At 42.3% G+C, this 72,089-nt stretch overlaps 1 protein-coding gene across 3 annotated transcripts; it reads right to left on the reverse strand.

Annotated features, from left to right (window-relative positions):
- Positions 1-4,211: 4,211 nt before the first annotated feature.
- On the reverse strand, positions 4,212-24,633 carry LOC133804294 (pentatricopeptide repeat-containing protein At4g19191, mitochondrial). 3 transcript variants are annotated; one of them, XM_062242458.1, is made up of 2 exons: positions 22,603-24,633; positions 4,212-4,361 (listed from the first exon to the last, which is right to left on the reverse strand). In XM_062242458.1, the coding sequence occupies exon 1, from the start codon at positions 24,581-24,583 to the stop codon at positions 22,619-22,621; it is 1,965 nt and encodes a 654-aa protein (XP_062098442.1). In that variant the 5' UTR covers positions 24,584-24,633; the 3' UTR covers positions 4,212-4,361; positions 22,603-22,618. The 3 variants fall into 3 exon arrangements, with proteins under 3 accessions (XP_062098442.1, XP_062098455.1, XP_062098447.1); XM_062242471.1 differs by lacking the exon at positions 4,212-4,361 and having other exon boundaries at positions 22,361-23,478; positions 23,752-24,633; XM_062242463.1 differs by lacking the exon at positions 4,212-4,361 and having other exon boundaries at positions 22,361-23,646; positions 23,752-24,633.
- Positions 24,634-72,089: the final 47,456 nt, after the last annotated feature.

The following is a 72,089-nucleotide window of genomic DNA, read 5'->3' on the forward strand; positions in this document are numbered from 1 at the left end:
ACTCCATATCATGCGTTGGATAGCGTTGCTCGTATTCCTTTAGTTTCCTTGAGACGTAGGCTATCACTTTGTCGTTCTGCATCAGCACACAACCCAAACCTTGCTTCGACGCGTCACAGTAGACTACAAACTTGTCGTTGGGTGTCGGTACACAAAGTACTGGTGCTGAGCAGAGCTTATCCTTAAGCAACTGGAAGCTCTCTTCACACTTATCCATCCAGTTGAACCTTTTTTGTTTCTGGGTTAGGTTGGTAAGTGGAGTTGCTATCTTAGAAAAGCCTTCAACAAACCTCCGATAATAGCCTACTAGCCCGAGAAAACTTCTGACTTCCGCCGCATTCTTAGGCCTTGGCCAATCCTTCATAGCCTCTACCTTAACTGGGTCTACTGCAACTCCATCCTTTGATACTATGTGGTCGAGGAACGCTACTTTCAAAAGCCAAAATTTGCACTTCTTGAACTTGGCGTAAAGTTGATGCTCCTTCAATCGCAATATGGTCATTCTTAAATGTTCCTCGTGCTCGACTTCGTCCTTGGAGTATACCAAAATATCGTCGATGAACACTACGGCGAATTTGTCCAAATAATGCTTGAAGACCCGATTCATTAAATCCATAAATGCGGCTGGAGCGTTGGTAAGACCAAAATACATAACTAAAAACTCATAATGTCCATACCGAGTTCTAAAAGCTGTCTTCGGAATATCCTCTTCCTGTACCTTGAGCTGGTGATAGCCGGACCGTAGATCAATCTTTGAAAACACGGTTGCTCCTCAAAGTTGATCAAACAAGTCATCGATCTGGGGTAGCGGGTACTTATTCTTAATTGTCACCTTATTCAACTCTCGATAATCTATACACATCTGCATGCTTCCATCCTTCTTCTTCACAAATAGAACAGGGGCTCCCCATGGCGAATGGCTTGGTCTAATGAAACCCAAGTCCAGGAGTTCTTGTAGCTGCCTCTTCAACTCCTTGAGTTTGGTAGGTGCCATCCGGTATGGTGTCTTTGAGATAGGCTCGGTTCCTGGTACTAGCTCGATTGTGAAGTCAATTTCCCGAGTCGGTGGCAACCCTGGTAAGTCGTCAGGAAATACTTCTGGGATTTCTTTTATAATGCGGATGTCTCCATCCTTTAGTGGTGTTTCCTTTACCACATCCGTGACGCTGGCTAAGAATGCGTGATATCCTTGCTCTATCATCCTCTGAGCTTTGAGGGATGAAATAAGAGGTGTTCGTAGTCCTGAAACCTTTCCCATAAAGCATAGTTTTTGACTGTCAGGAGTTTCGAACATCACTTTCTTGCGTCTATAGTTGATGGTTGCGCCATGCCTTACTAGCCAATCCATGCCCAATATCACGTCGAAGACTTTGATCTCTAGCTTTATCAGGTCTCCTTCTAGTTCTATGTCCTCAATTTTGATCGGTACGCCTCGTACTATTGGTGATGATGGGACTACTTTGCCCGAAGGAAATTCTGTCACAAACCTAGTTCTAAATCTTTCACAAGGTTTGTCTAATTTCTCTATCATTCCTAATGAGATATACGAGTGTGTTGCTCCCAAATCAAATAAGACATAACATAATTTACCGAGGATAGGAATCTGGCCTATGACCAATTTATTACTAGCTTCAGCTTCTCCTTGGGTCAAGGAAAATACTCTGGCACAAACCATCTTGTTGTCCCTAATCTCTTCTTGCTTGAGCTGTGGACATTCTCTCTTCCGATGACCTTCCTGGCCACAATTGTAACATCCCTTAGTGTTTGCACGACACTCACCAGGATGTTTCTTTTGACATTTGGAGCACTGCGGGTATTCTACATAACCCGACCTATTGTTTCCATTGCTAGTCCATGCTCTTTTATCATTGTCGGATTGCTTATTGTCAGAATGCCTTCTCTTCTAGCTATTATTGTTGCTATGCTGATGGTTGTTGTTGTTGTTTCGACCATTCTAAGGTTGATTTTGTTGTTTAGGTTCAAGCTTGCTAGCCTCCTCTTTACTAACATTCGCCTGAAGCCTTTCCACTTCCATAGTCATTTATAGAGCATCGGCGTAAGTAGTGGTTCCAGGATTTGCTAGTTTGACTCCTAGCTTAATCTTGGGTGTGAGTCCCCTAACAAACTTGGTAACCCTCAGGAAATCGGTTGGGACCAACTCTGGTGCAAACTTGGCTAGTCGGTCAAACTGTCGAGCATCCTCTGCTACCGTTAAGTTTCCCTGCTTCAGACTGGTGAATTCTTCTACCCTTGTAGCGATGACTGCTGAGTTGTAGTACTTCTTGTGAAAGAGCTCCAAAAATCTAGTCCATGTCATGGTGGTGACATCGTTAGTCTGTTGTACTAAATCCCACCAGATTCTAGCATCCTTCTTTAGAAGAGACGAAACATAGGATATGCGATCCGCGTTGCCGAGATTCATGTGTGCTAGGATCGGCTCTACATTCATGAACCATTCTTCTGCCTCGAAAGGGTATGTTGTCCCTTCAATGTTTGCAGCGTGTTGCTTATGAAACAGCTCATATATTGGCTCCATGTACTGAGCTGGGTAGGGCGCATAGTTCGCCATTGGCTATTCCCCATAAGGACCTACTTGTTGGGGTGCTTGAGCCATTTGTTGGGGATGCGGTTACGGCTGAGTCTGAGTCTGTGGCTAGGGCTGAGCCTATTGTCATTGTTACTGCAGCAGCTCTTCCACGTGTTGCCGCAGTCGGACAATTTCAGCGGTGTTGTCAACCGGAGGTGGCGGTGCACTTCTATTAGCAGCAGCATTGGTAGCACGCGCTCCCCTTTTGTGAACTGGAGGGACTTAACTAGTCTTATGAGCGACGCTGGAGGCATTGTCGGCTGTGCGTGCAAACCTTCTGAGCGACATCTTCAACAAAGTTCTAACCGTCGAGAAAAAGCGTGTTAGAACTTACCCAATAGGCTCTAAATCAAGACTTAGTCTAAGCAAAAATATCTCGAACCTATTAGTTATGATTTCTTATGAAGAATTATGTGAGCCTTCTTTATAATTAGGGTGTGTTTCTATACTTTAGAAAATCTGCCATCTTTATTATTTTCTAAGTCTATTTCTAATCATCCTATAGGCTTGAAACTCGTCGTTGTTCCAAAATTAACCATATTGAGAGAGGGCTGGGATCAGTAAAATCGTTCCCACTACTATGGCCCCCTAAACTCTCAATATAGAACTCGATCCATTGATTTGTATCCACCCTCACCGAACTCAGTCATTATTTATTAAATTTATTATTTATGATTGTAAAAAAAATCAAACTCATACATGTCATTCAAAATAACAATAATATTCATTTGGAAAATGGTTTTCACTAAGTACAATCATAAATCCAAATAATAAAATAAATAAATAAACTAACATAGCTAGGGTAAATCTAAAAATCAAGATCTTCTACATCTGACCCTTCATCTAGCATATCATCATCTATTTCTTCACATTCCTCATTATCTTGAGCCTCAAAATTTCCTCGGGGAAGATTCATAAAGATTCTATGGTTTTGCTCATTAGTAAATTGAAATTCCAACTTAGAGGTGAACCTAAGTATGAGAAAATATTATCTCATGGCTACTGGTAAATCATCATCATCATCTATAGTCTCCCATATTTCTTCTAATGTTGAAATTACAAAAGGAAAATCTTTAAAAAGCCTAATTACTAGGACATATTGTTCTGTAGCTCTCATCATAATTTTCTTAGTAGTCTGAAGGTGAACTATCTCCTTGTGGAATAAGATCAATTTTTGAGTGATTATTTCTAACACTCCTACTGTATTCCTTGGCACTCTAAACCTTTTCAATGCCTTAATGGCTCGAATATCCTCATAGGTCAAGGCTCCATCCATTCTTAACTAAAAACATAAGGGCTAAAATGTTAGCTAATAATATTAACATAAACATAAACACTTACATTGGCGGTTAGATTAGAAGCTTGTGCGTGTGTATCAAGGAGAACTTCATGCATATGAACTGTTGCTCTGATACCAACTGTAATGACCCAACTATTTCTAAGACCTTGGACCATTAAAACAACTAGACATAGCTACTATTTTGGGAAACATGCATAAGAAATAACATAACTTTATTTAAAACCCCAAATAAAATATTGTGCAAAATACAAAGTAAAATATGAAATAGAAAATATGGTATGGGTACCCATTGGTTGATACATAAAAACATAAACTTTAATTGTTTAAAAATTAATTGCAGAAATACATCAAAACATAATTCAAAAGACTTAAAAATAACTCCATCCTCGATCGTCACGCAGTCCATTCAATTCATTCATCCTTAACACACAAGCCAAGCTGCCATGAATCTTTCTGCCTTCTATATTCATTTTCCTACATCAAGCTAAAAATGAAGGAATGAGCCTAATGCCCAGCAAGGAAAATCTACTTACAACATATATCATAAATCATAAACATAAGATTATATCATACACATATACTATAAAACATATGACTATAAAAACATATAACATATAGGACTACAATATTAATGGCCATTAACTCATTAACATGGCATGTGATAAAACCATCTAGGTCCCCTATCTACTAATCGAGGTAGGTTAGATCACATGGTAGTATATGATAACCCATCTAGGTCCTCTGTCTACTAATCGAGGTAAGGTAAATCATAACTCTAAACCATGAAAATGATAAAAATTCTTGGGGCTTGCTATCTAAGCAAGTCATATGCCCAAGCGACTATCAAACATATTCTTGGGGCTTGCTATCTAAGCAAGTCGTATGCCCAAGGACTACAACACATATTTATACATATACATATTATAGCATAAAATATATCATAACATAAACATATAAACACATATAACCTATCCTATTTTCCTTACCAAAAACCAGGATATAGAGACAAGAACAGGATTTGGAACACTCATAAAACCAACAGTAAGAATGGTGAGTTTCTAAAGAAAGTAGATGAAAAATAAAACTAAACCATCCGAGTAGAAACTTACCGAAAAGAACCTTAAGTTCCAAGAAACTTAAACACCTAATCAAGAATCATAAACAAGAGTTAAGATCTGAAAGAAAATAAAAGAAAACTAAAGAACCATGAAGAACTGAACTTAAGGATAAGAATACCTTAGATGATCTTATGAATTGATCTAAACCTTGGTACCGAAATCACACTATATCTCACTTCCCAAGTGTTTAGAAAAGCTTAGATTGATAAAGCTTTTAACCCAAACCCAAGTGTTTCTCTCTATAGTAACCTTAGCAACTTCGAGGCTCTGAACAATGCTTGAAGAATGAAGAAAATGGCTGAGTACTAGGTCCTATTTATAGAGTTCAAGGATTGAAAATAACCCCCTTTAATTTGAATTAATAAATTAATATAAAATGAAAAAGATTTCAATTTTCGTTCAACAGATGCCCAAAACTCGGTCAAAATCGTTCAAAGGCGGGTCTAAGTGATTAAGGCTATTTTTAAATTTAAAACCACAAACTTCCATAAATGTGAGTTGGAGCCAATATATCGCCCCCTATAGGTGATATATCGTCTACCCCATATTTCAGAGCCTCGTTCGATCGTTCGTGCAAAGTCGACGCTTTTTTTGTATCTTTCGTAGGCGATATATCGGCCCCTATAGCTGTGATATATCAGCATACGTTGATATATCAAACACGTATTTGCACTTTTTCAGCATATTTTGAATTGAATAAATAGCTTTGACTGAGTCTAAACGTGATCCTAACAGCTGCTGGAAGGTTCTAGAGCTTCTAGATCTTTCTTTTAATTAAACTATTCATAAAAAATACTTAAATCCTTAATAAACATGACTATCACAAGTGTCACACTCTTATTAATTCCATCTAAACCTTAGGTTATAATAAATAATATTTCTAGGACCAACAATATTAATCAAACCTTATGTTATAATTAATATTACTAAACTATAGGTTAAACTTATAGAATTCATAACTATTGCTACGAGTTTCCAACTAAGTTCCGGCTTGAACCAAAATCCACGGAAACTAACATACTACAAACTAATAATAACTACTAGCTACTACTACTACTATCTAGCTAAAAAAGTTCTGGGACACTACACGCCATCTTGGTACCTCGAGCTTGATACTCTCCCAATACCTGATTGACCACGAGCTGAGAATCACTATAGCATTGGATGGCTTTCGCCTTTAGTTCCCTTGCCACTCTCAACCCTGCTAGTAAGGCCTCATATTCGACTTCGTTGTTGGATGCCTCAAATCTGAATCTCAGAGCTGTATGAAATTTATGTCCTTCTGGTGAGATTAAGATGATCCCAGCTCCCGATCCGTTCTCGTTTGATGATCCGTCAATGAAGATTTTCCATAACTCCTGCACCGACTCCCTCAAGAGCTACTCTTGAAATATGGTGCATTCAGCCATAAAATCAGCAAGGGCCTGACTTTTGATTGAGGTCCGTGGCACGTACAATATCTCAAACTGGCTAAGTTCGATAGCCCATTTTAAAAGACGTCCCAATGTTTCAGGTTTTTGCAAAACCTGCCTTATAGGTTGGTCAGTCAAGACGTTGATTGAATGGGACTGGAAATATGGTCGGAGATTTCTGGAGGCCAATATCAGACAGAATGCCAGTTTCTCTATCATTGGGTATCGTGACTCGGCTCCGAGAAGTCTCTTGCTTATATAATATACTGGTTTTTTAGCATGGTCTTCTTCTCGAACTAACATGGCACTGACTGCATTCTCTATCACGACCAAATAAAGGAGTAAAGGTTCTCCAGACATATGCTTAGATAATACCGGGGGCTCGGCCAGGTGCATTTTTAGGTCGAGGAATGCCTGTTCGCACTCCTCGATCCACTCAAATTTCTTGTTTCCTCTGAGCAAGTTGTAATATGGCAGACACTTTTAGTGGATTTTGAAATAAATCGATTCAAAGCTGCCACCCTTCCAGTTAGGCTTTGAACTTCTTTACGCGACCTAGGTGAGGGAATTTCTAACAATGATTTGATTTTCTCAGGGTTTGCCTCTATTCCCCTTGTGTTGACTATGAACCCCAGGAATTTTCTAACTGCCACTCCAAAAGTACATTTCTGGGGATTCAGCCTCATGTCATATCTTCCGAAACATTCTTCTAGATCGGACACATGGTTATTGGCAGTTTTTTACTTGACAAGCATGTCATCGACATACACCTCCATATTTCTCCTGATCTGGCTAGTGAACATTTTGTTGACCAAACGTTGGTATGTGGCCCCGGCATTCTTCAATCCGAATGGCATAACTTTATAATAGTATACGTTATGTTCATTCATGAAGCTAGTATGTTCCTAGTCCGCAGGATTCATTGCAATCTGGTTATATCCAGAATACGCGTCCATGAAGGACATGAGCTCATGACCTATCGTGGCGTCTACCAACTGGTCAATCCCTTGCAGTGGGAAACAGTCCTTGGGACAAGCTTTATTTAGATCGGAGAAGTCGATACAGGTTCTCCATTTCCCGTTTGGCTTCGGGACCAGCACAGGGTTGGTGTTGACGCGGTTCTTCGCCAACAGGTAATTAAGAAAATAAGAGAAGGGGATTAGTGCTAAGTAATGAACCGAAGCTGATGAATGATCTTAAAATGAACCGATGATACGAACACTTTTTTAGGTGGTTCAAAGGTTAAAATCCTTCTACTCCACCAGCCAATATTATTGCTATATTTCTGGTAGTCTTTATAGGGTATTTCTTTACACCATAGAATCCAACCCTTTGCAACCCCTAGGGTCTCCATATTTATAGGAGAGGACACCTGAGGGTTGGCAAGGGGGGTCATCACATGACCTTCTTACCCATCATGTCACTTCTGTGACATTCATGATTAATTCCTAAAACCTGACAAATGAAGTGTGGTCTAATCAATAGGTAAGGGGATAATGGGCCGCACAGCCCAACCCAGTCGTGGGTACCTGAACACGCACGTTTATGCTGCGTGTCCGAGAATTCAGGGATATATCAGACACGTGATGTCTAATATATGCACGTTTACATTGCGTGGTTGACTTTATAAAGGGTCACAGCTTCCAACTCAGACTCGTGCCTCGAGCTGGATGCCTTCTTAACCCGCGGTCTTCATAACTCTGACTCGGCTCCTTAGTAATCTTAATAAACTTTTGGCTACCTCGAGCTAAAGAGGTAGGACCTGATAACAGCAGCTCCGGCCACGTGGCATCCACGTGGCTGATATAATTATGCCATATCTCAGCTCGCTAATAGCCCGTGGAAAATTAGGGCGTACATTTGCCCCCCAAGCCCCTGCTCGTGGCACACGGCGCCACCTAGGGCCACAGTGGGGGCTTTTAGGCTTCCTTGTGGAGTCTTCACATTCCGCCCATTACGTAGGCGTCGAATACGTGGAGCATCGTGGTTGGTGACGGTACGTCTTCCGAGAACCGCATTAAATGGCCTAGCCTATACTCGGCCATCGTTTCGCCTTTCGAGTAGAGAGCCTCGTATCCCACATTAGGGCAATCCAACAGCCCTCCTCACTTGGCCTCCTACGTATATAAAAGGGGTGGCCACCTTATGCATGGGCCACCCGTTTATTTGAAAATTTTCTAATTTTCCCATCTTCTTCTTCCTTCTTAACCTCAAAAAACCCTCTTTTTCTTCCGGTTACTGTTCCCAACATTCCAGAAGTTCAGGCGCGAGAGCCCCTTTGAGGCTTTGGCACCAGCTATTCCGACGAGGCTCCAACCCAGACGACCCCTTCATCCTCCCCACAGCAAAACACTTTGTAAGTTTTCTGCTTATGCATGCTTTAAATTTTCTCTTCACTGCAGCTTAGGTAAATTGTTCCTGTAGCCGCATGCAACATTATGTTGGTTTTTTGCGGGTATGATAGGTGCAGGTTTTTATTTTAGGGCATCGATCGTAGAAAAAAACATTTAGGAGCATGGCTCATATGGTATGCTTTCTGGGGAAATTTTCTGGGTAGGATTTTTGGTATGCCTGTTTGAAATATCCAGCCTTTTGGGTGCAAAACCGGGTAGCTTAGGAGACACATTTCACAGGCGGTTTCTACATTGTTTGCCTACTGAAACTTTCCTTCCAAGGCAAACTTTTATCCTGACCCTCCTAACACACGCATTCTAAGTAATCGAGAATCCGTTGGGAGCACAGGCGTGTGTTCATAGAACCGCGTGGTCTCACTCTCCATGAGCTGAGATTACCTCAGACCGTGCAAAGGAAACACTTCGCTTCAAAATCTTTCTTATGCTTAGGTCGCCTTTTCTAAAATTTTCTTCTTTTGTTCGCTAGGCAACCCGATGGGACCCAAGAAGAACGCCCCTAAGAAGACTGCTGGCAGCTCGTCTTCTCAACAATCCAAAGGGAAGGAGGTGGTGACAGACTCTCCAATCCCCGTTTTTGGGCCGGCCGTGGAGCGGGAGCTCGAGGTAGCGCCCGTCGCTTTCTTCGAGGCCGAGAGGATCGTCTCGAAGATCACCGACCAGGGGAAAGTGAATAAAATATTCCTTTCCCACAATATCGAGATTGGGAGGGGTGCCCTAATCGCCCGACCTCCCCAAGAAGGCGAGCGGAGCTGCGCGCCGCTCGATGAAGAATACACGGCCTGGAGTGACAAGCACTTCAAGGCTGGGGCCTTCCTCCCGCTGGACCAATATTTTGCCGACTTCCTCAACTACGTGAAATTGGATCCTTTCCAGCTCCCCCCTAACTCTTACCGTTTGTTAGCGGGGTTGAGATATTTATTCCTGAAGCAGGAATGGGAGGCCCCCACCTCGGCGGATATCTTATACTTTTTCTGCCTCAAGGCCAGCCCGGAGCAGCAGGGACGAGGCGACAGGTTCTACTACTTGACCCGTTTTCCAATCACGACTGAAGTCATCGAGCTGCCCAGCCACCCCAACGACTTCAAAGACCAATTCTTTATGTCCAAGGGGTTTCGCAACTGCGAACTTCATTACTTCAACCGTCCTCGTATCTTTTACTCTTAGCTCGCGAGTTGACTATTGAATAGCTCCCTTTATTTGTTCCTGATTTAGAAACAATCGTGCAGCCATTTTTGCGAAGACGGCCAAGTCTGCGACCCTCGAGGGTCAATACGAGACATTGGCGAGGCTTCCCCCCAGCGAAAAGGACTATCGCCAGCTCGTGTCAGACGAGACGATGCTGGCGTGCAAGCTAATCTCTCCAGGCCAGACTTTGGCCTTGAGGAGACCTCGAAGCCTCCCTCCAGCCCGCGAGATAGCACCCATCCCTGAGGAGGAGGCCGCAGGGGAAGGAGAGCACGAGGAGGACGAGGTGCCCCTCGTGAGGTGGAAGCGAGCGCTGGAGGTTGCCCAAGAAACAGACGAGGAGAGGGTCCGGCCCGAAGCGGCCGCCGGTCCCTCTGGTCAAGGTAATCCTTATATGTTTAGGGACTTAGATAGGGCCACTGCAGACCCTCGGTTAGCTAGGTTCAATCCCAACCAGCCAGTTCAACGCCATCGAAGTGACCCAGACCGCGATATAACCTTACTCTAGTGCGTTGACCAGCTCGTGCTGGATTACAAAAGTAGCCGCCCTAGGGGCACTGTAGTCGTAGATAACATCATAGCTTTTAGGTCGATCTTTTTTTAGGAGTATGGGACCAATCTTCGGTCGTGGCCCTCTCTTCAGGAGAGTACAGTAGCTCTGGGCCTTAGGAAATATGTAGAAGAGTCTAGTCCCGAGCCAGATTCAAACCTAGAACCTCTTCCAGCTCGCGAAGTCATTGTCCTGGACTCACCCGCTGTAGCTCCGGGGCCGGTGGTCGTGACCATAGATTCCTCCTCTGGCTCGGAGGGTAGGATCCCTTTCAATATACTTGAGTTCTGTTTTCCCTTTACCTTTTGTCTTCTTGTACACATATTTCTATCTGTATATTAACATTTTGCCTTTGCTTTCTCAGAGGAGATGTCTCAGCCCGGGAGCAACGACCTGCGAGCTATGTTCCCTGGAGGGAACCCTTCCTCAGGGGCCTCTGGGCCCATGGTGAAGAAACTTCGGCTAGCGAAGAAGGCCATCGGGAGTGCCTCTAAGTCCCCTGCAAAGGGGAAAAACCAGGCTCCGGCAGCTCAGGAGAAAGTACCTCTGCCACCTCCTGCAATGAAGATGCCTCCTCCTCCCCCGCGAGTTCCCGACCCTGCTCGGGAAACGGGGGTGCCCACCGGGACCTTATCCACCACCACCCCCGAGGTGCGCGTCCCAGTGAACCCCCAGGCTCTGGAGAAGATCCCCAACGTCTTTCGGGGAACGGTCTATGAGACGGCGAGCTACACCGTGGACCATTACTACAACGTCGCCGAGAGGGACCTACGGGCGATCGAGACGAGGAGCCCGAAGAATGTGATGGAGTCTTCATTGGGGATGGCTCTCACGGTAAGTTGGCCTTGCCATTTGTATCTCATGCTCATTACGCATTACATGTTTGTTTTTCTTTTTCTCTAAGGCAGTTGCCTCATCGTCTTTTTGTCTTGCAGGGTGCCTTAGCTCTCCACCAGAGCATATCCTGATCTAGGGCTCGGCTCAAGGACATGAGGGGCGAGCACCAAAAAACTTTGGCTGCCCTTAAGACTGCCCAAAAAAAGAACAGGATGCCAATGATGCCATGGCGTCTGCGCAGGCTGAGATGGACACGTCTCGTCCTAAGTTGCAGGAGGCCGAGGCTACCTTGGCTGCTCTGGCCGTCACGAGGACTGAGGTCGAGGAGGCCAGGGCCTCTCGGGTCGCACTGGATGCCGCCAAGGCCGAGGCCGAGGAGGCCAAGGCCGCCCTGGTGACGGAGAGGGCATCCGCTAGCTCCTCCATGGAGGCCATGCTGTACCACTGTTGGGTCTACAACCCAGATGGAGACTTCTCCTTTATGGGGGCGGACGCATGGGACAGCTTCCTGGAGAAGTTCAAAGCTCGCCTTCAGCAAGAGGCGTCCTCCGAGACTGGGGAGACCTCCGCAGCTGCCGAGCAGGAGGGCGAGGTGGTGACTTCATCAGAGCTGTCTGGCGGGGCCTAGGACTTCTCTTCTTTCCACCCCTTGAACACATATTTATTTTTTTGTAAATTTGTATGAGGTTTTCTAACCTCGAGACAATTGGCTTTATCAATTTTTTTCTTTCTAATTGATTTATAACCTTCAGCCTTTATGCATTTTGGTAATGGTCTTAGCTTTTGTTGGTGCTGCGATTGACATTTTATGCTTTTCTAGGAAAAAACATAATCACTTTTGATCCAACTTCTAAGATAAGTCCTGGTTACATCCTGGACATTACTTTAAAAACTTAGTTCGCATTAATTTTTTATTAATATCTCGTGCTTTTTAAGAAATACAACGATCAATCAATTTGAATTAACTTCTAAGTTTTAGGACCTGGTTACATCCAGGACGTTAATTTGAAAACTTAGTTGGTGTTAATTTTTATCAATATCTTGTGCTTTTTAAGAAAAGCATCGATCAATCGATTTGAATTAAATTCTAAGTTTTAGGACCTAGTTACATCCAGGACGTTAATTTGAAAACTTAGTTGGCGTTAATTTTTATCAATATCTCGTGCTTTTTAAGAAAAGCATCAATCAATCGATTTGAATTAACTTCTAAGTTTTAGGACCTGGTTACATCCAGGACGTTAAATTGAAAACTTAGTTTACGTTTATTCTTGATTAATATCTTGTGCTTTTTAAGAAAAACACCGATTAATCAATTTGAATAAACTCCTAAGCCTTTAAGCCGACCTGGTTATATCCAGGCACCATATGCCCCCCAAGTAATTAGGAAAGGGTCTTTCGTGGTTACTAGAGATTACATTCGCAAATATACACAAAAATGAAAGAAGATTTAATTCTCATTGCTTAATACACAAAAAATGGCCTTTCTAAGTAAGCCTCACAAGGGTATTACTGATAATATTTCTTTAAATGGATGGTGTTCCAAGTTCGTGGGACCACTTCTCCATTAAGCCGAGCTAACTTGTAGGTTCCTTCCTTTATGACCTCGTCCCCTGAATCATATTCATCTTTTTCTTTCTCTGACAGGAGCTTCCTCATTAGCTCCTCCATCTGAGTCAGTCGCTCAAGGGTTTTATCCTGATTTCCTTGGTTATTCCGGGGCTGTTCAACAGCTCCGGACCCATTGTACACGTTTGGCGGGTTATTGTCCCTCCTATCTTGAGAAAGGTTATATGGGACATTCCCGCTATCGCGTACCTCAGACAGGTCTTCCCTTGGGCGAGCACGGCTGCCATTTCCTGCTGGGTCTCCCCTTTGAGAGGTAAGACGATCTCGGAGATCGCCCCTCGGGGTGGCTTGAGGACTTTGCGCCGAGCTCAGGCGTTGGTGCAGGTCTCCGCCAGAAAGGTCACTACGGGGGCTTCCGGTCCAATAGCTCCCATTTGAGAAGCTTGGAGCCCGCCTCTAGGGATGAGGATCCGAGACTTCTCTGGGCGCCCTGCTACGATGGGATGGTCCTGCGGAAGGTGGGTTTCTCCTGCTGCTCCCATAAGCTGGAATATCTCGGACAGGTTAAGGAGGAGACGGATATCTTATCGGTGAAGGAGGATGTCTGACCGGGGATGTAATCCTGGTCCCGTCAGAGCGGATAAGGTTAGGTAGGGGCATCTCGGCTCTGCCAACCTGCGGGTCTTGCACTTGGCGGTCTGAGCGGGGCGCAGGACGGCTGGCCGGGACGGGTTGTCGCTATGAGCCCTCCTCGGATCTCCTTCGAGAATTCCCCCGAGCCCTCCTGGGCGCACTCGAGGGCGGCTGTGAGATGGGAGTCAAAGTTCGGACCGATCGACTATACTGCTGCTCGACCCTAGGTAGTTCTTCGAAGGTGGTCCCTCGATGGTGCGATGAGGGAGTAGGGTTTGATGTCGGGGGTCTGCCCGACCGGCTAGGCCTGGACCGATTACCCCGGTAGGACTTATGAGTCTCGCCTTGCCTCTTTCCAACGTTAGCGTCGGTTGTAAGAGGGGTAGTCAGGCCAACACCTCCTTAATCTACTGGTTAGCTTTCGCCAGCTGACTCCTCAGCTGAGCATTCTCCATTTCTACCGCTGTGTAGAAATCTGGGTTCGGATTAGGTGGCCGGGGTGCCGAACTTCCAGTGTCATCTTGGCCTATTGGCTGCTTGCCCAGCCGCTCCTGAACTTCAGGATTCTGATCATCGGAGATGGCAGCACGATGGACCTCCTGCCCATCATGTTGGTCCGCCTCGTTACCGTATCTTGAGCGAGTGACCACCATGGTTGGGTATTTGCGATAGCACTAATCTAACAAGCTCTCAATGAAAGCACCAAACTGTTGACGCGGTTCTTCGCCAACAGGTAATTAAGAAAATAAGAGAAGGGGATTAGTGCTAAGTAATGAACCGAAGCTGATGAATGATCTTAAAATGAATCGATGATACGAACACTTTTTTAGGTGGTTCAAAGGTTAAAATCCTTCTACTCCACCAGCCAATATTATTGCTATATTTCTGGTAGTCTTTACAGGGTATTTCTTTACACCATAGAATCCAACCCTTTGCAACCCCTAGGGTCTCCATATTTATAGGAGAGGACACCTGAGGGTTGGCAAGGGGGTCATCCCGTGACCTTCTTACCCATCATGTCACTTCTGTGACATTCATGATTAATTCCTAAAACCTGACAAATGAAGTGTGGTCTAATCAATAGGTAAGGGGATAATGGGCCGCACGGCCCAACCCAGTCGTGGGTGCCTGAACACGCACGTTTATGCTGCGTGTCCGAGAATTCAGGGATATATCAGACACGTGATGTCTGATATATGCACGTTTACATTGCATGGTTGACTTTATAAAGGGTCACAGCTTCCAACTCAGACTCGTGCCTCGAGCTGGATGCCTTCTTAACCCGCGGTCTTCATAACTCTGACTCGGCTCCTTAGTAATCTTAATAAACTTTTGGCTACCTCAAGCTAAAGAGGTAGGACCTGATAACAGCAGCTCCGGCCACGTGGTTGATATAATTATGCCATATCTTAGCTCGCTAATAGCCCGTGGAAAATTAGGGCGTACAGTTGGCAACCCAGATCAGGTACTTTGCCTCCCGGATAAACCCGCATTTTAATAACCGAACTACTTCTTCCTCAAGGGCTTCAGCTCAGACCGTTCCCAAACATCTCCGTTTTTTGGATTTTGTAGGCACATTCTTGTCCAAATTTAAGGTGTGCATTATTACATTCGGACTTGTTCCTACCATATCTTCATGCGAACAGGCGAAGACGTCTAGGTATTTCTGTAAAAAAAAATTGACGAGCTCCTTTTTCCTTTTGTCGTCAAGATTCTTTCCCATCTTTACGACTCTTGAAGCTTCTTTGGGGTTGATGTTTACTTCCTCAAGCTCTTCTGTGGCTTTGAGCTCTGTTCTGTCTTTGCCTACCCTTGGGTCAACGTCGTTGCATTTGGTGACCTTATTATCCTCTTTTTGCTGTGGTTCTTCTGTCCCATGAGTAACTTCTACTTTCTGGGACTCCTTACCTCCATCATTTATGACCATCACTTGCTGCCCAGGTTGTGATTTTCCCTTCATAGAAATGTTATAGCATTCCCTGGCAGCGAGCTGATCACCTCTAACGGTGCATATTCCCGCGACTGAGGGGAATTTCATTGCTAGGTGGTGGCTAGAGGTTATGGCTTCAAATGCCATCAACGCAGGTCGGCCCAAAATCGCATTGTATGCAGCCGAACAATCGATTACCATGAATTCAAGCAACTTGGAAATAGTTCGTGACTCTTCTCCCAATGTCACCACCAATCCGATCGTCTTGATGGCTGCCGACCCTTCACCAAAAAAACCCGTACAGAGTCATCGAGGTCTCCTTCAAATCAATTACAGATAACCCCATTTTTTCCAGGGTGGACCTGAAAAGTAGATTCACAGAACTTCCATTATCCACTAGTGTTCTTTGGACCCTTTGGCTGGCGAGCTGAACGGTTATCACCAGCGGATCGTTTTGTGGGAATTGGACGTGGCTAGCATCCTCTTTTGTGAAAATGATTGGTTGCTTTTCCAATCGCTGCTATTTCGATAACCGTTGTTCCGAGACGAACTCCACCCCGTTATGGGACTTCAGTTCGTTAATGTACCTCTTCTGGGCCCCACTGCTCGTGCCTGTCAAATGAGTTCCTCCCAAAATGGTGGTTATATCTCCTCCCACTATCAGAGGAGGTTCGACCTGGTTTGTTTGAGCTCCGTTTTGGCCTACTGGTGCTTCAGGGATTGATTGAGGGTTTGCTCCAGCGAGCTGATTAGGGACCGCCCGATTTTGGGCATACTGGGCCAACGCTCCGACTCTGATGAGAGTTTCGATCTCATCCTTTAGCTGTCTACAGTCATCAGTGTTATGACCGATGTCATTATGGAATCGACAAAACTTTGAAGAATCTCTCTTCGCCCTCTGGTTCTTCAACAGTTTTGGATTCTTCCATGGAATGCGTTTAGAATTTGCCAGGAAGATGTGCTCCTTTAGTTTCCGTTAGGTTGATATAAGTAGCGTAAACATGTTTGAACTTCTCCACAGACTTATTTTTCTTCGTCCCGCTCTGGTCGCCCTCGCCATTTCCCTTCCTTTTGTTATTCCCCCTTGGTTATTCTGGGTAACGGTTTGAGTCGTAGCTGCAACATTTGTTACCACTCCAACGGGCTGGACAGGGATCTAGCTGGTTCCTGCAATAGAAGCTCATACCTCCTCTAGGTTAATCCATTCTTGAGCTCAGGCCAAGAATTTTTCCACACTCTTAACTCATTTTCTTTTGAGTTCCTGCCATAGGTCGCCCCCGACGAGGATTCCTGTCCTCGGTGCCATTAGCGGAGAGTTGTCATCAACATCCCTAGCTCGTGTAGGGACATTGGAAAATCTTCTTAGATATGCCTTCAACGTCTCGCCAAGTTGTTGCTTTACATTGGCCAATGAATTAGTATCAACCTGAGCTGCATGTGAAGCTCGGAATGCTTTTTTGAAATCAGAAGAAAACTTCTTCCACAAGCTTATGGAATGCCTCTTGTATTGCTTAAACAACTGCTTGGCTGGCCCGACCAGAGTTGCAGGGAATAAAATACACCTTAGATCGAGCCCGACATTGTGAGCCATCATCATGGTGTTAAACATTCCAAGGTGATCTGACGAATCTCCATCTCCATCAAATTTTGACAGGTGTGGCATTCTAAATCCCACCGGATATGTGGCCGCCGCAATATTTGGAGCGAAAGGTTCGAGCTCCTCATCTAAGTCACAATCATCTTTTTCTTTTCTAGATAAAAGCCTCTTCATTTGCTCTTCCATCAAAGCTAGTTTTTTTAGGGTTTGGTCCCTAGGTTACCTGGGGGCTGTTCAACAGCTCCTATCCTATCATATGCGTTTGATGGGTTATTGTCCCTCCAAGCTCGATCTTGGTTTTGTGGGGCATTCCCATTATCGCGTACTATGGACGGACCTCATTCTTGTCGAGTATAGCTAATATCTTCGTTCCGAGCTAGATTCCTTCTCTGCGAATTCAGACGATTGCGTAAATCGGGTTGCGAATCATACCGAGGGCTCTGTGCTGAACTTAAATGATTCCTTAGGTCGCCCTCGGACCTACCACTACGATGACTTTCGATCCAGAGACTCCTGTTTGCAAAGCTTACAACTCGCGGCTAGGGCCGAGGATCTAGATTTTTGACACGTGTTCGTGGGACGTAAGTATTGGAAGATGGGGGAGGATTTCTCCTACTGTCTCCATAAGCTAGAATGTCCCATTGAGGAAGAGGTGGTGTCGGATGTCTTATAGGTGATGGGGGATGCCTTATTGGTGAGGCTATCATCGTTCCACCAAGGCGGACTAAATTAGTTTGCCTCTATTCTACTCCAATGTCTCTAGTTCTCTGTGCCTGGTGATCCGATCGCGACGTAAGGCGGTTTGTTGGAGCATTTTGTCTTCGTGAGCCTGTCCCAACCCCCCGTCGTGGATTTTCATGGGCATTCCTGGGGGCCGGTGAAGAAGGCACCAAACTTGGGGTTGCAGTCCTAACTGACCGACTGACATGCTAAGGACCCCTATGATGATTGCTGGGTCGAGCATTCTGGTGATCTCGCCCCGTAGGTACAGAACTTTGAGTGGCGGTTTTGACTGATCGACTCGGTTTGGATCGGTTATTCCTGTGGGACTTATGAGACCCACTCTGCCTCTTTCTGACATTAACGTTGGTTGCAAGAGGGGGTAACCAAGCCAAAACCACCTCAATCTGTCTGTTTGCCTTAGCGAGATGGCTTCTCAATTGTATGTTTTTCAACTTGACGGCAGTTAGGTAGTCTAGATTTGGATTCGGCGGCAATGACGCCGAACTCCCAGTGTCGCCTTGTCCCGCCAGTTGTTTTCCCGGATGTTGCTGAATCTCAGGGCCATGTTCATTCAAAACAGCATTATGAAGGGTCTCTTACCCATCGAGCTGTTCTATCTCATTATCATGCATTGAGCGAGTGAGCACCATAATGAGAATCGACTGGGATTTTGATGAAGCACCAATTTGCTCTCAACGAAAGCACCAAACTGTTGACGCGGTTTTTCACCAACAATGTATTAAGAAATAATAAAGGCAGATTAGTGCTTGATGGTAAACCGTAATGAAAAATATCCAAAATTCACTCAAGAACACAGAACTTTTACGTGGTTCAGTGGTTAAAATCCACCTAGTCTACGAGTCAATATTATTACTATTTCTCTCTCTATTTTGGCTGAGTTTCGGTATTACAGAATAATCGTCCCCCTTTCCTGTCCGATATTCCCAGTATTTATAGGGGAATTCCATGGACATGTTTGGGTAACCGCGTGAGTCAATCACGCATTTACATAATGTCTATATTCAATACAAATAATTCCCATTTATATTGGGATATGATTTGATCACAAAGTAAATATGTCCTGCTATCTTGGATAATAAATATGATAGCCTAGCCATGAACAAGCGTATAAACAGATCCTGAATCTTTGGGGATTATTTAGTGTGCGTTATATCTGAATCACCCCGAGCTGCGTATCTTCCACGAGCTTGTGTTCTGACAGTTATCCGACCCCGAGCTAGTGCTTTGATGACTTATCTTTTTCGTAGTTCGTGGTAAAGTCAGGACACCCAATGCCAGGTTTGACCATTACGAACCTTGAGTTGTCCGTATAGATAATAATCAAATATTCTACTTGATTACCTTTCCACGTATTTATCTGTCAGCTCTACTCGAGCTGAGTGAATGAACTCGTGCTAAGATTAGGGTACAACAAACATGTTACCAAGCATACAATATAATTAAACATTAGGATATTGACCGGGTTCTTTTTGTTAAACGAAATTACAAAAATACGCTAAGACATTCCTTGGGCTTCAAAGCTTCTTGTAATCTCCATGGGTTTCGTCCTTTGTTGTGAGCCTTGGGAATTGCACACCCAAACTCTAACCATAGGTTCTAAATGAAATGACCTAATTTCCAAAATTATGATTTTATCAAAGGTTTGTAAACTTTTGTTATTAAAATAATAATTTCATAAATTACTAATTTAAACTAATGGAAAGTGGTTACTATTTATTAAATAATAATTTCATAAATTATTAATTAATAACTAATAGTTTCCAAAACTATTATCAAATTTTTGAGAAAAATAATTCATAATTATTTAAATAAATAATTGATATTTGCGAAAAATACTATTATTTAATGGGAATTATTGAGATTATAATTCTTAAATTATATTTAATTAATAATTAATTAGTTTCTATTAACTAAATTTTGACTCCAATTAAGGTATTCAAAAATTTCCATTTCTTTAAATGAAAATAAATTATTAATCTTATTAGTGATTTCTTAAACCAATATTTGATTTCAATATATCATATATTTTTCATTAAGAAATGAAAACTAATAATCTTGTTTCATAAAGAATGTATTTGACTAATTTAAATTTTTTAATTTTAAATTTAAATAAGTTAAATATCACCATCTTTCCTATTTTTAAGGAGGCCAATATTCTCATATTATTTATTAAACAAAAATATTTGGTCATTTAACTAACAAACTAATTATTCTCATTTATATCTTAACATCAAATATTAGTATCTATATATATTTATTTAAATTAAATAATTAATCTTATTAATTAAATAATATATATAAAAAATTTGTTGCTTACCTGTCATGACAAATTGCTTTGTCATAAATAGAAACAGAAGATAGAACATACTTATAATATTTATCAACTAAAATTCCCACTTTATTTAGCGATTACAGACAATTTTTATATTATTATCTTGAATTAAATCATCTTGTATATATATTATTATACGCATACTTAATTCAATATCACATCAATAATATTGTATCTTCATAATAAATAAGATGTATAATTAAATACAAATATGAATGTAAAATATTAACTTTATTTAATTAACAGTAATCGTTTATACAAAAAATACTCTTTAGTGACACAAATTCCAACATCTTCACCATTACATCTCAATGCTTTGGGATTGCTTTGGCCTGATATTGTGGTAGGAGTTCTTTAGATTTAGGTTATGCCATTAGCATTGACGTTTTGGTGGCTGGGAGATGATGGTGTTGGTGATGATGCAATGAGTGGTGGAAGGTTGACACTGGCCATCAAATCGAAAGGGACGATCTACATGGTTGCATTTTACAAATTTATATGTTTCTAATGACGTTTTGTTGTTACATCTTTCTCAAAGTTTTCCTGTGGGACTTCAATAATGTTTTTTTTTCCTTTAGGTGTGGTATCGATTGCTTGCTATGTTTTATCTTAGTGTTAACCTAGTGTTTGGTACTAACAATGATAAAGTTAATCATTTGATTTTTTTTCCATATATTTTCTTCAATTTTTGGGATAAATTATTGAAATTCGCATATTTAGGAAAATTGAGATTCTTCCAAATTAAAACATTGTTGTCAAGATATCATTGGTATTTTACTTAGATATGTATATTAGGTAGGTTAGGTAGGTGTATGTTTGGTGTTAGGCAGAAAAACTATATTTTTATAATAAATAAAATTCCCATTTTGGAGAACTCATCAGCGTCATCAACATATTTTTTAGTAAAGTGTCTCAAAGATCGTATGGGTTGAAATTAGTCTATTTTTTTAAATAAAAAATATATATGTAATGAAATGGAATAAGATTTAGGGACATGTAATTTGTGAGTAACAAGATGAGGGAGGCTAACGAACATAATCAAGATGGTCACAAGCAAGTTAGACATAACGAGGAGAAGTACATTTCTCGCTTCATGAATCACACAAACTTGTTGAGTCACGAGAGAATGTGTTCATAGGGATTCGAAAACTAGAATTAGCTCCCATATCAACAACTACCACGTATGAAGAAGGATAAGAGCAAGAGGGATTCGAAATTTTTTTGCCAATTTCACTATAACAACACAATGAAATTGAGCATTTGATTCAATAAGGATACTTATATCACTCATAGACGAAAGAAGCCAAGGATCAATTGATCTTGAGCTTCCCAATCTTCGTAATCGGATGAGACTGTACACAGTTCTTGATCAGCCGTAAACGAATATTTTGGAGGAGCGGAATCTGGATCAAAGAATTTGGAGAGACAAGGTCCTCGGATTGTAGCAAGAACTTGATGTTTCAAAGACAAGAAGTTGAAATCATCATGTTTAATCGATAGTGCATGTTTGAACGAACTGATTTGGAGCTTGAAGCTTGAGCTGCCATGGTGGTTTGAGAAAGATGAAGAGGACGAACAAAGGGGCTTGAGAGCAAGAAGCTCTAATACCATTGAACGAATATTGGAAAGAAGGTTTTGAGAGTAAATGAAAATCTAGCCTGGATCAAACTAGATTTTCATTTACTCTCAAAACTGTTTATTGATTGCTTAATGAAACTGTACAAGAGAAGCTATTTATATAGCTGAGTACAAAAGAATACCAAAACCAACTAGTAACAAACTGATTACAAGAATGACTAACTACATCAACAACTAACCACTAACCAATCGAACCAATAACTAATCTAACAGAAATGTTACAACATACTAAGATGCCTTAACACTCAACTAAAAATGAGAAAACAATCATCAATTAATAGAAATCAAATTCTTTCAAAAAAAAAACAAAACAAAACAAAAGTTAATAGAAATCAAATACTATCAAAAAACATAAATCAATATCTTAATATTAATTGAATATAACACATCACAATTAATTATCTTATATTATTGATATGTAATTTGAAAGATATATATATATATATAATTATTCAGTTATAGTTGCGTAAAAGTCCTTGTGTGTTTATCAAGTTTTTCCATAGTAATTAGGACCCAATTGGTCATTGTAATAGATTTTTTTTATCATTTGTATAAATAAATCATACAATGTTGTAGTTTTCTTTCCCTCTCCGTTATATACTACAAGTTGATAATGGAAATGAACCTAGAAAAGATAGAATAATTACCACAAAAAATAATGCTAAAAAAATAAATCCAATGGAGATCATATACAGCTCTTCCTCCTCTTGAATCCCATAAATAACGTATAAAATTATACTTGTGAATCAGCTATCTAACCTCGCTGTTTAAAGCTTCATGTCAATTCATGTTCCTGGTTTATCTCTGACTGTGCTGAGCATGCTTCTTCTTTCAGTTGCAAAATCAAAGTATCTAACACTTCATAGATAAACAAATCCTCAGAATGACCCCTATTCTCAACTCCAAAAACATGACGATTTCCATTCACTTGGACAATGCTTTGCCCTGGAAATTTCTTCGTTTTATTACTTTTCATCATTTTTCTTATTGCTGCAACATCATCCCACCTTTGATCTGATGCATAAATGCTAGCCATCTCAACATATGGGACTGCAACCAAAGGGTCCAGCTTAAAGAGACGATCAGATATATACTCGCCAATTTCTACGTTTCTATGAATCTTGCAAGAACTAAGCAACGAACTCCAAATACCAACATCAGGTTTAACGGGCATTTTTTGAACTAGCTCCAAGGCTTCTTTTATTCTTCCTTTGCGGCCAAAGAGATCCACCATACAAGAATAATGGTCTAAGCCAGGGTCTATGAAATATTCATTTGTCATCATATCAAAGTACTCCATTCCTTTCTCTAGGATACCTGAGTGAGTACAAGCTTGGAGAACAGCAAGAAATGTGATGTGGTTTGGTTTCATGCCTAAGGTCAGCATTGTATTGAAAAGATCAAAAGCTTCTTCAACTTCACCATTCAAAGCGCACCCTGAAATCATTGTTGTCCAGGAGACGAGAGTTTTTTCTGGCATGATGAAAAAGAGCTCTCGCGCATCATTCATACTTCCACATTTTGCATACATATCAATTAGTGCATTGCAAACCACTGTGTTGTGTCTTAATCCGTTTGAAAATGCATAGCTGTCAATCCATTTACCTAGCTCAAGTGCTCCTGTTTGGCCAAAGCCTGAAATAAGAGAAAGCATGGTAACCAAATCAGGTTTCTCACCGGCTGCTTCCATAGAATGAAACAATCTCAATGCCTCATCTAAATCCCCTTTCTCAGCATAGCCGCTAATTATAACAGTCCACGAAACACAAGTTCTATAAGGCATGTTGTCAAATTGAAGTCTTGCTGAAACAATGTCACCACTCTTAGAATACATGGATACAAGAGTGTTAACAACAGAAATATCAGAATCACAACCCAGTTGAATTCCATGACAATGAATCAAAGTACCTTGAAGCAGTGCTTCTGGTTGTGCACATGACGAGAGAAGGCTTACAACAGAGCTCGAATCCGCTCTATATCCATCACACAACATCTGTTTGTAGCAATTTATAGCATCATGAAACTTTTCAAAGTTTGAGTAAGCTGCTATCATTGAATTCCAAGAGACAACAGTTCTCACGCCCAAGTCAACCCTATCAAACACGACCTTGGCTAAATCAAGATCACCGCATTTGGCATAGGCACCAATCCAAGTGTTAGCTAGAGAAATATCTGCCTCTAATCCGATTTGAATTCCAAGCGAATGAATAGCTTTCAGTAATTTGACGTTCTTTGAGTGTGAACTCACTTGAGTCAACCCCAAAACTGTCACCGTATCAGGCCGAATCCCAGAAAACATCATCTGAAAAAATAGACAAAGAACTTTATCAAGAAAACCCGACTGAGCAAATCCCACAATCATTGAATTCCAAGCAGCCACATCTCTCATGGTCATTTTCTCGAACACAGTGTAGGCAACACCAAACTGACTGCACTTCACATACATATCAACCACAGCTGTTTGCACAAAGACATCCAGCTGAAATGAAGATTTCACAACGTGGGTATGAACCATCTGGGATAATCTAATATAGGATAGCTTCGAACAGGCTTTCGCGACGAAGGGAAAGGTGAAATTGTTAGGTTCCACACCATTTTGTTTCATTTGACGATATAGAATAAGTGCTTTGTGGGAATGGCCTTGATTCACAGCCTCTCTTATGATGGAGTTCCAGAACCCAACGGTCGAAAAATTTGAAAAACGGTTGAGATATGGAGTCAGTGAAAAGGATGGAATCATTTCTCATTTGTAATGGCCGTGGCGGCAAAAACAACCCACCTCTAGTAAACCTCTATCTAACGGATAAATACTATGTATGAAGAAAAAAAATCTGCTCTCATATTATAATGTCTGTCTTGTTCTACCAACTAATTTAATAATTTAAGACACATCATCTAATTAATTAACTATTAATAAAATTATTTGACAACCTTAATATAAATTAACCGAGTTTTCAATTATCTCTCCTCAATTAATGTTAAATTTTTTCTCCAATCAAAATAATAATAATTAGTTGAAAATCCTTATTAAAATTTATTCTCAATTAATTAAAAATCCTATTTTTTGGTGATATTTGTCGAAAATCTTTATTAAAATTTAATCTCAATTAATTAAAAGTCTAATTTTTTTTTAGTAATCAGTCACGTTAAACGACTAATTTTTTTTAAATATTTTTAGAAATAAAAATAAAATAGAAAACCACATTAACATTATTGCTCTCAATATTAAAGGAAATAAAATACATATATAAAGTTAAAATCGTCATATATTAATGTTAAATTTAAATTAAAATTAAAATAAAATATTAGTTCCATTTAAATTAGGGGAATAGCAATTCTTATTCAAATTAAGATTATACAATCAAATTTTCATGTTTTTCCTTCTTCTGTTATTTTGCATAAGAAAACGTTATTTCTTCACTCCTATTTTATTGTAGAATAATACATGTAAGTGCCATTTAAAAAAAAAAATCACATATAGTTATGTTATGTCAGTAATGACTTGTGATCAAATTTTAACTTTTATAAAGAAATGCTATGTATTTTATTTCCTTTAACGTTGAGAGCAATAATGTTAATGTAGTTTTCTATTTTATTTTTATTTCCAAAAATATTTTAAATTTTTTTAGTCATTTAACGTGATTGATTACCAAAAAAATTAGACTTTTAATTAATTGAGATTAAATTTTAATAAGGATTTTTGACAAATGTCACCAAAAAATAAGACTTTTAATTAATTGAGATTAAATTTTAATAAGGATTTTCAACTAATTTTATATTTAACTGATGGATATTATTGCTAAATTTAAATTGAGATTATTTTTCTTTTAAAAATAAATTGATATTATTATTGGAGAGAGAGATTAGCATTAATTGATGAGAGATAATTGAAAGCTCAATTAATTCACTTTAACGTTGTCAAATAATTTTATTAATAGTTAATTAAATCAGATGGGGTGTCTTAAATTATGGTGGACAAGGATGAGATAGTATAATAAGATAGCAGATTTTTTTTCCATAAATATTATACATAAATTATGTTTTTGCCGATGTGCAAACTACGAGTCATCATTTTAGACTTAATACATGTGTCCTCTTTTTTTTTTTTGAATAAATGTCTCCTCTTATTTATTTATTTGAAAAGAAAAAGAACAATTTCATTTATATTTATACACAAATTATTATTCATTGTTATCGTGGAATTTCTTCTAACTGTGTAATCTGTTTAATGGCCAATTCAAATACTAATAACAAATACTCTCTTGTTATTTCTATTTTTAATTCTTTTCCACCCGTTCCATTCTTTTCTATAAACTACCCCGTGTATAATATAAAGATCTAAAACGTAAAGCCAAATCTTCTGTTACTTTAGATGTAAAAACTTTCAACAATTTTTTTTAGAAAATAAGCTAAAGGAAGACCATCTAAAGTTTTGATAAAGCTCCACCCATTAAATATCTTTAATCGCATTATCATCTTGTATTTTGTTCGGAGAGAAAAGTAATCACTTGAAAAATAAATAAATTATAACAATATTAAATTGCAATAAGAATAATAGTAATATGAAGACATTTACAAATAATTATTGGAAAATGATAAGAAATAACTTAATGATATGTTTACTTAAGTTAAATGTGAATCATTTGTGTAGTAATGATTCACATACATACACATGTATATTAAAATAATGAAAGAGAGAATTTGGTGAGATAAAAAGAGAAAAGAATTGAAATGTTTCTCACCTTCAATTATTTATAAGGGTAATGATTTCTATTTTTGTTATTTTTTTTATAAATAAAAAATTAATAGACAATTTTGTTCTTTGAGAATAAATCTCACAAAATAACTACTTTATGTTTCAAAATAGTAATTTAATCAATTTAAACATTCTGTTACATGATGATGTTAACAAATTAAAATGATTCTTATTCCTTTCTTGAAATAAGTATTGTTGACGCGGTTCTTCGCCAACAGGTAATTAAGAGAAGAAAAGAAAGGGATTAGTACTGAAAGTAGAACCGTCACAGATATGAAATCTTAGAGAATGAATTAGGTGACTCCAGACACGTTTTTTAAGTAGTTCAAAGGTTAAAATCCTTCTACTCCACTAGTCAATATTATTCATATATTCTGGGTATTTGGTTTACAAAGTATATGGCTCTTCGGAGACTATTTTTCCCAACCCCTATCAACTCCCAGGGTCCCCATATTTATAGGAGAAGGCACCTGGAAGTTGGTAGGGAGGTCATCCCGTGACCTTACCATTTGTCATATCAACTCTGTGACGATTATGATTAATTCCTAAACCTGACACATAAGTGTGGTCTAATCAGTGTGTAAGGAGATAATGGGCCGCACGGCCCAACACAGCCGTGGGTGTCTGAATGCGCACGTTCCTGCTGCGTGTCCGAGAAGTCAGGGGGATATCGGACACGTGATGTCAGATATATGCACGTTTATCTTGCGTGTATTGACTTTACAAAGGGTCAGAGATCCATGGCCAGCTCGTACCACGAGCTGCTTCCCTGAACCGACCTTCAGCCTTCAGGTCTTCTGATGCCTTCCTCCAGTCTTGGGGGCCCTTGGCGAGCCTTTGAGGATCCCTCGAGCTAAGAAGGTACGATCTAGAAACAGGATCTCCGGCTTGGGGGAGTCCTCCGACTAAACCATGATTAGTCCGAGACTCGACCTGCTAATAAGCCCGTGGGAAAACCAGGGCGTACACCTGCCCCCCAAGCCCCTGCTCGTGGTATATGACGTCATATATAGGAGACCATAGTAGGGGCTTTTAGACTTCCCCACAACCCTTCACATTCCATTCTTTGTGCAGGCGTCTGATACGTGGAACGTCGTGGGTGGTGACGGTACGTTTTACGAGAACCGCATTTAATGGCCTAGCCTATTGTCCAGCCGTCGTTTCATATTTCGAGTGGAAGGCCTCGGATCCCTCACTAGGGCCATCCAAGAGCCTTCTTCACGTGATCCTTCCCTTATATAAAAAGGGAGTGGCCACCCTATGCACGGGCCACCCCTTCATTCCAAAATTTCCCAAATCTCTCTCCTTCTTCCTTCTCTGACTTTCAGAAGAACGAAACCCTCGACTCTACTGCCACCATTTTCCTTGTTCAAGAAGCTTAGGCGCACGAGTTTCTCCAAAGCTTTGGAAGCTACTGCACCGACGAGGCTCCTACCAACGCAACACTCTCGTTTACCATCCAGCCATATACTGTAAGTTTTCTGACCCTGTTCATTTTGAAAACATGCCACTGTAGCTTAGGTAAAAAAATTTACTGTAGCCGCATGCAAGGGTTTTCTGGGTTGCGGGGGTAGGAGGGTGACAGCCCCTTCTAGGCTAGGGCACACTTGTTGTAGGAAATCGCCTTAGAGTATGGGTTTCAAGATGCTTCTTCAGGAACAATTTCTGGTTAGGATCTTTAGGAACTTTGGATGCAAAACCGGGTAGCTTAGGGGATACGCCTCAAAAGCGGTTTTGCAACGTTCTGTCTGTTGAAACTTCCCCCCCAAGGCAAATTTTTACTCTGAACCCCCTGACACATGAATTCCGAGTAATTTGGGATCTGTTGGGAGCATGGGCACGTGTTCATTGAACCGCGTGGTTCCACTCTCCATGGGCTGGGCTTACCTCAGCTCGTGTAAATAATAATTGCTTCGTCCTTCTGCTTGGGTCGCCTTTTCTAAAGTGTTTTCTTTTGTTCGATAGGCGACCAGATGGCTCCAAAAAGGAATCTGCCTCAGAAGAACGTGGGAAGCTCTGTTTCCCAGCAAGAGAAAGGAAAGGCGGTGATGTCAAGCTCGCCGATCCCCCACTTCGGGCCGGCCGTGGAGAAGCAGGTCGAGGTGGCCCCCGACGCATTCTTTGAGGCGGAGAGAATCATCTCAAAGGTAACCGACCAGGCGAAGATCAACAAACTCTTCCTCACCCACAACATTCCACTGGGGAGAGCCTCCGTGATTGCCCGACCTGCTGCGGAAGGCGAGCAGAGCTGCACGCCACTCGACGAATTGTTCGCGGCCTGGAGCGGCGAACACTTCAAGGTAGGGGCCTTCCTTCCCCTGTATCAGTACTTCGCCGACTTCCTGAATTATGTGGGGTTGGCCCCATTTCAGCTCCCCCCCAACTCCTACCGTCTGCTGGCGGGCTTGAGGTATTTATTCAAGAAGCAGGAGTGGGAGGTCCCCACTCCTGCGGATATTCTATATTTCTTCTGCCTCAAAGCCAGCCCGGACCAGCGGGGGCGAGGTGACGGGTTCTACTACTTAACCCGTTTTCCTAATACAGCGGCGGTCATCGAGCTTCCAAGCCATCCAAATGACTTCAAGGACCAGTTCTTCATGTCAACTGGGTTCCGGAATTGCGAGCACCATTATTTTAATCGCCCTCGTAAGTGATCCCTGACCTTAGCTCGCCTTTTGAGTGTTTTTTTTTATTTTAGCTCCTCCCGTATTCCACCCTGACTCCAGCCAATCTTGCAGCCATCTACGCAAGGACCGAAAAGTCTGCGACCCTCGGGGGTCAGTATGACACATTGGCGGGCCTGCCCCCCAGCGAAAAGGACTACCGCGTGCTCGTGACGGACGAGACGATGGTGTTCTGCAAATTGATCTTCCCAAACCAGACTCTAAACCTGAAGAGGCCTCGGGGGCCGCCCCCAGCCCGCGACAACAGGCCTATCACCGTGGAGGAGGTCGCGGCAGAGGAAGACGAGGAGGAGGAGGTGGCTGAAGTTCCGCTCGTGAGGAATAGAAAGAGGACCTTGGAGGTCGCTCAAGGGATGGATGAGGAGAGAATCCAAATCGGAGCAGCCGCGGGTCCTTCCGGCCAAGGTAACCCTTATTTGTTTAAGAATGTAGATAGGGCCACCGCAGACCCCTGGCTGGTTAGATTCAATCCTAGGCAGATCGTCCAGCGTCACGGGAGGGACCCGGACCTGAATACACTCCTGCTCCATTGTGTTGACCGGCTCGTGCTGGATCACCAAGAGAGCCGGCCTAGGGGTACCGTAGTAGTAGATAACACCCTAGCTTTTAGGTCGATCCTTTTTGAGGAGTATGGGACCAACTTACGCACATGGCCATCACTTCAGAGGGGTGCCTATGCCCCGGGGTTTAGACAGTATGTAGAAGAATCCAGCCCCGAGTCAGAACCGGACCTAGAACCCGCGCCAGTTCATGAGATAATTGTCCTAGGCTCTTCCAGCTCGGGGGGTAGGGCTCCCTTAATATTCGTATACTTTTTGCTTTTAACTTCTGCATGATTGCTAACTTGTATTAACCATGTTTTTGTTTTTTGGCAGAAGAGATGTCTCAGCCCGGGGGTAATCTGCGGGGTGTAGTCTTCGGCGGGAATCCCCCAGCAGGGCCAAGGTTGAAAAGGCTCCGAGAGTCTAAGAGCGCGGCCGGGGCCTCCACCAAATCCCCGGCTAAGGAGAAAGAAAAAACCCCGCCATCCCAGGTCGGGGGGGCAATCCTTCCTGCTGCCGGAGCAGGACACATGCCCCCGCCGCCCCAGCGATCTCCATTAGCCACCCAGGACGTGGTACTGGAGGTCGGGACTCCGGGCGTGGCAGCCCCAGACGTACGCATCCCGGTCGACCCCCAGGATCTGAAAAAGATCCCAGAAGCATTCCAGGGGACGGTGTATGAGTCGGCGAGCTATGCCGTCGGCCGCTTCTACAAGCTCAAAGAGAGGGATCTCCGGGCTATTGAAACAACGAGCCCGGTCCGAGTCATAGAGTCTTCGATGGACATGACCCTAACGGTAATCTGCCCCACTTCTTTTAAAGCTTTAACACTTACACAATGCCTTGTTTTTCCACTTAGCTAACTTATCCTTCCTTTCTTGCAGGGCATTGCTGCCGTACATCGAGGTATCGCCAGGACCAAGGCTCAGCTAGAGGAGATGGAGGCTGAGCGCCAGGCCGCCCTTCAGGAAGCTCAGGCGGCGAAAGATGCGCTGGCGGCTTCGAAGGCCGAGCTAGAGAGGAGCCGCTCAAAGAACCGAGAACTTGAAACCTCCCTTGCCACTTCGCGAACAGATCTCGAGGCAGCGAAGACCGAGGCCCAGGCCGCCCTGGAGGCCGCTTTGGAAGCCGAGCGGGCCATCTCGGAGCAGTCCATGCAGGACCTATTCTATCACTACTGGGCCCATAACCCGGATGCTGACTTCTCTTTTATGCCGCCGGACCTCTGGGCTATTATGCTGCCGAAGCTCCAAGCCCGCCTAAATAGAGAGGTACCGCCCTCGGAGACCGGGGAAGCCTCTAGCGCGGCGGAGCAGGGCGAGACCACGACCTCCAAAGGACCAGCGGATGGGGCTTAGGGCACTTCTTATGCATTTTTAATTATTTTATTTTGTCTTTGTAACCTTTTCATGAGGTGTTTTCACCTCGAGACGATTTACTTGGCAATCTTAACTTATATATATATATTTTTTTTTTTATATAAGCTTAGTCCATGCTAACCGTTATTTATATCTCGAGCTCTTTAAGAAAGAGCCACGACCAATAAACTTAAGTTAACTTCCAAGTTTTATGACCCGGTTAAAACCAGGAACTTATTTTGAAAACTTAGTTCGTGCTAACTTTTATCCATATCCCGAGCTCTTTAAGAAGAACCACGATCAATAAATTTAAGTTAACTTCTAAGTTTTATGACCCGGTTAAAACCAGGAACTTATTTTGAAAACTTAGTTCGTGCTAACTTTTATCCATATCCCGAGCTCTTTAAGAAGAACTACGATCAATAAATTTAAGTTAACTTCTAAGTTTTATGACCCGGTTAAAACCAGGAACTTATTTTGAAAACTTAGTTCGTGCTAACTTTTATCCATATCCTGAGCTCTTTAAGAAGAACCACGATCAATAAATTTAAGTTAACTTCTAAGTTTTATGACCCGGTTAAAACCAGGAACTTATTTTGAAAACTTAGTTCGTGCTAACTTTTATCCATATCCCGAGCTCTTTAAAAAGAACCACGATCAATAAATTTAAGTTAACTTCTAAGTTTTATGACCCGGTTAAAACCAGGAACTTATTTTGAAAACTTAGTTCGTGCTAACTTTTATCCATATCCCGAGCTCTTTAAGAAGAACCACGATCAATAAATTTAAGTTAACTTCTAAGTTTTATGACCCGGTTAAAAACAGGAACTTATTTTGAAAACTTAGTTCGTGCTAACTTTTATCCATATCCCGAGCTCTTTAAAAAGAACCACGATCAATAAATTTAAGTTAACTTCTAAGTTTTATGACCCGGTTAAAACCAGGAACTTATTTTGAAAACTTAGTTCGTGTTAAATTTTATCCATAGATAGGAGTCAACATCTAAGTCGTTAAGGAGACCTGGTTATATCCAGGTACCATATGCCCCCCAAGTAACTGGGAAAGGGTCTTTCGTGGTTACTTTAAAATCACACTTGCAAATTAAAAGAAACACTTGATTTTTATTTATACATAGAAAGTGGCCTTCCAGGCCTTACAAGTGGATCATTGATAGTATTTCTTTAAGTGGATGGCATTCCAAGTCCGCGGGATCGCTCCTCCATCAAGTCGAGCTAACTTATAAGTTCCCTCCTTGATGACTTCGATGACCTGGTATGGCCCTTCCCAGTTTGGTCCCAAAACCCCATCTTTGGGATCTTTTCCGGCCAGGAAAACTCTCCTTAGGACCAAATCGCCAACGCTAAAGGCACGTTTTTTTACCTTAATGATGAAGTAGCGAGTGATCTTTTGCTGATAATGGGCGAGCTGGAGTTGCGAATCCTCCCTCCTTTCATCAACTAGGTCTAGGGAATGGCATAGGAGTTCGTGGTTCCGATCTTGGTCGTAGGACTGGACTCTATGCGACAGAACTTTAACCTCCACGGGGAGGACTGCTTCACTCCCAAAGGTTAGGGAGAAAGGAGTGTGACCCGTGGGAGTCCGATGCGAGGTCCGGTATGCCCACAGGACCTGGGGGAGTTGTTCTGGCCAGACCCCCTTTGCCTCATCTAGCCTCTTCTTGAGGCTTGCCTTTAGAGTTTTGTTCACAGCCTCGACCTGGCCGTTCGCCTGGGGATAGGCCACGGACGAGAAGCTTTTCACAATTCCGTGCCTTTCACAAAATTCGGTGAACAGATCGCTGTCAAATTGAGTGCCGTTGTCGGAGACGATCTTCTTAGGTAGGCCAAATCGACAGATGATGCTTTTCACCACAAAGTCGAGTACTTTCTTCGATGTTATTGTCGCCAACGGCTCTGCTTCGGCCCACTTGGTGAAGTAGTCAATGGCTACCACGGCGTAACGGACCCCGCCCTTTCCGGTGGGCAGGGCACCCACTAGATCTATTCCCCAAATGGCAAATGGCCAAGGAGCCGAGATCATTTTTAGCTCGACTGGAGGAGCTCGGGCAACCACAGCGAATCGCTGACACTTGTCGCACCTTTTCACATACGAGATCGAGTCTTTGGACAGAGTTGGCCAATAATAGCCTTGCCTGAGAACCTTTAAGGCCAGGCTTTGCCCCCCAGTGTGGTCTCCGCAGAATCCTTTGTGAACTTCCTACAGGATGGCCTTCGCTTCACTCGGAAGATCGCAGCGGAGGAGAGGTAGGGAGTGCCCACGTCGGTATAACACTCCTTCGACTAGCGTGTATCTAGGAGCTTGATAAAGGACTCGTCGTGCGTCGTTACGTTCTTCGGGTAACCTGCCCTCGACGAGATACTCCAGAATGGGAGTCATCCAGGTCGGCCTAATATCAATCATCTCGATCTCCGCCCGATCTCCTTCTATACTTGGTTTTTCCAAGAATTCTACTGGCACCAACCCCAGGGTTTCTGCCTCTCCCGAGGTGGCGAGTTTGGCGAGAGCATCTGCGTTGGCGTTCTGCTCCCGAGGTATCTGTTCGATCGACCCTCGCCCAAATGCAGACAGCTCGGTTTTTACTTTTGCCAAATAGGTTGGGTCCCCGTGCCTGATATTCTCCCAGAACCTGGTTCACCACGAGCTGGGAGTCACTGAAGCACTGGACGGAGCTCTCCTTTAGCTCACTAGCTACCCTCAACCCAGCCAACAAAGCCTCGTACTCTGCCTCGTTGTTAGATGCCTTGAATCCGAACCTTAGCGCCGAGTGGAATCTATGTCCCTCGGGGGATATCAGGATGATTCCGGCCCCGGAGCCGTTCTCGTTAGATGAACCATCAATGAAGATCTTCCACGACGAATGTGGGGAGGCGACCTGAGGCAAGCCTTTTGATGGATTCTCCTGGAATCCCGTGCATTCCGCCATGAAGTCGGCCAAGGCCTGACTTTTTATGGCAATTCGTGGAGTATAGAAAATCTCGAACTGACCGAGTTCGACCGCCCATTTTAATAGACGTCCCGATGCTTCAGGCTTTTGCAAAACCTGCCTTAAAGGCTGATCAGTCATGACGTGTACAGAGTGGGACTGGAAGTACGGCCTGAGCTTTCGCGAGGCCGTGATTAGGCAGAACGCCAGTTTTTCCATCATTGGGTATCTTGATTCTGCTCCGAGGAGTCTCTTGCTGATGTAGTAGACTGGCTTTTGAACATGGTCCTCTTCTCGTACTAGCACGGCGCTAGCTGCGTCCTCAGTGACGGCCATGTAGGAAAAGAGGTTCTCCCGCCTTGGGCTTAGATAGCACAGGCGGTTCAGCCAGATGCGCCTTCAGGTCGAGGAATGCGCTTTCGCATTCTACTGTCCACTCAAACTTCTTGTTTCCCCGGAGCAGGTTGTAGAAGGGCAAACACTTGTCGGTTGATTTGGAAATGAACCAGTTGAGCGCTGCCACCCTTCCTGTGAGGCCTTGGACATCCTTTCGCGACCTAGGGGAAGGAAGCTCGAGCAGTGACCTGATCTTGTCGGGGTTTGCCTCGATTCCTCGGGTATTGACTATGAAACCCAGGAATTTCCCTGATGCCACACTGAAGGTGCACTTCTGAGGATTGAGCCTCATGTCATACTCTCGCAGTATGTTAAAACACTCTTCTAGGTCAGAAACGTGGTTGTCGGCAGTCTTTGACTTGACCAGCATGTCATCGACGTACACTTCCATGTATTTTCCGATCTGGTCTTTGAACATTCTGTTTACAAGCCTTTGGTAGGTAGCTCCGGCATTCTTCAGGCCAAATGGCATGACCTTATAGCAATAGACGTTAGTCGGGGTCATGAAGCTGGTATGTTCCTGGTCTGCCGGATTCATCGCGATCTGATTGTAGCCTGAGTACGCGTCCATGAAGGACATGAGCTCGTGCCCCGCCGTGGCATCCACTAGCTGATCGATCCTTGGCAATGGAAAGCAATCCTTGGGGCAGGCTTTATTCACGTCGGAGAAGTCAATACAGGTCCGCCACTTCCCGTTGGGCTTTGGAACCAGCACGGGATTAGCGACCCAAATTGGAAATTTGGCTTCGCGGATAAAGCCACACTTTTTGAGCCGGGCCACTTCTTCTTCAAGGGCTTCGGCTCGGGTCGTTCCTAAACGCCTCTGCTTTTAGGATTTGGCAGGAACACTCTTATCCAGGTGGAGTGTGTACATGATGACACTCGGGCTGATCCCTATCATGTCCTCGTGCGACCATGCGAACACGTCCAGGTTTTTCTGCAGAAACGTAGTCAGCTCCGCTTTTCTTTGGTCACAGAGGTTCTTCCCAAGCTTAACCGTCCGTGATGGGTTTTGTTTATCAATGTTCACCTCCTCGAGCTCTTCAATAGCCTGGAGCTCGGATCTATCCTCGCCTACACGGGGGTCAATGTCCTCACTTAAGGCAAGCTTTTCCTCTTTGGAAACCTGAGGTTTTTCAATCTCAGGAGCCGCCTTGGGTCCCTGAGATTCCTCTCCGCCCTGAATGGCCATTGTCAGCTGCCCGGGTTTAGATTTTCCCTTCGTGGAAATGCTGTAGCATTCCCTGGCAGCGAGCTGGTCACCCTTGATAGTACAGACTCCTGTTGAAGTAGGGAACTTCATGGCGAAGTGTCGGATGGAAGTGATAGCCTCGAAAGCTATGAGTGTAGGTCGGCCCAAAATGGCATTGTAGGCAGCGGAGCAGTCAATGACCACAAACTCGAGTAGTTTGGACACTGTCCGAGATTCTTCTCCTAGGGTGATCACCAGCTCGATCGTCCCTATTGCTGCTGATCCTTCCCCCGAAAATCCATATAGCATCATCGAGGTTGCCTTTAGCTCGGCGACAGTCAGACCCATCTTTTCTAAGGTGGATCGGAATAGGAGGTTCACCGAGCTCCCATTGTCCACCAACACTCTCCTTACTTTCCGGTTGGCGAGCTGGACTGCTACGACCAAGGGATCGTTATGAGGGAATTGGACATGGCCTGCATCTTCCTCCGTGAAAGTTATCGGTTGTTTCTCTAACTGTTGTTGTTTTGACTGATGTTGCTCCGGGACGAACTCCGCTCCGTTGTGAGACTTTAATTCATTCACATATCTCTTCTGGGCGCCTCTACTCGTGCCAGCCATATGCGGTCCTCCAGAGATGGTGGATATCTCTCCCTCGACCGCGGGGGGAAGGACGTCCTGATCTATCTGAGGCCCGGGCTGGCTGGCTGGGACCTCTGGAACGGGTTGACTTGCTGGGACCCTGTTTCGCGAGTATTGCGCCAATGGGCCTGCTTGGATGAGAGTTTCGATTTCATCTTTGAGATGCCTGCAGTCGTCGGTATTGTGGCCGACGTCGTTATGGAAACGGCAGAATTTTGAAGTATCTCTCTTTCCCTTGTGGTGCTTTAATGGCTCCGGCCTTTTCCAAGGGACCCGAGCAGCGTTGGCCAGGAAAATATTTTCCCTGGGGGTGAGCTCGGTATATGTTGTGAACACGGGCTTGAATTTATCAACAGACTTATTCTTCTTTTGACCGTGATGGCTGTTTTCACCATTCCCCTTTCTTTTGCCACCACCGGGCTGGTTGTTCTGCGCGACATCGGGAATCGCCACTACGATCTCTGTCCCCGTTCCAGCGGGCTTCTCGGGAATCTGGCTGGTCCCCGTGGCGGAAGCTTCAGCCTCTTCCAAATTTATCCACTCTTGGGCTCTGTTAAGGAATTCTCTAACCGAGCTGACTCCCCTCCTTTGAATATCTTTCCACAGGTCTCCACCGACCAGGATTCCGGTCCTCATGGCCATGAGCTTGGAGCTATCGTCAGCGTCTCTGGCTCGAGCAGCGACATTCGCGAATCTGCTCAAGTAGGCTTTCAGCGTCTCACCGGGCTGCTGTCTCACGTTAGCAAGGGAGTCGGCCTGGACTCGGGCGGCCTGGGAGGCACGGAATGCCCTTTTGAAGTCAGCCGAAAAGGTCTTCCAGTAGCTGATTGACTGCCTTTTACTCTGCTTGAGCCACTGCCTGGCAGGTCCAGTCAGTGTGGAAGGAAAGATCAAGCAACGCAGCTCCGGGCCGATGTTATGGGCCATCATTAGGGTGTTGAACATCCCTAAATGGTCCGACGGGTCTCCGTCCCCGTTGAACTTTGACAAGTGAGGCATACGGAAGCCAGACGGGTATGCCGTCGCTGCTATGTTGGGGGCGAAGAGCTCCATTTCGTCACCTCAATCATATTCGTCTTTTTCTTTCTCTGATAGGAGCTTTCTCATCAGTTCCCCCATTTGAGTTAGGCGCTCGAGGGTTTTTCCTGAGATCCTGGGTTATTCCGGGGCTGTTCAACAGCTCCGGACCCGTTGTACATATTAGGTGGGTTGTTGCCCCCCCTATCTTGAGATAGGTTATTTGGGACATTCCCTCCGTTACGTACTTCGGATCGGACTCCCACTGAATGGGCCTGGCTACCATCTCCGGCTCGATCGTCTCTGTGAGAGTTGAGGCGATCTTGGAGGTCGCCTCCCTGTGTAGTCTGGTGACTTTGTGCCGAGCTTAGTCGCTGACGCAGGTCTCCTCCCGAGAGATCACTCCGGCGACTACCGGTCCAGTGGCTCATGCTGGATAGGCTTGGAGTGCGTCTTTGGCGGTTACGATCTGATCCTTCCCCTGGCGCCCTGCTGCGCCAGGAAGGCCCAGCCGACGGCGGGTCTCTCCTACTACTCCCGTAGGCCGGGATGTCTCGGACGGGCTGAGGATACGGGTATCTGATTGGAGAAGGAGGATGCCTGACTGGGGAGGCGATCCTAGTTCCGTCCTGACGGATTAAATTCGGTGGGGGCCTTTCGGCCCTGCCAGCCTGCTGGTCCCGCGCTGGGCGAGCTGGACGAGGCGCAGGACGGTCTTCGAGGACGGGCTGACGTCTCAGGCCCTCCCCGGATCTTCTTCGGGAATTTCCTCGATCTCTCCTGGGCGCCCTCGAGGAAGGTTGAGATCTAGGGGTTGATGTCCTAACCGAATGGCTGTATTGCTGTTGTCCAGTTCTAGGCATTTCCTTGAAGTTTGCCTCTTGATGGTGTGATGAAGGGGTAGAGTTGGCTGCAGGAAGTCTATCCGAACGGCTGTGTCTGGACCGATTACTCCGGCGAGACTTAGGAGCCTCACCTTGCCTCTCTCCAACGTTAACGTTGGTTGTGAGAGGGGGTAGTCGGTCCAGAATATCCTGGATTTGCTGACCAGCTGCTGCTAACTGGCTCCTCAGCTGAGCATTCTCCATCTCCACCGTAGTATAATAACGCGGATTCGGATTAGGTGGCCGGGGCGCTGAACTACCAGTGTCGTCTTGGCCCGCTAGCTGCTTTCCTGGCCTCTGCTGGACTTCAGGAATTTGCTCATCAGGGATGGCAACATGGTGGGCCTCCTGCCCATCATGCTGTTCTGTTTCGTTGCCATGTCTGGATCGAGTGGTCACCATAGTTGGATGTTGGTGGTAGTACTAATCGAACAACTCTCTCAATGAAAGCACCAAACTGTTGACGCGGTTCTTCGCCAACAGGTAATTAAGAGAAGAAAAGAAAGGGATTAGTACTGAAAGTAGAACCGTCACAGATATGAAATCTTAGAGAATGAACTAGGTGACTCCAGACACGTTTTTTAAGTGGTTCAAAGGTTAAAATCCTTCTACTCCACTAGTCAATATTATTCATATATTCAGGGTATTTGGTTTACAAAGTATATGGCTCTTCAGAGACTATTTTTCCCAACCCCTATCAACTCCCAGGGTCCCCATATTTATAGGAGAAGGCACCTGGAAGTTGGTAGGGAGGTCATCCCGTGACCTTACCATTTGTCATATCAACTCTGTGACAATTATGATTAATTCCTAAACCTGACACATAAGTGTGGTCTAATCAGTGTGTAAGGAGATAATGGGCCGCACGGCCCAACACAGCCGTGGGTGTCTGAATGCGCACGTTCCTGCTGCGTGTCCGAGAAGTCAGGGGGATATCGGACACGTGATGTCAGATATATGCACGTTTATCTTGCGTGTATTGACTTTACAAAGGGCCAGAGATCCATGGCCAGCTCGTACCACGAGCTGCTTCCCTGAATCGACCTTCAGCCTTCAGGTCTTCTGATGCCTTCCTCCAGTCTTGGGGGCCCTTGGTGAGCCTTTGAGGATCCCTCGAGCTAAGAAGGTACGATCTGGAAACAGGATTTCCGGCCTGGGGGAGTCCTCCGACTAAACTATGATTAGTCCGAGACTCGACCTGCTAATAAGCTCGTGGGAAAACCAGGGCGTACAAGTATTTTAATAAACAACATAATATAAATAATGATTATGATTCTTTCGTATTTTATTCTCATTAATTTCTCCATTATTTATTCTGATTCTAGTTATAGTAAACATGTCATAAAAATAACTATTCAACCAAAATTTATCAATTGCAATAAAAAAGTATAATAAAAATAAAAACTTATTTGTTGTGAATGGCACATACTCCATCAAAAATATTCTTTAAAGTTGCCAAAATTTCAATAACCCAATAAAATATTTGGGCACCTATTCTTAAAAAAAAAATCAGGCTAATGGTGCTCACTTTCATCTTTTTCTCTAAAAACATATATTCACACATAAATTTATAAAAATTATAAATTAATTTAAATTAAATAATTTAAATATTATAACAAATTTAAGTTAGACCAAATTTAAAATTAGAAGATAAAAATTACTTATTAATAATTAATAAATCTTATATAATTAAATAATACAAAATAATTCATTGAAAAGAAAAATGCATAATAATTCATTGATTAAAAAAATACATAAAAATTATAAGTTGATGATATTTATAAGATCTCTGCATAAGTCAATGCTACAATTTATTACTACTACTTAGAGCACTCACAACAACAGCTGTAAAATGTTTAATTCTGTAAAATATAAAGAATTTATCATAAAAGAATGCTCAAGCAGCTCCTTTATCCTTTATATGTTTTACATAAAGTTATCGTTACTCCTCTACATTTATAGATTAATGTAGATACATCAAATCATATTTTAATAATTTCTCCTTCTTTCTTTTCCTACTTAGCTTGCCGCCCACATATTTCCCCTCTCCGTTGCTTGGCGCCAAAGAAGAGAAGATCTATGTTGCTTGGGAGATCTTAGAAAGCCATAGGCATGGAATATTCTTCGAAGAAAGACACAATGGAGCATGTTCTGTCTTTGTCTCCGACCTCAAACTCGTTCGACAAAGATCGGCATGCCATGTTCTTGCAGATGATGTACCAGCTTATTCCCTACCAGTACCAAACCCAGAGATCAATTGGCTTACTCTCGCTTACTTTGTCATCTTGGGCCTTAACTTCCTCACTTCACTCTATACAATATGTGTTCATGCCTCTGTTTGCTCTTTTTCTTTTTCTCAAGAAAATGCCAAGAAAATTTTGATTTTGAGTTTTATTGTATATATATAGAGAGAGAAAAAAAAGATGAGATCTTTCACAGTTTCTCTTTGGTATGATTGGTTAATCATTTAAGTCAAAGCAATTAAACATAACTGAATTTAGTTATGGATGGTTGATGTTAAGACACGGTCTCTTTAGTCATAATATAAATAAACTGATTTTTTCTTTGAATTAAGTTAGAAAGAAAGAAAGAAAGAAACTTAGAGAGAGATAGAGTTTAGAAGAAAAGAGAGTTCTCTGTCTCTGTTGTGTATTGGAGCAAGATTCCATTGATGTATTGTAACGCCCTAGTTAACCAACATCGTTACACTGTGTGTTTAAAATAATGCTTAACTTGCTAAGCGACTCATTTGGACTTAAATGTGTAATTAAAGACTAAGTCAAGGTTATGTATTAAAAAATTTGGTCAACAAAATGATTATTTTTCATTAAAATATTAAGTTTATACATTGGATAAAAAAAAAAACGTTTACAGACTAACAAAAGACAGAAAGGAATACAATTTAGTCATCCTAAGCGGCAAAACAGGGTTCAACTCTAGTTTCTCCCAGGCTATCTCGATCGTGGTAGTCAAGTAGGCTTCATATGTACACACCGCCCTTGAAGCTCTCCAACTCATGGCTGGTCCAACTATCATTTTCTCTTACCTGCACCACATAGCACCCGTGAGCCAAGGCTCAGCAAGAAAACTTAAATCAACATGCACAACTGAGTAACAGTATATATACAGTAAACTCAAATCAATAAATTAAACCAACAACAGGATATGTGCAACAACCTCAACAATGATATTCAACTCAATCAAATGCATAAACCAATCTCATCAATCAATATAAATAATTAAGTACAAACCACACTTTTGTTTATTGTATACTGTTTAGGCCCGGCGCCCTTAGGCTAGGCTGCGCTCTGCACACTTGCTATTGACCCCCGACACCCTTAGGCCGACCTTTAAATAGATATAATCACAAATATACATTGCACAACAAGCAATCAGAGGCAGCGTATACAAGCATGCCTATCTAGATATTCTCAGATACAGATATATTCACAATCATAACATATTCATTAATAGGGGTCTAAGCCCCATTCACAACCCAGGTGCAGTTTTCTTACCTTAAGTCCCAAGCAGCCAGTGTATGGTAGTCCCGAGCACGATCCTTATCCCTAAGCCCTAGCGGTATAACCTAGTCACAATGTAATAATAAATAACCATTAAAACCTAAACCAATTACAAACTTCAAAATAACATACTAGCCTCCGGGACCTCGAATTCTACTAAACCGGGTAGTAGAATCCTTCCCGAGCACTTAGGTTTGAGCTCTTAAGCTTAAAAATATGTTTTGGCTATTTTCTTCAATTAGAGTCGTGGCCCAGCCCCCTAGGATCGCGGCACGCTACAAGTTAGAGAGCCTCACCGCTCCTTGCTTTCATCGCGACGCCTAGGCAACATTACAGAGGTCTCCAGCCTCTTCACAAACATGGGCCACAGCGCCTGAAGAACAGGGTTGCGACTCGATCCCTAAAACCCATAATTCCCCACCATTTTCCCTACGTTTTTCCGAGCTTATCCTACCAAAATTCATCACAGTTACAAACCTAAACAAAAACTATACCTCACGAACATTTCCAAACATTGTAAGCAGCATATAACCCTAAAAAATCAAACCAAAACATTACCATCGCCTAAAATCCAAACCATGAGTTTAGAACTCAAGAACACCAACAAAAACACTTCACAATCTAATAAAAACAACAGATGAATTCACTTACCCCTACTGCAGGTTGCGACCTTGAGCTAAACCTCCTCCAATCCTAGCCCCAGCATCCTCCTCAAAAATCCTAGCCCACAAGCACACCAAGGGAAGAAGAGAACCAAACATAGAGAGAGAGAGAGAGAGAGAGAGAGAATGTGTGTTCTGGCCTTGTTTCCTTAAGTTTCTACAGACTACTTGTGCCTAAGCTATCCCAAGGGTAAGTCTATCCTCTTAATATAAAGACCATAATGCCCCTTAGTCACAACCTTATCTTTTAATGCCCCCAAGGGCAAAAATGTCATTAGCCACATTCCCCGCTAATCCTCAAATCATCTTACAAATTCCCAATTAATCCTGACGTGCCCAAATAATCACCCGTTACCCAGTAAATCCCAAGTATATGCTAAGTTCCCAGAATACCCCTAGGCTCACCCCGAGCTGGGAATTAGACCCCGTTGTGACTATTCCACTAATCCACTCACTATGATCTCCTCAGATCGAATACTAATGTGGTCCCAATCATTTAATACATATAATCACATTTATGCCCTCAACGGGCCAAAATTACAAATATGCCCGTATTGACAAAAATGGGTCCACGTGCATATTTAATACACATAAACATCCATATTTAATCGTATTACCATGTAAATTTTGTATGTCACGTACTCACACATATACTTGATCAATTCCACATATATATATATATATATCTTATTATGCCCTCCAGGCACTGTGATCAAGGCACTTAGCCTTAATAGTGAATTCAGGACGTTACATGTATCATACTCTGTATTTTTTAATCATCAGCATCAATAAAATCTCTAGCCCAATGGGTTGTTCTGGTCGTGGATGTAGGTATGTGACAGTCAGAATCCCGTGATCCGTGAGGGGAAAGACTGGGTAAAAAGCTATGCAATCCCACACCACCTGGGGAAGGTCAAGTGTAATGATTCTAAGACTATGTAAGTATGGGACTACATAGTTGAAGAGGGCTTAAATGGATTGATGGGTACTACCTATGCCAATAAGATGCATCTTCTTTTCGGTAGCCCATCACTTGAGAACTCCAAAGTTAAGCATGCTTGACCTGGAGCAATCTTATGATGGGTGACCTCCTGGGAAGTTTTCCTAGGAAGTGTGTGAGTGAGGACAAAGCACGCTGGAAAGACTCGTGTTGGTTTGCAGGGCCAGTCGTCATTCTAGGAGGCAGCCATAGTGATGTGGGGCGTTACAAATGGTATCAGAGCCTTGACCCAGCCGGAAGTGTGGCCGACGGGGACGTCGGGCCCGTAAGGGGGGTGATTGTGACAGTCAGAAACCCGTGATCAGTGAGGGGAAAGACCGGGTAAAAATTTGTGCAATCCCACACCGCCTGGGGAAGGCCAAGAATGATGATTCTAAGACTGTGTAGGTATGGGACTACACAGTTGAAGATGGCTTAAATGGATTGATGGGTACTACCTATGCCAACAAGATGCATATTCTTTTCGGTAGCCCATCACTTGAGAACTCCAAAGTTAACCATGTGTAGAGTCCAAGAACTTTAACTTAGCTAGTTAGATAGTAGTAATAATAGCAATAGTAGTAGTATTTTTATGACTGTGGATTTTGGTTCAGACCGGGATTTAATTGGACACTCGTAGTAACACTTGTAGATTTTCTAAGTTTAACCTATAGTTTAAGAATATTAATTTTAACCTAAGGTTTGATTAATATGTCTGATATTGATGGTGATATTTATTATATTATAAGGTTTAGATAAACCCAATAAGAAAGTAACACTTGTCATGTGTATGTTTAATGATAATTAAGTATTTTTGAGGAATAAGTTTATTAAGATTAATATTTGAATATCCTAGGGTCTGTCAGCAGCTTTGAAAACGTTAGAGGACTTAGTCAAGGTTGTTTACTCAATTCAAATTAAGCTGAAAATGTGCAATTTCATTTTTAAATATCCAGCGTATGTCGATATATCGCAGCTATAGGGGGTGATATATCGCAGTACGGGGATACGAAAAACACGTAACTTCGCACGATCACCTCGACGAGCCTCGGGCATGCTGGCCCAGGCGATATATCGCCTACAAGGGGCGATATATCGGCTCCCTTAGTATATTTTTGAATGTTTTTGAAAACGTTCTCATTTTAATCTTTAACCTCTTGATAAGTCCAGCATCTTTCTGACCGAGTTTTCAGCCTCTGCTGAACGATAATTCAAATATTTTTCACTTAAAAAGCCATTATTTTATTTAAGCTAAATGAAGATCTTTTCATTCTTTAACTCTATAAATAGGACCTAGTACCCAACCATTTATTCATTCATCAAGCTAGGTTCAGAGGCTGCAAGCTACTAGGTTATTTTTGAGAGTGTAAACACTTGGGTTAGGGATTATAAGCTTACCAAACACTTGGGAAGTAAGCTTTATAGTACATTTCGATTCAAGGTTTAGATCGGTCATAGAAGCATTCAAGGTATTCCAAACTCTAGTTCATTTTGGTATTGTTTTCTTTAAGTTCTTATAGTTTTCTACTCAACATCCTAACTTTATTCTTTATTCTTGAATAGGAAATCTAAGATCTTGAACATAAGATTCTTGGAGTGTTCCAAAGTCCCAAACCTGTTCTCATATCCCAGTACTTTTGGTAAGGAAAATAGGATAGGATATTATGTGTTATGCCATATGTTATCTTATGATTTATGTGTTATATTAACTTATGATTTGTGTGTTATGTATGTTTGTAGACTTGGGCATATGACTTGTACAACTAACAAGCCCCAATAAATTTATGGGCATATGACTTGCTTAGCTAGCAAGCCCCACAAATCTAATGGGCATATGACTTGTTTAGTTTATGGGACCCCAAGTAATAATTGCCATTATAGTATATGTGACATATGTTATGATATGTTTTAGTATATGTTGATACAAATATTATGTATATGATTTATGTGTTAGATTTTCCTTGCTGGGCATTAGGCTCACTCCTTTATGTTTATATGTGCAGGAAAATAGCTTTGGTGGCGGGAAAGGTTCTTGGAAGCTTTGGGGATGTGTATTGAGGCGGGATGGAATCGATCAACCGAGCATTCGATTTGAGGATGAAGTCTCTTTAAATTTTATATGTATTTTTTCCGCACTTTATTATGTAATCCATGTTATTTAAAATTATGTTATGTTTTTCTTTTAAAAACAATGGGATCCCATATCCTACTTTAAATTTTATGTAGTTTAACACTTGTTTTTTTTTTCAAGTTTTAATGAAGTTATGATTATTTCACTTGTAAGTTTTATTAAAAATTAGTGTCTATGTATAGTAGTCATTAATGGTCCAAAGTCTAGAGTAGTTGGGTCATTACACCATGCTTGACCTGGAGCAATCTTATGATGGGTGACCTCTTGGGAAGTTTTCCTAGGAAGCGTGCGAGTGAGGACAAAGCATGCTGGAAAGACTCGTGTTGGTTTGCAAGGCCAGTCGTCATTCCAGAAAAAAGCCATAGTGATGTGGGGCATTACATTTGGTTGTTGAAAATGGTGATTTTTCTAGGTTCGAAGGGGTCGGGCCGCGACTTTGTTCTTGGTGTGTCGTGACCCTCTAGAATAGATGGGAGCCAAAAAAGAAGGGTGGGCCACGGCATGGGGAGCTTAGGGTCGCGGTGCGTGTCTACTGAATGGGGAGGTTGGGCCTCTAGTTGGAGGTGGGTTGCGGCATGGGGGGTATAGGGCCGCGAATCTTAAGGGCATTTTTGGGCTTTGAGAAGGTTTTAGGTGCGGGAACATAACCTAGGGTGCTTGGGATCGATTCCACTACCGTGTTTGGTGGAATTCGATGTCTCGACGGCTAGAACTTGGTCCGGAAACCTTTATTCATTTATTATTGATGGAATCCCTTATTATGGTTGTGACTAGGTGTACACTAGGGCTCGGAAGAGGGATCGTGCTCGATGGTCACTTTTTGTAAACAAAGCACTCGGAATTAAAGGTAAGAAAACTGCACCCGATTGTGTGACTATGTTGGGACTAAGGGTTCCCTATACTTGTATGCAACATTGTATGATGGTATTATGCTATGTGAACATGAAATAAACGACCTAAGAGTGTCGGAATTAATATTGGCGCACAGGACGCGGCTCAACCACTAGTAGCTGAGGATAGCTTAATATTCACTGAGCTCGGTTTAAGCAGACCGGAGTCAGTGGGATAAATAGGGGGTACGACCTAAGGGCGTCGACCCTGGATATTGTATGACATGATCATTATCTGGATAATAGATTGTTGATTGATATCATTGATTATATGAATGATGTGATATGTTGAGTATTTGATTAATGAGTTATGAATTGTTTGGTTACTATTATTGGTTATATTCTGTATATTGGATTTCTTGTTGGGCTTTGGCTCACAGGTGCTACGTGGTGCAGGCAAAGGCAAGGGTAAGTTGGATCAACCCTGACTTGGAGAGCTCTAGAGGTGGAATGTACATAGTCGGCTGTTTAGCCGCCACGGCCGAGGGTTGGATAGGGATAGGAATACCTTAAATGTTTATTTTGCCCTTAGAGTGGCTAGTAGTTGTATATAACCCTGAAATTTTGTAAACTGTCCTTTAAAATCTACTTCTTTCGGGATCCCGTGTACGAAATGTTTATTTAAATGAAATTTATCTTTTATGAACAAAATCTTTTAACCCTAGTTCAATAATAGTTTTAGTGGCACATTTTCAACTAAATGACTTGATTAGCAAGTCTTGCACCTTTATAAACACACAGTGTGACTGTCTTGGCTACCCAGGACGTTACAATATTAGCTTGTTGTTTTAAAAGGAAACTTAATATAGTCAATTATGTTTTTATTTTCTAATGTTTATTTTTTTCATAACTTAACATTACAATTTAATATCACAATTCCATTTTTCACTTTATTATTTGTAGTTTTCATCTCTTCCACCTCAGTTTTCTGTGACGTGTTCAATTTGTCATTCATCTTTCTAAAATCCATTTCTAGACAGATTCTTAAGATTTTTTTTATTTATTATCATTTATTATTTGTTTATTTTACTATACATGAATAAAGACAAAAATGAAATCATTTCTTTTGTTGTAGGTTCTTTTTCAAAGTATATTTCAAATATCTTTACTGTTTTTTTTCTCGTTTCGGTTAAATAATTTATTACACTTTTGGATGTTCTTACAGGGTCAACAGGTACCCTGATAATGAGTCAGTATATGATACAATATATTTTTGATATTTCAATGTTTACATTAGGGTTACTGGTGACAGTGGAAATGTTTTCCATATCTATTCTTCTTGTTTCTAAATTTTGTCGTTCGTAATATGGTTACTCATTCAAATTTTCCTATCTAATTTTTCCCCTATTTCAGATATTCCCACTATGGTATTACGTAATAATAAAATACATTTACGAATCACATAACTAGTAATAATAATATTGGCACAACCTGTTAACAAGAAACTACTATTTTTGAAGTTAATTTAAATTACTTAATTGGAAGCAGTTACATTTTGTTCCGCTTTGGACTGTATTTAACCAACAATGATAGCTATCCATTCACTCTATTGACCTCATTAAAAAAGTGATGTTAATTAATACTATTTTGAAGTTAATTTAAATTACTTAATTGGAAGCCATTACATTTTGTTCCGCTTTGGACTGTACTTAACCAACAATGATAGCTATCCATTTACTCTATTGACCCCATTAAAAAAGTGATGTTAATTAAAACTGTGTAACTATGAGATAAACCAACAATTTCTGTATGCATTCTGAAAACACCGCTTCATAAATGACCAAAAATATTTTTACCAAATCCCATAAAATTGGCCCATTAAGAACAATACCCAGTTACTTATATTATATTATTGGAAAAAAATTGCAACCTGTTACAGAAACTCCACCGTTGTGCAAGTTTCCCGTTTTCCATATTTCCTTTCTTTTAGTTTAATAATTGTCAATTGCGCGTCTTCATCGAATCACAAATTTTTGTGTAACTTGACTTGTTGGCAAAAATTAGTATCTTTCTAAATGTATTTCACATATTTCTTGCAAAATGCATGGTACAAAGGAAAATTGAATATTCTCAACCCCTCAACTCAACCGGTCATCACCAACCACATGTCCCACGTGGTAGGAAGCAATAAAAGACAAGCTTTAGAAATCCAACAGGTAAATGGGATTCGGTCACAGGTCTGCAGCTGTCAGATGTCAACTCATAGGTATATGGCTGCCCTAGCAGCTTCATACGTCACTTCCCTCTTCACCCATCACAACAGCCGAAAAAGGTGTCCCACTTCATGTCAAGTTTCAGCCAAGCGTACCTGACGCTGCCTCAGGTCATCACTCTTGGATGATAACTCTTGCAAGTTGTCCCATCTCAAAGCCCTTGGTCACCATCTTTAGTGAAGGACATCTGTCCCATTTTGCATCAGAGTGTGGTGCCTACTCCTAATACATTACAGGCTTTCACTTGAATAATGTACTTTAATGTTGGCGTTATGTTTGACCCAAATCGTTTGGCACACGCTACCCATTTTTATCTTCACTTAGTCACAATGTATTAATTGTAACTGGTTACTATTTCCTATGTCAATTTGAAGTTATGAGTGTATAATCTAAATAGGTTTGGTGTGGTAGTGTTTTGGGAAATTAACGTAGAACACTATACGTTTACATAGTTATGAATCGATCATTTGTAACTATTACATCGTTACATCTTAAAAACTATAACTGGTTAGCTATTATGTTTTACTTCTTTAAGGTTGATTTTTTTTGTTATAAAAAAAAAATTCAAGTTGATTTATTGAAGAAGCATGATAGCCAAGTCCAAGAGATTGGCCCAATACAATTGGACCCGAATGCTGTCCAAGAGTATATGAAAAGCTGGGAGCAAAACACAGCCCAACATGAGGAGGAAATACCCAAACCAGCAGGTGATGATTGGGCAGAGGTAGAGGAGAACAAACCTAGGGAAGAGAAGGGGATGGCGCGAACCAAGAGTGATTAGGCAGCCACGTTGGTGGAAGGATTTTGTGACCATTCTGAGGCGTTGAGAGAGAGAGAGAGAGTAACTAATTTCTGTTAGACTTTGCCCAAGGATTGTTATGGGTATAAATAACTCTCTTGTAATTTTTAAAACTTTTATGCTGAATGAAATTTCCATTTTGTGTTTGGGAGATTAGCTCTGTCTCGAAGAGAGCCTTTTCTTATCATTGGTGCTTCCATTGACTTCATCTTTTCTCAGGATGAAGAACGAAGACATTGTGCACCTTTTCCAAAATCTGAGCAAAGAGTTGGACCAGAAGCTGGAGCACCGAGCCACACTGCAGATGGAGGAACTCCGCGCGATACTCGATGAGCGCCTGTCGCACGTTTCGCCTCCACCGTCGCCAGGCCAGGGTGGTGAGAACAGCATAGCTCCATTGCCGACTCGATCAGTGGGTAGACGCTCCGATGCCGAAACCGATTGTCGTGAGGTGAATTCAATCCTTAAGTCGTTACGGGTTAAGGTACCGAGATTTTATGGCAGTGAGGTGGATGACTGGATTTATAAGATCAATAAATTCTTTGATCTTCATAGGGTCGATACTACATTGAGGCTATCGGTGGTAGCTTTTCATTTGGATGGAACACCATCAACTTGGTTTCAGTGGATGGAGAAGGGAGGCGGTTTTGCAGATTGGGATTCATTCATTCAAGCTTTACGGATGCGATTTGGAGCTTCAGTTTATGATGATCCACTGGGGCGTATAGCTAAGCTCACACAGACAGGGCGGGTATCTCAATTCAGAGCTGAATTTGAGGCGCTTATGACGAAGATTACGGGAGTTTCAGAGCAGATGTATTTGAACTTCTTTGTGTGGGGTTTGAAGCTTGAGATTCGCCGTGAATTACTCATCTCTTGGCCTTGTGATTTAGCGGATGCCATGGCCAAAGCGCAATTATTTGAAGATCGGAATGATGATATGGTGAGTCGTTCACGGACGAGCAATACTCGTTCCGGGTGGCTGCCTACACAGGGACAGAATGTGGGATCACCGAGCAGTGGACCGGGTTTCACCATTCCTCATGGAACCAACTCCAATACCCACTCATTGTCGGGAGCTAAGCAAGCTGCAGCGCCTTTGCCCATTAAACGATTGACGTCGTCTGAGATGCGGGATAAACGAGAGCGTGGCCTCTGTTTCACTTGCGATGAGAAATACAGTTTCGGTCACAAATGTAAGAATCGGGTCATGGTTTTATGCGGTACAGATGAAGATAGCGATGCACTTCTCTCACAGGAGGAGGAAGAGACAACGGATGGGGAAGACAATAACGCCGATGAGGTTAGCTTGAATGCCTTATCAAACTCAGCTAATCCTCGGATTTTTCGAATACAGGCCAAACAGGGGGAAGAAAAGCTTGAAGTGCTGATTGATACCGGCAGCAATAACAATTTCATTCAGGAATCGTTGGCCACTCAGTTGCGTTTTCCATGGGAGGAAACGAAAAGGTTCAAAGTATACATGGGTAACGGAAATTTTCTGATATGTTCGAAACTGTGTCGGGATGTTGAGCTGGTTTTGCAGGGGCATCTGTTTGTTGTAGATTTATACATCCTGCCAATCTACGGTCTGGATGTTGTTCTTGGCATGCAATGGTTGCAAACCTTGGGGCCGTGTGTGCATGATCACAAGGCCTTGACTATGGAATTTGTGTGGCAGGGAAACACAGTGAAGCTAGCCGGATCACGGGACATTGCTGCACACCAACTCTCTTACTCACAATTTAATGCACTGTTTCAAGAAGGGGAGGTCTGAAGCCTTTTTAGACTGGCAGTCATAAGCCAAGAAACGGGACAACAAGGGTCGGCGCTGCCTGTTTTGGAAGCTGAGTTGCCGCCGATAGGGAGGGGACTCCTAACTCAGTTTCGGGATGTCTTCGAGGAGCCCAAACAGCTACCTCCTTATCGTTTAGTTGACCACATAATTTTTTTACACCCAGGGTCCTTACCGGTGAATGTGCGACCCTACCGATACCCATATTTTCAAAAGGATGTCATGGAACAACTCGTTAAAGAAATGATGGAGATGGGGTTCATTCGCCCAAGCACCAGCCCCTATTCATCTCCGGTGCTATTGGTAAAAAAGAAGGACGGGTCTTGGCGTTTTTGTGTTGATTATAAGGCCCTCAACGGAATCACAGTCAAGGACAGGTTTCCCATTCCAACAATCGACGAACTCTTGGACGAGCTTGGCAAGGCAGAGGTATTTTCGAAGCTAGACTTAAGGGATGGTTATCACCAAATCAGAATGGATCGACGGGATATTCATAAGACAGCATTTTGCACCCACGAAGGACATTATGAGTTTACCGTCATGCCTTTTGGGCTTACCAACGCCCCCTCCACCTTCCAAGCAGCCATGACCCACGTTTTTCGCCCATTTTTGAGACAGTTCGTCATCGTTTTCTTCGACGACATATTAGTATATAGCAGCAGCGAAGAGGAACATGTAGATCATCTTGGCAAAGTTCTACAGTTGCTTCGGGAAAATAGTTTTTATGCCAAGGCTAGCAAGTGCCAATTTTTTCAGCGGACAATAGAGTATTTGGGCCACTTGGTATCGCCACATGGGGTTCAAGCTGACCCATCAAAAATCTCGGCTATGATTGAATGGCCAAGGCCGAAATCAATAAAACAACTACGCGGGTTCTTGGGTCTCACTGGTTATTATAGACGTTTTGTGGCCCATTATGCTACCATTGCAGCGCCCCTCACTGAACTTCTAAAGCGTGATAACTTCCACTGGTCTGAAAAAGAGACTCGTGCCTTCGAAGAACTCAAATCGGCCATGACAGACACGCCAGTCTTGCGGCTGCCTGATTTTTCGAAACAATTTATTGTTGAGACGAATGCTTCTAACATCGGCATAGGGGGAGTATTAATGCAGGAGGGACACCCCCTGGCTTATTTCAGTAAGAAACTTGGTCCAAGATTCATTGGGGCTTCGACATATATAAGGGAAATGAGGGAAATTGGTTAGGCGGTCGCGAAATGGCGCCAATATCTGTTAGGCCGTCATTTCATCATTCGAACGGACCATCGAAGCTTACGGGAACTGTTATCACAGGTCATTCAAACTCCGGAGCAGCAACACTTCATCATAAAACTACTGGGCTTTCAATTCACCATAGAATACAAAGCTAGGAAACAGAATTCAGCGGCTGATGCGCTGTCCAGGCGGAATGATGGCTGTCTTTCGGTTCTGTATTTGGCAATGAGTAGTGGGTCTTATGAGTTCTTGGAAGCACTAAGACAAGAGAATGTAACCTGCCCTGATTTGCGTGTTTTACATGACCAATTGCAGCAGGGAAAATTAGATGCCTCTGTCTATTCCAGCAGGGACGGCTTACTGTACTACCGCCAGAAAATTTTTCTCAGCAAACACTCCAACTTCAAAAACCAGATCTTACAGGAGTTCCACGCATCTCCAGTCGCGGGCCACGCCGGCGTGACTCGCACTCTCTTGCGGTTGGGAGCTAATTTTTTCTGGCACGGGATGCGTAATGATGTGCGAAGCTTTGTGTCGGCCTGCTCAGTTTGTCAAACAATAAAGTACTCTCCAGCAGCTCCTTATGGTTTGCTTCAGTCGCTTACAATTCCTGAACGGGTTTGGGAAGATTTAGCTATGGATTTCATCGTCGGGCTACCAAATTCTCATGGGGTTACTAATATATTAGTGGTGATTGACAGACTTACGAAGTACGCTCATTTTGGGGCGTTAGCGAATCACTATTCTGCCACAAAGGTCGCTGATCTTTTCTCCAACATGGTTATTCGACTTCATGGACTACCACAGACCATTATTTCTGATAGAGATCCAATTTTCACCAGTACATTTTGGAAAAAGCTCTTCGAATTGATGGGTACTAAATTGCGCATGAGTTCGGCTTACCACCCACAAACGGATGGCCAAACGAAAGTCACTAACAGGTACTTGGAGCAATACTTACGCGCTTTTACAGCGGATAACCCAAAACAGTGGAGTAAGTTCTTGATGTGGGCTGAGTATCACTACAACACTAGTTTCCACTCCGCTATTGGTATGACTCCTTTTCAGGCGGTCTATGGGCGAACCCCACCAACGATTCCAGGGTATACACGGGGGTCTACTTCTATTCAGGCTTTGGAGGAGGACTTGATGACTCGGGATGCCATTCTGCACGAACTGAAGACTAACCTGCACCGAGCGCAACACCGCATGTGCCAGCAAGCTAATAAAAAAAAGAAAAGACATTGATTTCAAACTGGGGGACCTCATCCTTGTGAAGCTCCAGCCATACAGGCAGTCAACGGTGGCTCATCGTTTAAACTCCAAGCTTTCCAGACGTTATTTTGGCCCTTTCGAAGTCATTGCAAGATCTGGTCCGGTTGCCTACACCTTGAAGCTGCCGCCACATAGCCGAATTCATCCGACCTTCCATGTCTCCTTATTGAAACCATATTGTGGTGCACAACCAGTCAACAACTTTCCCCTCCCTGCGTTAAGCTTAGCAAACCGACCACTCATGACCCCATTGGCTATCCTAGCTACCCGCCTCCACAAGATTAATCACACAGTGCGTCGACAAATCTTGGTGCAATGGTCCTTGTGCCAACCCGAAGATGCAACATGGGAGGATTTTGAAGCTTTTGTGGACATGTATCAGTTGCACAACCTTGCGGACAAGGTTGAATTCGTGGAAGGGTGTAATGATAGCCAAGTCCAAGAGATAGGCCCAATACAATTGGACCCGAATGCTGTCCAAGAGTATATGAAAAGCTGGGAGCAAAACACAGCCCAACATGAGGAGGAAATACCCAAACCAGCAGGTGATGATCGGGCAGAGGCAGAGGAGAACAAACCTGGGGAAGAGAAGGGGATGGCGCGAACCAAGAGAGTGATTAGGCAGCCACGTTGGTGGAAGGATTTTGTGACCATTCTGAGGCGTTGAGAGAGAGAGAGAGAGTAACTAATTTCTGTTAGACTTTGCCCAAGAATTGTTATGGGTATAAATAACTCTCTTGTAATTTTTAAAATTTTTATACTGAATGAAATTGCCATTTTGTGTTTGGGAGATTAACTCTATCTCGAAGAGAGCCTTTTCTTATCAAAGCATGCTATTGTGGTGCAATTTTTGCGAGTTATAATTAATCAAAAAGTGAAGTAGTTATAAAGACAAAACATTGTCTCACACGCAAACAAAATAAGACTTGTTTAAGAACCAAGTAATAAAACTAAAAACCTTCTAATTTCTCCTAAAGCACTAAAGTACGTGGTCCAATTCTAACATGCATTTAACTAGTTTGGTTAGAAACATATTAAAAGACAGCCTTCACCCAACTACAACAACACATAGTCCACCAAACATAAAAAAAATAAATGATTACATAAAGTTCAATATATGAACCATTTCAATATACATAAACTTCCATAATTGTACCTTGGACTCTACTAGAAACTTCAGCGCTCAATTATTGCCTTCTGAGTCTTCTCTTTCCTTACCCATGGGCTCTGCAGTTGAAGATATGACCAAATCAGGTGCCAACTGTACCTCTGCTCCTATTGTTGCCACTTGTACGATAGCATCACGGATTCGAGACATTGACGCTGCCTTCGACCTTAGGACTCCCATCAGCATCCCCATTTGGAAAGCATTGAACACATCCTCCTCGTCTATAGCTCAACCTCGAACTCTAGAACGTATTCCACTCTCCAAATCAACGATATAGTCATCCGAGGCAGGGTCATAATCTGGTTTTCCTTCTCAACGAAATGCTATCATAGCTTCATGTGTTTCGACCAATGAGTTGAACCCCTTGTATCTACTCCCAGGGAAGTCGTGTACATGTGCATGTGTGCAACCCCACGTGGTGTACATTCCTATCTCTGGCCTAAGAACACGACGAAGAAAGGAATGTAGCCATCACAACTGCATAATAAATGATGATATAACGTGGTTAATTGTGTGCACTGAAAAAATAATACCTAAATACAAGATTGACAACTATCGTACACATGCTGATTTACTTCCCTTTCAAAAACAACTAGATGTGTAACTGGTTACATTTCTGTGAAACTATAGGGAATTTTTGCACTATACACGGTTCATTAACCATTACCTGGTTTCTAGGATTTTTCCCACCTTACGAATAAATGCTAGATATGCACCTTCCATGATGCTAATTATATAGTACTGCAAGTGAGTAATGGTGAACTAATGTGGTGGTCTGACTTGGAATGACATGTTTTGTTGTATTGGCAAAATTATTCATACCCCATACTCGGCCTCCGTGGAACTAGTTACACACACTTTAGTTATATTTTCCTTGTTTTCATTTATTATTTTGATATTATTTGAATTTATTTGCACCATTTCATTAATTCCTCTACAATCTGCATTTTTTTGGGAAAACCCAGTCAATTTTTGTGCAATTTATTTTACTCCAAATCATTTTTATTGCAACCCCAATAGATCATAATCCATCTATTTCCGAAACAGACTTTTGTTCTTTTCAATTTTATTTTGCCTTCTTATCATCGTAACTTCGATTATTTTTTATTTCTTCTAAAATGAAAATTTTATTTTTTCCTATTTCCTCTTGTGCCGGGTTTTATTTTATTTTTAATTCATTAGTTTGTCCATTTTTAACCTCATTATTTTCCAAGTAATAACACCCAACATGGTGTTGCATTTGCAGTCCCCATACTTTAGCAATTGTATCACTTGGAGTCCTGAACCATCATTTTGTACCAATTACATCCTGAAGCTTTACATTATGACTTAATATAAAAATATTTACTGTAAAATTTGATTGTGTAAAAATAACACCTACATTTTTTCATTTAAACCCTTCTTTACTACAAATTCTTTCATTATTTCGGTAATTGACCTAAATATTTTGTTTAACTATTACGAAATACAATAAAAAATACATTGTTTTCTATCATACCTCTATAATATTTAATGTATTACTTATATATTTATTTATTAATTAGTTAACTATATTTAATGAAAACATTTACAAACTTCAAATTTCACAAACCTGGAATTTATTAACGGTGCAACTATCTATATCTCAATTTTTTCACACCACACGCATTTCCATTTAAACTCAACACACTACAAGAAAAAACGTTTTTAGAGGCGGAAGTCCGCCGGTAATTTACAGATTATTAGCGGTGGAGTACTGGGTCCGCCGCTAATAATACGGAAATTAAATTAAAAAATTAATTTATTTTATTAGCGGCGGACTTACCCATTATTAGCGGCGAATAGTCCACCGCTAATAAAATGCCCAGAAAACGAAGAAGTGGCCATTTCAAAATCGAAAGAGGCGGGTTTTTTTGTTATTACCGGCGGGGATCCGCCGGTGATAATGCTATATATTCAATTGAATCGTCCGTCCCTGCCATTTCTCCTATTCTCTCTAAAAAAAAATTCCTCTCAGTCCGAGCACCACCACCGTCCGCCCTTCTGTCCGAGCATCACCACCACGCCACGCCGGAGTTTCGGACCCCACGCCACGCGTTCACCACGGTGGTCTGGTTCATGCTTAGTTTTCTCTCATCACTAAGTTTTTTTTACATTTTCTGTTCTCAAATTATCAAACTAACCATTGATATTGGTTTCCTATTTAACTTTTCAGGTATATCTCAATATTTTGGAGTGTCTCGTTCCTTTGTTCGAAGTGGCTATTGGACTTTATTGATATTTTTTTGGTTAGTTTTTTACTTCAATTTTTACTTAATAAGTTAAAGTACATTATTATGCTATGCTTTAAAATTAGTGTGTTGGATGTTGGATTTTTGTGTGATTTGGGATTTTTGTTTATATTATACTATGTTTATATTATATTGTGTGCTTTGGGATTTTTTTGGTTGCTAATATTATGTCATGTTATATGTTTAACTTGTTTGCATGCTCAATATTGAATTAAAACAAAACAATTATTATAGACTAAAATTAAGTTTATAATTTAAGTGAAAAAAAAGTAAGTTGAATCTTGTAGATATTTTCTTGTTTTAATCTTGCTTACTTGTAGATTATGATTTTTGATTAGTATAAAATTATTTGAATATAGAAATTAAAAATTTTATTTAATAAAAGTTTTTACAATTAATAATGATTAATTAAAAATTACTATATATCTGGTAATAATATATTTTTTAATTTTTTTAATAAATTAAATAATAAAAGTTTGATTCAACATTATTTAATTAAATTTTTTTTTATTAAATAACATTATCTAATTGAATAATTTAATTTAATAAAAGTTTTAAAAGTTAATAATGATTAATTAAATAAATAATAATTTATTTTAAGAAATTATTTTGATTTGTTTATTAAATATTATTATCTAATATTAACTAGTATTAAATTATTTGAATATAGAAATTGAAAATTTAATTTAATAAAAGTGTTAAAAATTAATAATGATTAATTAAATAAATAATAAATTATTTTAATTTGTTTATTAAATATTATTATCTAATATTAACTATTATTAAAATTTGAATATAGAAATTGAAAATTTTATTTAATAAATTTTTTTACAATTAATAATGATTAATTAAAAATTACTACATATTTTGTAATAATTTATTTTTTAATTTGTTAATTAATTAAATAATAAAAGTTTTATTCAACATTATTTAATTAAATAATTTAATTTAATTTTTTATTAAATAACATTATCTAATTGAATATGTTACACCCAGATTTCGAGCCTTAAGAATTGTGATCTCGAAAGCTGGATTCGTTAGGAATGGGCTCATAATGTCTGGAACATGTGTCCACAACCTAGGCACTGGACCTACAAGCAGCGGGCAACCTCGAAGATGGCAGCCTCGAAACCATTACAAGCTCGAAGGACAGACATCAAAGAACGTTTGTTCTCGGATGGCCTCGGATCAGGGGCTCCGAGCCTGACATAAGTATGAGCTCGAAGTCACATGATCTCGGGGAAATGCCATAGCTCGAAAGTCAGTAAGAGACCTGGGTGGGAACAACACTGACAATGTAGATTGATAACTTCGAATATCCTAGTGAGTCATTTTGGGGAGACGCGGTCTATATTGATTGTTGTAAATCCCCTATAATAAAGGGATATTTATTGTTCAGTTATACGCCCCCTGATCTTCAGGGGACGTTTCCTTGTATATAGGATTACAGGCTTTTAATGCCATTAAATTTATTTACATATACAGAATAGCTTCCCGAAATGTGTGGGGTAGTATTATGAAATCTCCTCTATAAATAGAGGGGTCATGCACCATGAAAGGGGACCGAATTTTTGTAATCTTGAGAGAAAACTCTGGAGAATTCATTCTTGAAGAATTTCCAAAGATCATCTTAAGTTTTAATAACAAAGACTCGTGGACTAGGCAGAGTTAACTGCTAAACCACGTAAAAAATCCCATTTGTTTTATCGTATTTTCTTGGCCATAATTACTTATTGTTTTCGTGCTCTTATTTCACTGTTGACGAAAAATGACATCAACAGTTTGGTGCTTTCATTGAGAGCCTTAAGCATTCAGTCCCTGAACAAGTTATGGCCGCTAATGATCAGAACGTTCCTGAAGAAAATTATCCGAGACGCCCTGGGAAACAGCCGATGGTAAACCCAGATGTTGAAGAGAGAAGCGAATCCTCCGACTCTCGAGGACCACCCGCACCACCAAGGGATGAGGATATGTATTACAATCCTGAGCGGTACGTTCCCATTGTGGAACTTGAAAACCGGCAGCTGAAACAGCAGTTGGCAGAAGCCAACAAGCGGAATGAGGAGTTTGCAAGGATAGCCGCAGAGGCGCAGGCGGCTCAGCCCCCGCCTCCGCGTGAAAACCAAGCTCCCCCTCCGAGGGATGTGCATGTTCCTCCCCGCAGACCTCGTGGGCGTCCACGGAAGAATGCTGCCACAAGAAGGCCGGAACAACCACCGGCACCAGTAGAGCCATCCGCTCCCTCGAGACCACAGAGAAGTACCCGAGCTAGGGCCCCGGTTAATCCACCTGCGGAGGTACCTGCGGGAACTGAGAACAACTAAGCCCCTGCAGAGGCTCGGATTCAAGTCCCTAGGAACGCACGAAATACAACCAACCCATCTCGGGCAAACTTCGGACCGTCCAGACCACGAAATGGGTGGCAGCCACCGTCACCCATACGATTCCCTCCATCGCCTATAAGATATCCTTCACCTCCTCGCAGGAATGCTCAACCAGTTCGAGATGAGGACGAAAGACGTGCGGGGAGGAGACAAGGGACACAAGGAGGCTTTCCGGGAGCGGAGAGGCGCCCTATCTGAAAAAAGCCAAATGTCCCGATCTCGCACTGCAGAAACGAGGCGGCACGAAAAAGACCCATCTCAAAATAATCACGCGACAAGTTTTACTAGTGACGACTCCGAAGATACCAGATCGGTCAGCATACATGATCCAGGTCGAAAGAATACTGGGAGCTGCAGGAATCGCTCCAACCTACGGGAACACTTGAATCAGAGTCGGGGTAATGTTAACCCGATGAACCCGGACCTGAGGGATCGCTTAAATAGGCGTAAAGACCCCTTGCGGAGGCGCGAACCTGGAATTGTGATCGACGACAACCAATTCCAGACAAGACCCTTCGCGGACCCAGTCCAGGAAAGAATTGATCAGTTAGAAAAGACCTTCAGGCTTTTGAAAAATGAGCAAGGTCAGGATCGATATGAAGATTCTGATGAGAAGCTTGAGCCGTTTGCTCCTCATATTTCCAACACACCATTTCCCCAAGGATTTCGGATCCCTCACTTCCCATCGTTTGAGGGAAAGTCCGACCCGTACAGCCATTTGAGTACATTCAATACCATAATGAGAGCAAGTAACGTGGGTTACGAGCACAGATGCATGTTCTTTCCAGCATCACTGACAGGGCCAGCCAAAAGCTGGTTCAAAAAATATAGAAGACACTCAATAACTTCTTGGGATTAGCTGTCTAAAGACTTCAAGAAGCAGTTCAAAGCCATGATGGGGGTTAGACATGAGGCATCAACCCTGACTAACGTTCGGCAGCAGCCAAGTGAGACATTGAAAAGTTACCTTACAAGGTTTAACTTGGAAGTTGCCCGAGCTCGGAATGTGGATGACAGCGGTCACTTAATGGCTGTCCAAGCTGGAGTTATGCCAGGAAGTGCTCTCTGGGACGACATGCAGCGAAAACCGGTGAGGTCCCTAACCGAGTTTAACAAACGGCACAGAGGTTTGTCAATGTAGAGGAAGCGAGGTCGACACTTAATGTGACTTCCCAGCCCGTAACTACAACGATAAACGTAAACTCTGCCTCAACCTCGGCGGACCCACCAGCTTCAAAGCTTGCTGCGGAAAACCCTTCCAAGAGAAAAAAGAACGAAGGGAATAACCCCAAGGCTGAAGGAGGAAAGAAAAAGAAGGGGGAGAGATATTTCTCCGTGTACAGAGTGTACACCGAGCTCAACGAGTCTCGGGAGAACATATACCTGGCTAATGAAAACCAGGTCCCCTTCAGGCGTCCAGACCCAATGAGAAATCAGAAGTCCAAGAGGGACTCCAGCAAATATTGCTGGTTTCACAGAGACACCGGGCATACTACTGATGAATGTCGACAGCTGAAAGACGAGATCGAAGGGTTGATCTCGAGAGGTTATTTCAGGCAATATGTCAAGAACCAGAGTACTAATCAAGCGACCACGAGCCAGAGAGAAGCCGCGCCGCAGCCCACACAAAACAACAATTCCCAAGCTAGGGAAGAAGATAGCCCCCCGCCGATAGATGGAGAAGACATGATAACCATCTCGGGAGGGCCTCATCCCGCGGGCATGGGCAGAAATGCCCAAAAGAGATACGTTAATGAGCTAAAGACTGGGGACGAGTCTCCCTATGAACCCGAACCTAGAGCTCCAAAAATTCAAAAGATTGAATCCCAACCAATAACCTTCACTGAGGAAGACGCGTCCCATGTTCATTTTCCTCACCATGATCCACTAGTCATCACTCTCCAGCTGGCAAATAAAAGGGTCCATCGAGTTCTCATAGACAATGGGAGCTCAGTTAACATTCTCTATAAAGAAACCCTTGAAAAGATGGGACTCTCCCTTCGCGACCTGAAAGCATGTGCGACTACGCTATACGGCTTTTCAGGAGAAGGAACCGCCTGCATGGGGTCCATCGAATTCCCCGTGACCTTGGGAGACTACCCAGTCTCAACAACCAAGATGATGGAGTTCATGGTAGTAAACCTGCCTTCGGCCTACAACGTGCTGCTCGGGATACCCGCCCTGGTTGGGCTGGGGGCAGTCTCGTCCGTAAGGCATCTGGCCATTAAGTTCCCGACCCCTAGTGGCGTCGGGACGCTGAAGGGAGATCAGTTAGCTGGAAGGGAATGCTACAAAATTTCCTTAAGAGGAAAGAAACAGACGAGTGCACAAGCACTCGTCATTGTTCAAAGTAAAGACGGGACGGTCTTGGAGATTGATGAAGAAATCAATCCAAGGGTTGAGGAGAAAGCTGACCTCGAACCCTTAGAAGAGCTCGAAGAGATTCAGCTCGAAGAGTTCGATCCCTCGAAAAAGGTAAAGGTTGGAAAACACCTCCAGGAAGAGACCAAATAGCAACTAATTTTCTTTTTGAAGAGAAACCAGGACGTCTTCGCATGGTCACATTCGAACATGGTAGGAATAAGTCCGAACATAGCAAGCCACGTGCTAAATATTGATAAAAGCTTCCCTCCGAAGCAGCAAAAGCGAAGACAGCTGGATGACGACAGAAAGAAGGCACTGAAGGAGGAGGTCGACAGGTTAAAAGCAAACCGATTCATTAGGGATGATTTTTACCCTGACTGGGTAGCCAATCCGGTGTTGGTCCCAAAACCTAATGGGACATGGCGAACCTGTATTGACTATTCGGACCTCAACAAAGCTTGCCCGAAGGATTGTTTTCCCTTACCGAGGATTGACCAGCTCGTGGATGCCACGGCGGAGCATGGACTGATGTCGTTCATGGATGCCTATTCTGGATATAACCAGATTCCCATGCATGCCCCCGACCAGGAACATACGAGCTTCATAACGGATAAGGGGCTATACTGCTACAATGTCATGCCATTCGGGCTCAAAAATGCTGGGGCCACATACCAGCGGCTCGTGAATATGATGTTTTTAGAACAAACAGGGAACAACATGGAAGTTTATGTTGACAACATGCTTGTCAAGTCTCAACTTAACAATAACCATGTTGATGACCTCGAAGAGTGCTTTGGCGTGCTCCGGAAGTATAACATGAAACTAAATCCTCAAAAGTGCACCTTCGGGGTATCTTCAGGAAAATTCCTGGGCTTTATCATGAACGCTCATGGAATAGAAGCCAACCCTGACAAGATCCAGGCTCTGATCGACATGCCCTCACCTCGAAGACACAAGGATGTCCAAAGTTTGACCGGCAGGATGGCGGCACTAAGTAGGTTTATATCAAAATCTACAGACCGTTGTCTTCTGTTTTTCAACCTTTTGAGGGGAGGCAAGAAATTTGAATGGACGAAGGAGTGCGAGTTGGCCTTCCAAGAGCTTAAAAAGCACCTCGCAGAACCCCCCATCTTATCAAAACCTATTACGGGAGAAATACTGTACTTATATCTTTCCACCACCGAACATGCAATAAGTGCAGTTCTCATGCGAGAAGAAGAAAAGGTACAGAGACCCGTCTATTACATCAGCAAAAGGTTACTGGGGGCAGAGTCGAGATACCCCTTGATGGAAAAGCTGGCTCTCAGCTTATTTCATTCATCTCGTAAACTTTGACCCTACTTTCAGACGCACCCCATCCATGTGCTGACTGATCAACCCCTTAGGCAAGTCCTGTCTAAACCGGAGGCTTCAGGTCGACTTCTTAAATGGGCAGTCGAACTCGGACAATTCGAGATCATTTACCACCCGAGGACGACCATTAGGGCACAGGCATTGACAGACTTTATAGTGGAATGTACTGGCATGACCAACGATGAAGTTATAACCCCGGCCCACGAGCTGTGGAAACTCTACGTCGATGGTTCATCTAATGAAAATGGATCGGTGGCAGGGGTCATTTTGATTACCCCCGCAGGGAGCAGATTTCATTCTGCCTTAAGGTTCAACTTCAAGGCGTCGAATAACGAGGCCGAATACGAGGCTTTACTGGCGGGACTTCGTATAGCCAAAGAGCTCAAAGCTAAAGCAATACATTGCTACAGCGACTCCCAGCTTGTGGTTAATCAAATCTTGGGAGAATACTAGGCTCGTGGCACGAAAATGGCAGCTTACTTAGAGAAGGAAAAATCCGCATTGGAACATTTCGAGTTTTATGCGATCGAACAAGTTTCCCGAGAGAAAAACTCAAATGCAGATGCCTTAGCTCGGCTCGCTACTTCCACTGAGAATGATGAGCTAAACGTTGTGCCCATAGAACACCTCTCGGCACCTAGCATTAATGAGCCGGAGGAGGAGGACATGTATATGATTGAGTCCGAGCCTACCTGGATGACCCCGATAGTCGAATATCTCGAGACCGGAGTCCTTCCGAAAGATCGGAACTAGGCTCGAAAATTAATGTATCAACTTCCCCGTTACACCATTTTGGACGGAAAGCTATATAGAAGGGGATATTCCATGCCATTACTTCGGTGTGTGACTCCACCCGAAGCCAAAAAGATCATCGAAGAAATTCATGAAGGGTTCTGTGGAGACCATACTGGGGGGCATAGCCTGTCCAAGAAAATCATACGCCAAGGTTATTTCTGGCCTACCATTAAATCAGATTCTTTCGAGTACGTAAAGAAATGCGATAAATGCCAGAGATTCGCCATGATTCCTCGAGCTCCACCATCCGAGCTGACCATGATGACTTCCCCATGGCCCTTTGCGGTATGGGAAATAGACCTCATAGGCTCTCTCCCAACTGGCAAGGGCGGTGTGAAGTATGCTGTAGTCGCCGTAGATTACTTCACAAAGTGGACGGAGGCTGAACCGTTCGCAACAATAACTTCCAAAAAAGTCCTTGAATTCATGGTAAAAAACATCGTATGCCGATATGGGATGCTGAGGAAAATTGTATCCGACAACGGAACCCAGTTCGATAGCGACTTGTTCACCAACTTTTGCTAAAAGAATGATATAATAAAGAGTTTTTCGTCAGTAGCTCATCCCCAGGCGAATGGCTAGGTCGAAGCTGTAAACAAAACTCTCAAGAGTTCGCTAAAGAAAAAGCTGGAGGAAGCAAAGGGACGATGGCCTGAAGAGTTGCCCCAAGTCCTATGGGGATATAGGACAACAACTCGAACATCAACGGGACATACCCCATTCTCTCTAGCATATGGTTGTGAAGTTATGTTGCCTATTGAGGTCAAAATCCCAACAATACGAACTCACATTTATGACCAAAGCTCGAACCACACTCAGCTCGAAGAAACCTTAGACTTGATCGAAGAAAGAAGAAACGAAGCTCAGTTGAGGAATGCTGCCTACCAGCAACGAGCTACCAGGTACTTCAACAAGAGGGTTCGAGATCGAAAGTTCGGTGTGGGAGATCTGGTGCTAAGGCGTGTATTTTTGGCAACACGAGATCCAGCAGCTGGCGTACTTGGGCCAAATTGGGAAGGACCATACCAGGTAGAATCAGTCATCCGGCCTAGTGTTTACAAGCTAGCGAGATTGGATGGGAGCCTGGTGCCGCGAGCATGGAATGGCGAACACCTAAGACCTTACTACCAATAGTATAGGAAGGATGTTGCCTGTAACCATGTTTGTTTATCTATACTGATTTGTCTCCTTTTGGATTTCATCAAATAAAGATCTATTTCGTTCAATATGTTATGTTTTTCTTTATTTTTGCAACCTCTCTTAATTTAATAACCTATGCACACTCATAGGATATTAAGGGGGCATCATTGGTATATATACCATCAGCTTGAGAAATAAAATAAACATATACACGAAATACATGCAAGTGTTTGGAGATAACCAAATGCGCTAGTTGGGACAGTTTGGATATAACCAAGCTGTCAAAAATGTATAAGTGTTTGGATGTAACCAAATGCGCGAGCTAGGATAATTTGGATATAACCAAATTATTAAAAACATATAAGTGTATGGATTACAAACCAATCACAACCTTGGTTTGGAGCAAACCAGCTAGAACTAATCGACGATAAGTTGGAACCTAAACCTACTTCGAGATAAGTTGAGATCGAGGCTAGAGTATCTTATAGAAAAATAGTTTCGAACTCATAACCTCGGAGAAATAACCGAGGATGAGAAAAAGTAACTAAACAATAAGATATAACTAAACCATTTGCACTACACACCATACAAGTACTTTCGGGTTCATGGTTAAAGTAATATCCGACCTTGATAAACAACGAGATCGGAAGCGGATAATTCGATCAAACGGTGCATGAATGCATTGAGTCTCGAGCCTAAATCCAAACTATGTTTGTACGAATAAATAAACATATACGATTCTTTAATGTAAAATGTGCAAAATATTTCAAACCAAGAAATGTAAAGCATATGTGTTAAAATAAAAAGAAATTGTATCAGCCCTACAGGCATAAATTAAAGTAATTACAAAAATAAAGGGATGCAGCCCCGAGGTGAGGTTCAGGAAAGAGCAGTTCCCTTGGCCTTCTCAGCATCAGTGGCACTAGACCCCTCAGGACGAATAGCATGACTATCCTTCTGAGCAGCCTCCCGAGCAGCCTCATTCGCCTCAAGTCGGGCATTCCACCGCTCTACATACTTCGCCTCAAGAGGACCTAGGAAGCTGGTATTGAGGTCGGCATTATCGACCCAGATTTTGTACATGGCTTGGTCGACCGCTTTTTCCTTCTTCTCTTTGAACTCGTCAAAGAGGCGGCCTTCTCGTTTTCCATTATCTCGAAAGTGGCAGCTTTCTCCTCCTCGAGTTTGGCATTAGCCTTCTCCAGCTCTGCAAGATGAGTCTTCACCTGTTCAAGCTCGGCCTTCACCTTCTCAAGCTCAGACTTTGAGTCTTTGAGTTCATCACCCATTTTAAGCTGGAGATCCCTCGACTCTTGGGCCAGAGACATGCTCATATGCACCTCGTTGGTTAGCTTATAATTAAGATGTGCCGAAACGACGAGGGCCTGAAACACAAAGGATGAATCAGAGCACAAGCCAAGACATAAGAAATTAAAGGAGAGTTGCGAAAATTACCGCGGTAGTAAGTTCAATACTCTTATCATAAAGAGTATTACAGTCTGGGGCCTTATGTACAAGATCCCAGTGGTCAGCACCGAATCCTGAAAAACTCTGACCCACTCGAGAAAGGACGTCCGAGCTAAGTACAGCTCCTTGGGTCCCAGCAGTTCCATCAAGCACGAACTCTTCAACATGAGGTCGGGTCGACGGCAGGAGTACCTTGGAAATTGAGGGTTTCTTCGGAGGTCGGCCGGTTGTTAGCTGAGTTGCGGCTGGAGGAAGCGTGGCAGGCGCAGGCGAAACAGATGCATCAACCTGGGCATTCGGCTCCTCAGCTGTGCTCACAGCAGTTTGAGTCGTTGGGGTCTTCTCAGTGCGCCTGGGGACTTTGGATGGCCGATCAGATCTCCGCGAGCCTCTCGGGTGTTTACTCTTTTGAGCTCCCTCATCGCTGAAGAGCACGGCGTCAAGGTCGGGATCCATAGCACCTGCATAGTTCCAATCGAAGTTAAACATAATGAAAACAAACTTGGAAGATAAGAAAAAAAAAACCAAGTAGAGAAAGACCTAACTGGAACTCTCCCCCAAGCTTGAGCTCGGAGACCATGAAATTCCCCCATCTTCAGAAAATGCGGGGGGAGTACCTTCCCTATAGGTGGACGTCAACCTCGAAAGGTCCCTATAGTCATTGGTCCCATATTGGACAGCTATTCCGTCCCACACCTCGTTCAGACTATACATAGTGTCATACTTCCCGAGCCAACTATCAAACCTATGAACCCGATCATCTACCCAAGTCCATATATAGAAATGGTCCCTATTTTCCTTGCATAATACTAACCTATCAGGTTTGTATTTTAATAGGGTGGGGGACCACATTTTTGAGCTTAGGATGACTGTACCTTGATCATCCGAGCTCAAGCTCGAGGCTTTGTCGTTGGCCTCGTTCCCCGATTGCGGGCTCCGTCGGGGAATCAGAGGAGGGGGCCTCACCTCTCTCCTTGGAGGGAGGATGCCTATTGGCAAAGGCACGAGCTCCCAGAGGTCGTACTTTTTGTTGGACCAATCTGAGGTGGACTGGCCATCTCCCAAAAGCCCGCAAGCTCGGAGCTTACTCTCATGCAAAAGATATGAGAGAGACCTCCTACCATAAGAGAGTTGGAGCAGAGCCTCTCTATGCTCCTTCATCATGTCATTGGGAGTAGGACGGTGATAGTTGGTTGGAAAATAAAACACATTTCAACTAAGTACGAGCCTACAGACAAAAGTCCGAGCACAGAGATAAAGAGGGTTTGGGTACTTACGAATCAGTCTGAATGAGTAGTATCGAGACGGGGACAGGCCATCTGTCCAGAAGAAGGCCTTCTTAAAGTCAGGAGGATGGTTGGGAAGATCCTCAAACACCTTTTTCTCCTTGGGATAGCTCGAAAGATAGTAGAAGTCGTCCCCTCCCCGAGCTCGGGAGGGATTGATTTTCAAACAAAAGAGGTACAAGATCTCTTCTGGCGTGGGTCCTTCCCACTTCAACTCGTGGTACAACGACTTCAGGGCAGACAAAACCCTGTAAGAATTAGTGTTAAGTTGGAATGGAGCCAACCCAACAAAGTTTGTGAAGTCCTTGAAGAAAGACTTCAAAGGCAGTAATGCTCTTGCCTTCATATGCTCCTGGCTCCAAGCCGCATACCTCAGCTTGTTATTAGGATTTCCATCTCCTGGGGCACGACAGCTTCGCTCGCTGGAAGTAGGGGCTCGACACCTTAAGGAGCTTGACAGCCTAAGACCGTGGAAGGCCAGGATATCAGTTATTTGGCCTAGCGAGGTAACCGAGATCCAGTAGTGCTTGGCCTCGAAGAAATCCCTCCTCGGTTGCGAGGTAGAAGGCTCCCCCATCAGTGAGAATTGGAGCTCTCCCGGACTGTACGCGATGGTCACTTTTAACTTAGGGTCGAAGGGGATCGGCCTGGGCCCTGAATCAGATTCCGGATAAAGAGCCTCTCGAAGGGTTTTCCTCTTCTTTTCTACGACTTCGATGATTTGGCGGTGATAGTGAGCTCGGGTTTCCTCCTGTTCGCGCGCGAGATCTTATTCACGAATTAGACGTTGGTTCCGAGCAAACAGCGACTCTGGGCTCGGGGTTTTTGGCGAATACAGAATTGCCAGGAATGACCCCCACCGTCTTTCCAGATTCTGTGACATCTAGCGAGAAAGAAAAAATGGTGAGGGCCATGCATGCAAGGATTCAAGAATTGCGAGCTTGACAAGACAAACTCGGAGAATGCTTGGGTACGAAACGAGCTCGATACTAAAAACCCGATTAAGAGTCGGAACGTGTGTTCTACGAGAAAAAGGAGGGGAGTGAATAAATTTTTTGAAAATCCTGAAATATCAGGGAAAAAGGGTGACAGTTATTCAGAAATGGTAATCTTGGGTATCGTACGTTCTTTAAAACCAAGATTTTGTACTCGATATCTTGGTGTGCAAGATATGTCTTTTAAATTTTGGAAAACCCAGAAAAAAGAGACCTTGTTCTACATCAAAACTAGATTTGGAACCAGTGACTTAAACCTAGCATGGAGATTTAAACATGAAAGCCTATCGGTCAGAGCTTCCTAGCGTGTCAAACTACGAAAATAAACCAGTGCACTCCCAGAAATAAAAGAACAACACAGACAGAAATCGACATAAAGGAAAACGAAAAGATCATCAGATACTTACACAATGATGGCGATTGCAGAGAAATCGTTGATTGAAGGAGAGGCTGCAGGTATAACCTTACGGTCTCGAACAAACTGGCGGTCCTTTGTTTCTTTGGCAAGGAGAACATGCAAAAGCAAAAAGCTTTCTGGGATGGCTTCTGGTTTTGCCTATTTTCTTTTTTCTCTGATGAGTGTAAAATAAGAGGAAGAAGATGACCAGGGCCTTATATATAGATGGTAAAAAGTGGTAAAAAAGGGATTAATCTGAGCCATTGGCCAGAATCCTTATAAAATCCGATGGTCAGGGACTAATGACATGATGGCACTGAAAAGGTGGCAGGCGAACGATCGTGGGCGGATTTCCAAGGTACTCGAGTACCTTGGATGGGCAATACCCGACTGACACGTGTCCACCCTCAAGTATGTGTGACGGTGCGGTTCTCGAAGATAGTAGTTCAAAAGTTTCCTTCTCATAGGATTCGAACAAATACTTTTGAGGGGGCAAAATGTTACACCCAGATTTCTAGCCTTAAGAATTGTGATCTCGAAAGCTGGATTCGTTAGGAATGGGCTCGTAATGTCTGGAACACGTGTCCGCAACCTAGGCACTGGACCTACAAGCAGCGGGCAACCTCGAAGATGGCAGCCTCGAAACCATTACAAGCTCGAAAGACAGACATCAAAGCACGTCTGTTCTCGGATGGCCTCGGATCAGGGGCTCCGAGCCTGACATAAGTATGAGCTCGAAGTCACATGATCTCGGGGAAATGCCATAGCTCGAAAGTCAGTAAGGGACATGGGTGGGAACATCACTGACAATGTAGATTGATAACTTTGAATATCCTAGTGAGTCATTTTGGGGAGACGCGGTCTACATTGATTGTTGTAAATCCCCTATAATAAAGGGATATTTATTGTTCAGTTATACGCCCCCTGATCTTCAGGGGACGTTTCCTTGTATATAGGATTACATGCTTTTAATGCCATTAAATTTATTTACATATACAGAATAACTTCCCGAAATGTGTGGGGTAGTATTATGAAATCTCCTCTATAAATAGAGGGGTCATGCACCATGAAAGGGGACCGAATTTTTGTAATATTGAGAGAAAACTCTAGAGAATTCATTCTTGAAGAATTTCCAGAGATCATCTTAAGTTTTAACAACAAAGACTCGTGGACTAGGCAGAGTTAACTGCTGAACCACGTAAAAAATCCCATTTGTTTTATCGTATTTTCTTGGCCATAATTACTTATTGTTTTCGTGCTCTTATTTCACTGTTAACGAAAAACGGCGTCAACAGAATAATTTAATTTAATTTAATACAAGTGTTAAAAATTAATAATGATTAATTAAATAGTTAATATTATTAATTAGATAATATTAACTATTAAATTATCTAATTAATAATATTAACTATTATTAAATTATTTTCATATAGAAATTGAAAATTTTATTTAATAAAAGTTTTTACAATTAATAATGATAAATTAAAAATTACTACATATCTTATAATAATTTATTTTTTTGTCCCGGTATGCTTGTGATTAATGGTTGTTGACTACAACCATCAACTACAGGGATATCGGCACAGAAATGATAAGTTTAAAATATTAATAATAGAATAATGAATGATTTTTTTTTAATTTGAATAAAATTATCTAATAAAACATCATAAAATAACATAAGATATTATAATATTGCATAAGATTTAAAAAATGATAACAAATTTTTTTGTTATCCATTCCTATTCACATTACTAAAACTCACAGCCTCTTGTAACACTTTAGATGGCGATTGACAAGACTTGGACAACATTGAGAAATCGTGCTTGTCAAGAATATTGGAATGGTCTACAATCTTTTTTGACGATGGCCTCGGGATATAAGGATTCTGATGGAAGAATTAGGTGTCCCCTCCTTTTTATTACCACGACGTCCCTGCAGGATCTCAGACGTCACATCCTAGGCGTCGTGACTTTGGGGATTCATCGCAGCAGCAACATCCACAGCAGATGTATGGTCAATTTGTGAGTTTGTCGCAGCAACAGAGATATGGTCAGTTTGAGAGTTTATTGCATCAGTCTCCCTCGCCGCGACCACATACTCGATAATTTCGATCATCTTCGCAGCAGCACTCTCCACAAGCACCACAGTTTGCTTCACCACTATTGCCGTGCCCTAATACTAGTGATCAAGATATTGACCTTAATGAATATTTTACACCTGGTTGGCCCGATCAAAACAATAATAATTAGATTACGTTTTTTAATTATATTAAGACAATTGAAATTTTATTATGTTTATTTTATAATTAGTTCATATGTAATTAAAATGAGACAATTTATATTTTTATTATGTTAATTTTATGATTAATTATAATGCTATTTTTGTTTGATGAATATTAATTGTGTTATTAATTATAATTTATGTTAAATATTATTATTTTTAAATAAGTATTATATGTATATTTATTATGAAATAAAATAAAATAAAATATTAGTATTTTATTACCGGCGGATTAATAGAGGCGGAACCCGCTGTTATTAAATGAGTCAAACGAGTTGACAGTGTTATACATTACCGGCGGAGCCCCGCCTCTATTAATCCGCCGGTATTAATACAATACCGGCGGGTGTGTCAGTCAGTCGGTAATTCTGCTAATACCGACCGATTATTACCGGCGGACTGCCGCCGGTAATATAAATTACTGGCGGATACACCTCTTATTACCGACGGAA

This window comes from Humulus lupulus, chromosome 1 (genome assembly GCF_963169125.1).
Source record: "Humulus lupulus chromosome 1, drHumLupu1.1, whole genome shotgun sequence".
Taxonomy (NCBI): domain Eukaryota; kingdom Viridiplantae; phylum Streptophyta; class Magnoliopsida; order Rosales; family Cannabaceae; genus Humulus; species Humulus lupulus.

What these genes read in the sequence shown, in the direction of transcription:
- LOC133804294 (XM_062242458.1), bottom strand. Translation starts at nt 24,583, where the DNA reads ATGATTCCATCCTTTTCACTGACTCCATATCTCAACCGTTTTTCAAAT.